General features: G+C 45.1%; 1 protein-coding gene, 1 long non-coding RNA gene and 3 pseudogenes across 2 annotated transcripts in view; 1 reads left to right on the forward strand and 4 right to left on the reverse strand.

The window, feature by feature from the left end:
* Nucleotides 1–617, reverse strand: part of LOC147981878 (carbon catabolite-derepressing protein kinase-like) — a 4,362-nt gene extending 3,745 nt beyond the window's left edge. The window contains exon 1 of the mRNA XM_087516135.1: nt 555–617. Within this exon, the coding sequence (XP_087372261.1) occupies nt 555–617 (63 nt within the window). The remainder of the gene's footprint in view (nt 1–554) is intronic.
* A 4,362-nt stretch (nt 618–4,979) lies between these two features.
* Nucleotides 4,980–9,464, reverse strand: LOC125547256 (carbon catabolite-derepressing protein kinase-like; annotated as a pseudogene).
* A 1,911-nt stretch (nt 9,465–11,375) lies between these two features.
* Nucleotides 11,376–13,187, forward strand: LOC125549326 (carbon catabolite-derepressing protein kinase-like; annotated as a pseudogene).
* Nucleotides 13,188–21,369: 8,182 nt separating this feature from the next.
* On the reverse strand, nt 21,370–29,276 carry LOC147981879 (uncharacterized). The gene is made up of 2 exons (XR_015599951.1): nt 29,182–29,276; nt 21,370–22,405 (listed from the first exon to the last, which is right to left on the reverse strand). It is a non-coding gene; the product is annotated as an uncharacterized LOC147981879 (long non-coding RNA).
* Nucleotides 29,277–48,888: 19,612 nt separating this feature from the next.
* On the reverse strand, nt 48,889–50,330 carry LOC147981880 (berberine bridge enzyme-like Cyn d 4; annotated as a pseudogene).
* Between the last annotated feature and the right edge of the window lie 21,759 nt (nt 50,331–72,089).

The raw sequence follows: 72,089 nt of genomic DNA on the forward strand, positions 1-72,089 counted from the left end.
CAGACACAAGTTGATCGAAACTGGCGAAATACAAGTTATGCTGAATATACTGATCATGAATAACATGCAGTATTTACAGCATGTCACTTCTTAAAGACTGGTGTTGAGTGTGAAATGAGTGGGCTAGCCATAAATGATTGGCCACGGCAAGTATGGTTCAATTAAATTTCAATGAATTGGGTGAAGTTCCCTTCTCAACTAGGGAGAGGCAAAGCATATTCAATCACCGAATTATGGTTTAGTGGGCAACCAACAAGTACTATCTTGTATGGATCTAGTAGGATCATAATATATTACCATAAAAATGCTTGCACGTGTACCACGAATGACTGTAGTCGTTTCCTCGTTTGCAATGTATCAGGTCTTGTAAGGATTGGTTGAGATAACAAATAACAACCGCTGATAATGCTCCCTCATACTTTGGATGCCCGGCCTTGGTGCGAAGACACAGATGACACATACTAGCCATGGCTAAATCAGGACCGCAACGAATCCTAGCCATGTCTAAATCGGGCCCGCAAAGCCCCGTCAGCCACACTACAACAGGACAGCACCAGCGCTGCCAGCATCCACCCGCCGATCGCGGCTCCCCCGCCTTCCGGAAGCCACGTCGACATTTGTCCCCGCCGTTGGCCCACTTAGACCCAGATGTGGCTAGAAGGGCCCAAATCTGGGCCGAGAGGGTGCCGCCAGATCGTGCAGCCACATCACCCCAGCGCCAACGGCGGCGCCGCCCCTAGTAGATCGCCCGCCACAAATTCGGCAATCCCCACCACCGCCTAGGCGCACCCCGCTACATTGCACCGCCGCGCGCTAGCGCGATCCGAGAGGAGAATGGCTAGTGGCCGCCTGGGCCAGGCCCGCCGCCGGACGCCAGCCACAGTGGCAAGGAGGTAGAGCAGGGGGAGGGCTCGAGGAGGAGGCGTCAGGTGCACGGCCGGTCGCCCACGGGGGCAACGCGGCCATGACTGAGATTCAAGATAGTCATATAGGATGTTTTCTACCATCTATAGGGTATATTTAGAGAAAGTGAGATCGATCGGCCGGCCTATCAATCAATAATAAACCAACTAGTTAACTTTCAACTCAGAGCATGATATGGTGAATGTTGGTCCGGGAGGATCTGCGGCAAAGATCCACATTGCAGGGAAGAAACAAGAAGGGCACCTAAATCCCCACAACTACAAGCAGAGCAACACACAAATTGGACTAATTAATTCCCCACTCAAACAAAAAAAATTAAGAGCACGCAATCTCTACCAGGCCATGCAAGCAACGACGACCCAAAATCACTAAACTCCTGCGAGAATTGCAGCAAAGATGAGCTGAGGAATTGCCTTAATTACCTGGAGTCCAGGCCAAATCCCGTCTACAGAGAGAGGCGATGAGAGCACCAGTCTACTGGAGCGGAGGCGGCCTCGAATTGAGAGAGCTTTTATGGTCGATCAGCTGGTCGTACTCCCTCCGATGGGGGCTTTTCGCTTTATTAGGTGACAGAGAGCTGCCTAGGAGGGGGAGGTGTAACCGGGGAAAGGGAAAGGTGAGCATCAGCATCACCATAGCGCTTGTCTAAGTGCACATGTGTAACGTGCTGGCCGCTCGCTCACATTAAGAAAAGGTATATTGGAAAGTTATCCGGAATGAACGTAAGTCGGGTTGCATGTACAAGGAACTAGAGCCAAAAAAGTATACCGAGGTCAAGTCCCTTCCATGTGTCCCAAACACAAGTTGCGTATATCGGTGTTGCAATGACATGTCAACTTTAACAACAGGTAGTGTACACACTATAGGATTTTGTGGTGGAAAGTGAGTAAGGTTTCAAAGATTGCATCACAAGGACAAAAAGGAGGAAGAAAGTAATTGCTAGTTATGTTGCATAGAAATAGTTGCTATTTATATGTTGAAATTTGCAAATTTTATTTATCTATTGTGTAAATGATGAGGTTGGTAGTTTGAGAAGATAATAAACTATTACAGTATTTGTTCTCGTTATATTTTTTTCATTTACACGATAAAGCTGGTTGAGGAAAGTACTGTTTTATGAAAAGTGTTTTTCACATTAACTTCAGTAACTTCGGAATGTCCACCTCCTCTGGTGTTCCCATCCATTTTCACTATGCCAAAACAAGAGAAAAAATATGTGTGATTCTATAAATAGTTTTATAATTCAGACACAAGATGATCGAATCTGGCGAAACACATGTTACGCTAAATATACTAACCATGGATAACATGCAATACTTATAGCATGTCACTTCTTAGAGACCGGCGTTGACTGTGAAATGAGTGGGCTAGCCATAAATGATTCGCCAGGACAAGTGTGGTGCAATTGAAAGTCAATGAAATGGGTGAAGTTCCCGTCTCAACCAGGGAGAGTCAAAGCATATTCGATCGCTGAAGTATGTTTCAGTGGGCAACCAACAAGTAATATCTTGTACGGATAGAGTAGGATCATAATATATTACGACGAAAATGCTTGCACACGCAGCACAAATGATTATAGTCCTTTCATCATATGCAATGTATCAGGTCTGGCAAGGATGGTTGAGATAACAACCAATGACAATGATCCCTCGTAATGTGGATGCCCGGCCTTGCTGCGAAGACACAGATGACACATACTAGGTAGGGCTAAATCAGGCCCACAAAGAATCCTAGCCAGGTCTAAATCGGGCCCGCAAAGCCCCGTCGGCCACACTGCAGCAGGACAGCACCAACGCTGCCAGCATCCACCCGGTGATCGCGGCTCCCCCGCCTTCCAGAGGCCACGTCGATGACCCTCCCAACTGTCGTCCCACTCAGACCCAGATAGGGCAAGAAGGACCCAGATCTAGGTCGAGCAGGCGCCGCCAGATCGCGCCGACGCATCACCCTAGCCCCAACAGCGACGTAGCCCTCCAGTAGATCGACCACCACAAAGCCGGCAATCCCCGCCGCCTCCTAGGCGCACCCCGCGGCACCGCACTGCCACGCGCTAGCGCGACGCGAGAGGGGAATTTCTTGTGGCCTCCCGGGCCAAGCCCACCGCCGGACGCCTGCCATGGTGGCAATGAGGTAGAGCAGGGGGAGGGCTCGAGGAGGAGGCATCAGGTGCACCGCCGGTCACCCGCGGGGGCGACGCGGTCGTGATTGTGATTCAAGATAGTCATATAGGATGTTTTCTACGATCTATAGGGTATATTTAGAGAAAGTGAGCTCGATGGGCTGGCCTATCAATCAATAATAAACCAACTAGTTGACCGAAAAGTCAGTAATTAAGACTTTCAACTCGGAGCATGATGAGGTGAATGTTGGCCCGGGCAATCTACAGCAAAGATACGCATTGGAGAGAAGAAGCAAGTAGAGCACCTAAATCCCCACAACCATAAGCAGAGCATCACACAAACAGGACTAATAGATTCCCCACTCGAACAAAAAATTAAGAGCACGCACTCTCTACCAGGCCATGCAAGCAACGACGACGTAGGATCACTAAACTCTGGCGAGAATTGCAGCAAAGATGAGCTGGGAAATTGCCTTAATCACCTGGAGTCCTGGCCAAATCTCGTGGACAGAGGGAGGAGAGGAGGGCGCTAGCCTAGTGGAGCGAAGGTGGCCTCGGATTGATAGAGCTTTTGGGGTCGATCGGTTGGTCGTTCTCCCTCAAACGGGGGCTTTAGGCTTTATTAGGCGACAGAGAGCTGCTTAGGCGGGGGAGGCGTAACCGGGGAAAGCGAAAGGTGAGCGTCAGCATCACCATCACGCTTGCCTAAGTGCGCACATGTGACGTGTCGGCCACTCGCTCACATTAAGAAAAGATATATTGGTATGTTACCAGGAATGAACATAAGTCAGGTTGCATGTACAAGGAACTAGAGCCAAAAAAGTATACTGAGGTCAAGTCCCTTCCATGTATCCCAAATAGAAATTGTGTATATCAGTGTCGCATTGACATGTCAACTTTAACAAGTAGTGTACACACTAACGTAGTCGCTGCCCTAACCAATCCACGAGACACTGCCTTAACATGAGCAATGAGTGACCAGGGCTCGCGTCAGGTGCAACTAGCCTCGGTGGGGGGGAGTCCAACCCCTGCACCAATAGCCAACACACGCAGGCGACCATCTACCAGCTAGCAGTACCGGGAGGGGTGGGTGTCAGCCATCAAATCTGGCCAATCAAGATCCATATGGAGGACCCTCCCCCCCCCCATAATATCCGGCACCTCCAACCACTAGGGGGTAGCCGTTACCCATGGACGCCAAGCACCCACCTCCTTTGGCTGCCCGCGACCTGCTACACGACCGCCGCGGAAACTAGATCCCTTGTTTTCTCGCCGTCTTGGGCACACACCAACCACCGCCACTTCCACATTGCCCACTCCACTAGCCGACGGCCATGGAACAGCCAGACGCCCGCGACCCTCGTCGCCCTCGGCCCATATGTAGAATACACACCTGCACTAGATCCCTGTGGTCTAGTCGAGGACGGCCCGCACACAACCACCCGAGAAAAATGACCTCGCAACCGCCGCACCACACCCGAGTTCCAGAGCACCGCTGTGGCGCTGCCAAATGAAGACGTCGCCACCCCGCACACCCGCCATAACGTGGTTGGCCCTTGTGGAAGCACAGCACTTCCACCTCTATGGCCGTGCCGCATGCCTACCGTCATGCATTGCATTGTAGATGCACACAGCATCACCATATTCAATAGCAAGGCAAAGAGAAACCAGATCATGCAATAATATTAGAAAAGCTTGTGTTGTCGCATCACCACCAGCAGTATCTTGCGCAGCTTGCAAAGTCTTTTTGGTGCTTGACACAGGACTAGTCACTCAAACAAACATGGTTGTCTGTCAGGGACTTCGTAAATCGAAGATGAAAGGCACAACCTATATACTTGCACACCATCACTTATTCACCGTTGCGACGATGGACCGCACCGCATGGGACAACCATAGGTTTTGCTATTCACCACTCAACCAGAACAGGCACTCGCTATAGAACCCTAAGGTTGGTAAGGAAGGCCACACAAAATTCCAGGAAGAGGAGCTGAGGTCCGGTAACTCTCTGCATATCTAGAAGGTACTTGTCATCCCTGGTCTTGTAAAGCTGGAGAAAAAAATAAATTAAAGTTAGAACCAAATAGACAGTACATACAATACCATGTTGGTGAATTGTAATTTCTAACACCAGCACTTTGCAGCTTTAAAACATGGGAAGTTATTTCTACCAATATGATGAGTCAGTCGACAATAGTTGTTGGCAATAACAGACACATGCAAGACATAATAATGGTCACTTGGTAACAATTATGAATCAAATATATAGGCTCCAGCAAAATCGTTATTTTATCTAGTGCACTGTGAAGGCGACATTGAGTATAAAAATACCTTTTTTGGTTATTGCAAAATAATACTTTAGTAGTAGAAGGTGTTGCACACCCGAATTTCAAACTTGATCACAACAGGTAGCCTCCTATTACCATCACCATTATCCATGATGGCAGAGTCTTCAACAAAGCTGTGGTTGGCATCTAACAACATATTACTGACCTAAGGAAACCCAGGGCACCACCTGCATTTCATGTTGTAGTCCACATTCTTCTTCCAACAGACACTTATTTCCTTAAGTGCCTTTAGAACCTCAATCACTATCGCATGAGGTTGAGCTCGAGACTGTAGTATAAGTGATGCATTAGCTCAACAGCTGAATGTGCAAAACAAAGGAAAGTAAAGTGGACAGTTTCCAAGACCTGGAGCCCAAGAGCCCATTTTCTTTCAATGCAGTAATATGGCCGCAAGCCACTGCCTTGAGAATCGTTACTTCCAGGAAGATAATTTATGCTACTTGGGCTTGCTGATTCCGATGGAGTAAACTGATTAAAACTCATATCCTAGAGAACAATCCATTCATAAATTTAATAGTGCTTAAACGTTAGTGCATTAAATAGGTCACAGATGATGCAGATGTGGACTAACCATTTCTTGTTGATAGTGAGCCCCCAAATAGCCACTAGTAGCCCGGAACCGATTGTCCAAGAGCAAGTAATATGCAACAGTTTCCTGGAAACTTATAGTATAAAGTTAGTTATGAAAATGAATGGAATGAATAACTGATTTTTGTTTGAATATACCTCATTTTCAACCTATAGCATAGCGATTCACACACATGATATTTATCATATCCCAGATTGAAAAGATCTTGAAGTGTATCTTCGTCAATCTTCTGAAATGAACATCTATTAAATTGGCATATCATTGCCAATGAAACGGTATTTGAATGCTCGATAATAAATTACTTTTTTGATAAATAAAGAGCAGCATTACATGAATTTGTTGATTTCCATAAAAAGGTAAACACTTGACAGATCCAACTTAATCTATAAATGTTCTGTCACACCTTTATCTTATTGAACAGTTTGGGAATGTTGTCATCAAAGAATGGAACAACAACACAAAGAAGAGCATAAAGTATAACGCCACAGCTCCAAACATCAACCTTGGGTCCAGCATACAATTCACCTGAGATAACCTATGCAGAAACACTCGTTAAAGCTATTAACCTAGACGATGTGTGAGAAGAAGCATTAGGATAAGGACTCAAATAATACAAATAATTGAATACCTCTGGTGCAGCATAGTTTGGACTCTCACAGCTAGTCTTCAAAAAATGGCCATCATGAATCACGTTGCTTAACCCAAAGTCAGCAAGTTTCACATTATATTTGGAATCAAGTAATTAGTTTTCTGGCTTTAGATCACGATGAACAACCATGTTTCTGTGGCAGTATTCAACACCAGATATAATCTGTTTATCAAAAATTTAATTGAAAAAACTATTCAGACAGAACCTGAATATGCATTCACACTAGTAGAAAATGGGGCTTCGGTCACAGCTCAACATACACGTTAGTCCCGGTTGCATTACAAACCGGGACTAATGTGAGCATTAGTCCCAGCTCGAGCGGCTAAAGGCATTAGTCCCGGTTCAAATGAGACCTTTAGTCCCAGTTTGAGACGTGAACCGGGACTAAAGGGTGCGATGCCCTTTAGTCCCGGTTCATATCTCAAACCGGGACTAAAGGGGTTCGTGTCTCAAACTCTACCCCCCCGGCAGTGTATCGCCATATCAGTTTTGAAAAAAAACAAAAAAAATGATAAAAACTTCAAAAAATAAAATCCTTCGAGATGTAGTTATATTACTACATCTACTAGTTAGGAAAATTAAAAAACTTAAATTTGGACAGCTTTGCAAAAAAGTGTTATGGAAAAGTAAAACGGCTATAACTTTTGCATACGATGTCGGAAAAAACATATAATATATCAAAATGGTCAGCACGAAAATCCAAATCCGAATTTGACGGCCGTAGGCCGTTTTTCAAATTTCTAGAATCCTCAAATTCTAAAAGAAAAAAGTTATGCTGAAATTTCAGTTTTTTTGGATTTTGGTTAAATCTGGTCAAACTGTGGTCAAACTACTTATTCAAGAAGTATTAGTGTTACTAAATAATTATTTCAGTTTTTTGAATTTTGGTCAAATCTGGTCAAAGTATGGTCAAACTACTTATTCAAGAAATATTAGTGTTACTAAATAATTATTGTTTTTTACAATAATAGTTTCAAACTCAAACAGTGAAACATGTGACTTCATGCTCAAGCTAAACTCCCGAGGGTTAATAGGATTGACATCTTACTATTGTGAAGAAAACAACAAGTGCATACTTGGAAACTAGGGGGAATAGAACTCAGAGGTTAAGCATGCTCAGGCTGGAGCAGTGACAAGGATGGGTGACTGGACGAGAAGTTAAACGATTTGGAATGATGAGGGGTGATTAGAGAATAGAGATTATATATTAAATTGAGCAATTATGAGGGGTGATTAGATATTAATTATAAAATAATTCGAATTTTTTAAAATTGGGAAAAAAATTCAATTTTTTTACCAACCGGGACTAAAGGTGGAGCTCCAGATAGCGGCCACGTGGATGGCCTTTAGTCCCGTTTCGTATTAGATATTAAATTATAAAATAATTCAAAAATTTGAAAATTGGGAAAAAATTCAATTTTTTACCAACCGAGACTAAAGGTGGAGCTCCAGACAGCGGCCACGTGGATGGCCTTTAGTCCCGGTTTGTAATAGAACCGGGACTAAAGAGGGGGGGGTTTAGTACCGGTTTCAGAACCGGTACTAAAGGCCCTATAGGATCGGGGCTAAAGGCCTGGTTTCTACTAGTGTCAATGAATCACAAAGAACCCTTCAAATTACATATTCGCCTTCAGAAGGGATATACCATCTTTTTATGTTTTAAAGCTCAATTTAATTTACTCAATGAGATTAAGACAATCAAGGCATGAAGAATAAGACGCCATTTAAACAAAAAATGATTTAATTAGTGATACTAAGATAACCAAGGCATGAAAAGATGAAGAGGCCAAATGATACAAAAAGAAACCAAAGAATCGACAAAAACAAACAAGCTTAAATCTAATATAGTTAGATGCTATAAATTTTTTAATTCAAAATTCGTTTGAAAATTTCAAGCAAAAAAATCGGAGTAGTTTGACATTTTCCGAAAACCGTGTTTTTCCAGCCCCTCCCGAGAAAAATGTTATCGAGCAAAGACAATTATCGGTAAAACTTAGTCAATGAATGCAAACCAAGCAAATTGATCGCGATTTGCATAATAAACACATGAGGAAGGTCGACAACTAGCAAGCATGTCCATACATTTGGCGGTTGAAATAAGAAGCTCAACATATTGTTATTCCAAAAAATGTGTTCCTACATGGCAAGAGCAGAAAAGGCACCTGCTGGAATATTCGACGGGCCTCATCTTCTTGTAACGGCCTTTTCTCAACAATGTAGTCCAATAGGTCACCATTCTGGCAATATTCCATCACAACAAATATATCCTTTGGTGTCTCAGTGACCTCATAAATCCGGATGATATGAGGGTGAATGAAATCAATGAACAACCTCAATATCTTGATTTCTCTATTTGCTGGAAATAAGATATAAGAAAACAATAAAAGTAAGGTGTTAGACATTGAGCCTATGAAGAAATTGCATACGAAAATTCTACTAGCTAACTCGGAGCAACAACACAAGCTGAACTTTCTTCTTAACCAAAGCCGAATGTATCCTATGCTAATGTAGATTATCTCAACTAATTGATTTAGTGGGAATCAGGAACACACCCACAAGTCTGACCAGCACTCTAAAAGCAGATAACTCGAAATCCTGAACTAGCAAGTCGAATGTATCATAGATTATTGTACAAGGAGAAGGAGGCATACCTTTCTCTTCCATTTCCATAATTTTCATTTTACGACGGTTCAGAATCTTTATAGCTACTTCGTGTCCTGTAAGATTATGCTCAGCAATCACCACTTTTCCAAATGTGCCTGTACCTAACGTTTTGCCCAGATTGTAGCTCTTCAATGCTTCATAATGTCCACCTCCTCTGGTGTTCCGATCCATTTTCACTATGCAAAAACAAGAGAAACAATATATGTGATTCAGTAAAGAGTTTTATAGTTCAGACACAAGTTGATCGAAACTGATGAAACATGAGTTACACTGAATATACTGATTATGAATAACATGAAATATTTATAGCATGTCACTTCTTAGAGACCAGCCTTAAGTGTGAAATGAGTGGGCTGGCCATAAATGACCACTATGGGACATGACTTGCAAGGGCAAGTGTGGTTCAATTAAAGGTCAACGAAATGGGTGAAGTTCCCTTTTTAAATAGGGAGAGGTACAACATATGGGTGAAACGAGTGTTTCTGCATAGGTTATCTCAGGTGAATTGTATGCTGGACCCGAGGTTGATGTTTGGAGCTGTGGGGTTATACTTTATGCTCTTCTTTGTGTTGTTGTTCCATTCTTTGATGACAACATTCCCAAACTGTTCAATAAGATAAAGGTGTGACAGAACATTTATAAGATATGGGTGAAACGAGTAGAAACCAGGCCTTTAGCCCCGATCCTATAGGGCCTTTAGTACCGGTTCTGAAACCGGTACTAAACCCCCCCCTCTTTAGTCCCGGTTCTGTTACAAACCGGGACTAAAGGCCATCCACGTGGCCGCTGTCTGGAGCTCCACCTTTAGTCTCGGTTGGTAAAAAATTGAATTTTTTCCCAATTTTCAAATTTTTGAATTATTTTATAATTTAATATCTAATACGAAACGGGACTAAAGGCCATCCACGTGGCCGCTATCTGGAGCTCCACCTTTAGTCCCGGTTGGTAAAAAAATTGAATTTTTTTCCCAATTTTAAAAAATTCGAATTATTTTATAATTAATATCTAATCACCCCTCATAATTGCTCAATTTAATATATAATCTCTATTCTCTAATCACCCCTCATCATTCCAAATCGTTTAACTTCTCGTCCAGTCACCCATCCTTGTCACTGCTCCAGCCTGAGCATGCTTAACCTCTGAGTTCTATTCCCCCTAGTTTCCAAGTATGCACTTGTTGTTTTCTTCACAATAGTAAGATGTCAATCCTATTAACCCTCGGGAGTTTAGCTTGAGCATGAAGTCACATGTTTCACTGTTTGAGTTTGAAACTATTATTGTAAAAAACAATAATTATTTAGTAACACTAATATTTCTTGAATAAGTAGTTTGACCATACTTTGACCAGATTTGACCAAAATTCAAAAAACTGAAATAATTATTTAGTAACACTAATACTTCTTGAATAAGTAGTTTGACCAGAGTTTGACCAGATTTAACCAAAATCCAAAAAAACTGAAATTTCAGCATAACTTTTTTCTTTTAGAATTTGAGGATTCTAGAAATTTGAAAAACGGCCTACGGCCGTCAAATTCGGATTTGGATTTTCGTGCTGACCATTTTGATATATTATATGTTTTTTCCGACATCGTATGCAAAAGTTACAGCTGTTTTACTTTTCCATAACACTTTTTTGCAAAGCTGTCCAAATTTAAGTTTTTTAATTTTCCTAACTAGTAGATGTAGTAATATAACTACATCTCGAAGGATTTTATTTTTTGAAGTTTTTATCATTTTTTTTGTTTTTTTTTTCAAAACTGATATGGCGATACACTGTCGGGGGGGTAGAGTTTGAGACACGAACCCCTTTAGTCCCGGTTTGAGATATGAACCGGGACTAAAGGGCATCGCACCCTTTAGTCCCGGTTCACGTCTCAAACTGGGACTAAAGGTCTCATTTGAACCGGGACTAATGCCTTTAGCCGCTCGAGCTGGGACTAATGCTCACATTAGTCCCGGTTCGTAATGCAACCGGGACTAACATGTATGTTGAGCTGTGACCGAAGCCCCATTTTCTACTAGTGTGAATGCATATTCAGGTTCTGTCTGAATAGTTTTTTCAATTAAATTTTTGATAAACAGATTATATCTGGTGTTGAATACTTCCATAGAAACATGGTTGTTCATCGTGATCTAAATCCAGAAAACTAATTACTTGATTCCAAATATAATGTGAAACTTGCTGACTTTGGGTTAAGCAACGTGATTCATGATGGACATTTTTTGAAGACTAGCTGCGGGAGTCCAAACTATGCTGCAGCAGAGGTATTCAATTATTTGTATTATTTGAGTCCTTATCCTAATGCTTCTTCTCACACATCGTCTAGGTTAATAGCTTTAACGAGTGTTTCTGCATAGGTTATCTCAGGTGAATTGTATGCTGGACCCGAGGTTGATGTTTGGAGCTGTGGGGTTATACTTTATGCTCTTCTTTGTGTTGTTGTTCCATTCTTTGATGACAACATTCCCAAACTGTTCAATAAGATAAAGGTGTGACAGAACATTTATAGATTAAGTTGGATCTGTCAAGTGTTTACCTTTTTATGGAAATCAACAAATTCATGTAATGCTGCTCTTTATTTATCAAAAAAGTAATTTATTATCGAGCATTCAAATACCGTTTCATTGGCAATGATATGCCAATTTAATAGATGTTCATTTCAGAAGATTGACGAAGATACACTTCAAGATCTTTTCAATCTGGGATATGATAAATATCATGTGTGTGAATCGCTATGCTATAGGTTGAAAATGAGGTATATTCAAACAAAAATCAGTTATTCATTCCATTCATTTTCATAACTAACTTTATACTATAAGTTTCCAGGAAACTGTTGCATATTACTTGCTCTTGGACAATCGGTTCCGGGCTACTAGTGGCTATTTGGGGGCTCACTATCAACAAGAAATGGTTAGTCCACATCTGCATCATCTGTGACCTATTTAATGCACTAACGTTTAAGCACTATTAAATTTATGAATGGATTGTTCTCTAGGATATGAGTTTTAATCAGTTTACTCCATCGGAATCAGCAAGCCCAAGTAGCATAAATTATCTTCCTGGAAGTAACGATTCTCAAGGCAGTGGCTTGCGGCCATATTACTGCATTGAAAGAAAATGGGCTCTTGGGCTCCAGGTCTTGGAAACTGTCCACTTTACTTTCCTTTGTTTTGCACATTCAGCTGTTGAGCTAATGCATCACTTATACTACAGTCTCGAGCTCAACCTCATGCGATAGTGATTGAGGTTCTAAAGGCACTTAAGGAAATAAGTGTCTGTTGGAAGAAGAATGTGGACTACAACATGAAATGCAGGTGGTGCCCTGGGTTTCCTTAGGTCAGTAATATGTTGTTAGATGCCAACCACAGCTTTGTTGAAGACTCTGCCATCATGGATAATGGTGATGGTAATAGGAGGCTACCTGTTGTGATCAAGTTTGAAATTCGGGTGTGCAACACCTTCTACTACTAAAGTATTATTTTGCAATAACCAAAAAAGGTATTTTTATACTCAATGTCGCCTTCAAAGTGCACTAGATAAAATAACGATTTTGCTGGAGCCTATATATTTGATTCATAATTGTTACCAAGTGACCATTATTATGTCTTGCATGTGTCTGTTATTGCCAACAACTATTGTCGACTGACTCATCATATTGGTAGAAATAACTTCCCATGTTTTAAAGCTGCAAAGTGCTGGTGTTAGAAATTACAATTCACCAACATGGTATTGTATGTACTGTCTATTTGGTTCTAACTTTAATTTATTTTTTTCTCCAGCTTTACAAGACCAGGGATGACAAGTACCTTCTAGATATGCAGAGAGTTACCGGACCTCAGCTCCTCTTCCTGGAATTTTGTGTGGCCTTCCTTACCAACCTTAGGGTTCTATAGCGAGTGCCTGTTCTGGTTGAGTGGTGAATAGCAAAACCTATGGTTGTCCCATGCGGTGCGGTCCATCGTCGCAACGGTGAATAAGTGATGGTGTGCAAGTATATAGGTTGTGCCTTTCATCTTCGATTTACGAAGTCCCTGACAGACAACCATGTTTGTTTGAGTGACTAGTCCTGTGTCAAGCACCAAAAAGACTTTGCAAGCTGCGCAAGATACTGCTGGTGGTGATGCGACAACACAAGCTTTTCTAATATTATTGCATGATCTGGTTTCTCTTTGCCTTGCTATTGAATATGGTGATGCTGTGTGCATCTACAATGCAATGCATGACGGTAGGCATGCGGCACGGCCATAGAGGTGGAAGTGCTGTGCTTCCACAAGGGCCAACCACGTTATGGCGGGTGTGCGGGGTGGCGACGTCTTCATTTGGCAGCGCCACAGCGGTGCTCTGGAACTCGGGTGTGGTGCGGCGGTTGCGAGGTCATTTTTCTCGGGTGGTTGTGTGCGGGCCGTCCTCGACTAGACCACAGGGATCTAGTGCAGGTGTGTATTCTACATATGGGCCGAGGGCGACGAGGGTCGCGGGCGTCTGGCTGTTCCATGGCCGTCGGCTAGTGGAGTGGGCAATGTGGAAGTGGCGGTGGTTGGTGTGTGCCCAAGACGGCGAGAAAACAAGGGATCTAGTTTCCGCGGCGGTCGTGTAGCAGGTCGCGGGCAGCCAAAGGAGGTGGGTGCTTGGCGTCCATGGGTAACGGCTACCCCCTAGTGGTTGGAGGTGCCGGATATTATGGGGGGGGGAGGGTCCTCCATATGGATCTTGATTGGCCAGATTTGATGGCTGACACCCACCCCTCCCGGTACTGCTAGCTGGTAGATGGTCGCCTGCGTGTGTTGGCTATTGGTGCAGGGGTTGGACTCCCCCGCCCCCACCGAGGCTAGTTGCTCCTGGCGCGAGCCCTGGTCACTCATTGCTCATGTTAAGGCAATGTCTCATGGATTGGTTAGGGCAGCGACTACGTTAGTGTGTACACTACTTGTTAAAGTTGACATGTCAATGCGACATTGATATACACAATTTCTGTTTGGGATACATGGAAGGGACTTGACCTCAATATACTTTTTTGGCTCTAGTTCCTTGTACATGCAACCTGACTTATGTTCATTCCTGGTAACATACCAATATATCTTTTCTTATTGTGAGCGAGTGGCCGGCACATCACATGTGCGCACTTAGGCAAGCGCGATGGTGATGCTGACGCTCACCTTTCGCTTTCCCCGTTTACGCCCCCCCCCCCTGCCCCCTCCCCGCCTAAGCAGCTCTCTGTCGCCTAATAAAGCCTAAAGCCCCCGTCTGAGGGAGAACGACCAGCCGATCGACCCCAAAAGCTCTATCAATCCGAGGCCACCTTCGCTCCACTAGGCTAGCGCCCTCCTTGCCTCCCTCTGTCCACGAGATTTGGCCAGGACTCCAGGTGATTAAGGCAATCGCCCAGCTCATCTTTGCTGCAATTATCGTCAGAGTTTAGTGATACTACGTCGTCGTTGCTTGCATGTCCTGGTAGAGAGTGCGTGCTCTTAATTTTTTGTTTGAGTGGGGAATTTATTAGTCCTGTTTGTGTGTTGCTCTGCTTATGGTTGTGGGGATTTAGGTGCCCTACTTGCTTCTTTTCTCCAATGCGGATCTTTGCTGTAGATTCGCCCGGGCCAACATTCACCTCCTCATCCTCCGAGTTGAAACTCTTAATTACTGACTGGTCAGTCAACTAGTTGGTTTATTATTGATTGATAGGCCAGCCCATCGATCTCACTTTCTCTAAATATACCCTATAGGTCGTAGAAAACATCCTATATGACTATCTTGAATCACAATCGCGACCGCGTCGCCCCCGCGGGTGACCGGCCGTGCACCTGACGCCTCCTCCTCGAGCCCTCCCCCTGCTCTACCTCATTGCCACCGTGGCAGGCGTCTGGCGGTGGTCTTGGCCTGGGTGGCCACAAGCAATTCCCCTCTCGTCGCGCTAGCGCGTGGCGGTGCGGTGCCGCGGGGTGCGCCTAGGCGGCGGCGGGGATTGCCGGCTTTGTGGTGGTCGATCTACTGGAGGGCGGCGTCGCTGTTGGGGCTAGGGTGATGCGGCGGCGCGATCTGGTGGCGCCTGCTCGACCTAGATCTGGGTCCGTCTTGCCCTATCTGGGTCTGAGTGGGACGATGGTGGGGAGGGTCATCGACGTGGCCTCTGGAAGGCGGGGGAGCCGCGATCGCCGGGTGGATGCTGGCAGCGTTGGTGCTGTCCTGCTGCAGTGTGGCCAACAGGGCTTTGTGGGCCCGATTTAGACCTGGCTAGGATTCTTTGCGGGCCTGATTTAGCCCTACCTAGTATGTGTCATTTGTGTCTTCGCAGCAAGGCCGGGCATCCACATTATGAGGGAGCATTATCATTGGTTGTTATCTCAACCATCCTTGCCAGACCTGATACATTGCATATGACGAAAGGACTACAATCATTTGTGCTGCGTGTGCAAGCATTTTCGTCGTAATATATTATGATCCTACTCTATCCGTACAAGATAGTACTTGTTGGTTGCCCACTGAAACATACTTCAGCGATCGAATATGCTTTGACTTTCCCTGGTTGAGACGGGAACTTCACCCATTTCATTGACTTTCAATTGAACCACACTTGCCCTGGCGAATCATTTATGGCTAGCCCACTCATTTCACACTCAACCCCGGTCTCTAAAAAGTGACATGCTATAAGTATTGCATGTTATCCATGGTTAGTATATTTAGCGTAACATGTGTTTCGCCAGATTCGATCATCTTGTGTCTGAATTATAAAACTATTTATAGAATCACACATATTTTTTCTCTTGTTTTGGCATAGTGAAAATGGATGGGAACACCAGAGGAGGTGGACATTCCGAAGTTACTGAAATTAATGGGAAAAACACTTTTCGTAAAACAATACTTCCTCAACCAGCTTTATCGTGTAAATGAAAAAATATAACGATAACAAATACTGTAATAGTTTATTATCTTCTCAAACTACCAACCTCATCATTTACACAATAGATAAATAAAATTTGCAAATCTCGACATATAAAATAGCAACTATATCTATGCAACATAACTAGCAATTACTTTCTTCCTCCCTTTTGTCCTTGTGATGCAATCTTTGAAACCTTACTCACTTTCCACCACAAAATCCTATAGTGTGTACACTACCTGTTGTTAAAGTTGACATGTCATTGCGACACCGATGCACGCAACTTGTGTTTGGGACACATGGAAGGGACTTGACCTCGGTATACTTTTTTGGCTCTAGTTCCTTGTACGTGCAACCTGACTTACATTCATTCCTGATAACTTTCCAATATACCTTTTCTTAATGTGAGTGAGCGGCCAGCACGTTACACATGTGCACTTAGACAAGCGCTATGGTGATGCTGATGCTCACCTTTCCCTTTCCCCGGTTACGCCTCCCCCTCCTAGGCAGCTCTCTGTCACCTAATAAAGCCAAAAGCCCCCGTCGGAGGGAGAACGACCAGCTGATCGACCATAAAATCTCTCTCAGTTTGAGGCCGCCTCCGCTCCACTAGACTGGTGCTCTCATCGCCTCTCTCTGTAGACGGGATTTGGCCTGGACTCCAGGTAATTAAGGCAATTCCTCAGCTCATCTTTGCTGCAGTTCTCACAGGAGTTTAGTGATTTCGGGTCATCGTTGCTTGCATGGCCTGGTAAATATTGTGTGCTCTTAATTTTTTTTGTTTGAGTGGGGAATTAATTAGTCCAATTTGTGCGTTGCTCTGCTTGTAGTTGTGGGGATTTAGGTGCCCTTCTTGCTTCTTCCCTGCAATGGGGATCTTTGTCGCGGATTCGCCCAGACCAACATTCACCTCATCATGCTCTGAGTTAAAAGTCTTGATTACTGACTGATCGGTTAACTAGTTGGTTTATTATTGATTGATAGGCCGGCCGATCGATCTCACTTTCTCTAAATATACCCTATAGATGGTAGAAAACATCCTATATGACTATCTTGAATCTCAGTCGTGACCGTGTCGCCCCCGCGGGCGACCGGCCGTGCACCTGACGCCTCCTCCTCGAGCCCTCCCCCTGCTCTACCTCCTTGCCACTGTGGCTGGCGTCCGGCGGCGGGCCTGGCCCAGGCGGCCACTAGCCATTCTCCTCTCGGATCGCGCTAGCGCGCGGCGGTGCAATGTAGCGGGGTGCGCCTAGGCGGTGGTGGGGATTGCCGAATTTGTGGCGGGCGATCTACTAGGGGCGGCGCCGCCGTTGGCGCTGGGGTGATGTGGCGGCACGATCTGGCGGCACCCGCTCGGCCCAGATTTTGGCCCTTCTAGCCGCATCTGGGTCTAAGTGGGCCAACGGTGGGGACGGATGTCGACGTGGCTTCCGGAAGGCGGGGGAGCCGCGATCGGCGGGTGGATGCTGGTAGCGCTGGTGCTGTCCTGCTGCAGTGTGGCCGACGGGGCTTTGCAGGCCCGATTTAGACCTGGCTAGGATTCTTTGCGGGCCCAATTTAGCCATGGCTAGTATGTGTCATGTGTGTCTTGGCACCAAGGCCGGGCATCCAAAGTATGAGGGAGCATTATCAGCGGTTGTTATTTGTTATCTCAACCATCCTTACAAGACCTGATACATTGCAAACGAGAAAACGACTACAGTCATTCGTGGTACACGTGCAAGCATTTTTATGGTAATATATTATGATCCTACTAGATCCATACAAGATAGTACTTGTTGGTTGCCCACTGAACCATAATTCGGTGATCGAATATGCTTTGCCTCTCCCTAGTTGAGAAGGGAACTTCACCCAATTCGTTGAAATTTAATTGAACCATACTTGCCGTGGCCAATCATTTATGGCCAGCCCACTCATTTCACACTCAACGCCAGTCTTTAAGAAGTGACATGCTGTAAATACTACATGTTATTCATGATTAGTATATTCAGCATAACTCGTATTTGGCCAGTTTTAATCAACTTGTGTCTGAACTATAAAACTGTTTACTGAATCACATATATTGTTTCTCTTAGTAATGACGCACTTTGCATAGGTGCGCCATTATTATGTCAAACTTAGTAATGGCGCACATATACAAATTGCGTCATTACTAACTTTGACCAAGTCATACACATAGTAATGGTGCACTTTGTGAATGTGCGCCATTACTACATTCACCCCTGGACCGCCTTTTCAGTTTTTTTAAAAGAAAATGTTGGAAATGCCCCCCCACCCCCGGTGGACCGCCTTTTCAGTTTTTAAAAAAATAAAAGAAAATGATGAAAATGTCAAAAAAATAAAAGAAAATAAGTTTCCCATGTGATATATGGTCTAGTTGTTGGGAAAATTTACAAATATGTATTTTGACTTTATTTGCAAAATCTCTTTGGAATTTAGTAAAATAGGCATAACTTTTGCATACGGACTCAGATTAAAAAGTTTTTTATATGAAAAATCATCTACTCGAAAAGTTACTCGAAAAGCCACGTTGAAGATTTTTAGAATCCCAAAAACCTAACGGAATAAAGGATACGGGGCTTTTAAGATTTAGAGGGGGGAATGGAAGAAATTTCAAACTTAGTAATGGCGCACCATTTGCTAGGTGCGCCACTAGTAACAGAAAAAAATTGGTTTTGAATTTTTTTTTTTGAAAAAAATGTTCAAAATATGATATGTAATATGACCGGGAAGTTTGAAATATTTTTCAAAATTTTATCACACTCATGAACATGAACAAAGTCCTAGACATCAATAAGGTTTAATAGGATTGATATGATAGATATATCAACAAATGCCTGTTAAGTGAGCTGGTGCTGGGGTTGGATAGAACTGAGAAGTTAAGCGTGCTTAGACTGGAGTAGTGTGAGGATGGGTGACCTTCCCGAAAGTTTGACCATGGAGTGTGATTTGACCCGCGATTAGGCATATTGACTCGAGATTAAGCCATAGTGACCCGAGATTAAGAATAAAACGGAAAAAAATTAAAAAAATTGAAAAAATAATTTCTGAAAAAAAAAGTTCAAAAAAAATTGTTAGTAATGGCGCACTTCTATGTGGTGCGCCATTAGTAAGTCAGATAGTAATGACGCACTTCTAGGCATAGTAATGGCGCACTATAGATGCGCCATTACTAACAGTTACTAGTGGCGTACCTATAATGCGCCATTAATAGCAAAAACTGGTGCGCCATTAACAGCCTTTTTTCTAGTAGTGGATCGGCAACCAACAAGTACTATCTTATATGAATTGAGTAGGATCATGATATATTACCATAAAAATGGTTGCACACGCATCACGAATAACTATAGGACTTTCCTGATATGTAATGTATCAGGTCTGACAAGGATGGTTGGGATAACAACCACCGATAATGCTCTCTCATACTTTGGATGTCCGGCCCTGGTGCGAAGACACAGATGGCACATATTAGAATCCTAGCTGGTGGGCTAACACACAGAGTATTCTTAAAAAGGTTCACAGATTAATACCATGGCTATACATATGTGTGTGTGTGCGCGCGCGCTAAACATGGAAGAGGCATACAAGAAATGCAGTCATGCAACAATGAATGAGCTAACACATGAATCTGCTACTAGTACTACTCAATAACTGTTCACACAAGAATTACACGTTCGACGGTATCAGCATCAGAATCAGAATCCCCTGATCGCTCTATAGGATCTTTTGCCAAAAAAGTGTTTCCCGTGCTTTGTATTACAAAGCAACCAACACAGATCACATAGCAATGTTGGGGCGAGGAGCACAACAGGCCCAAAAAAAGAGAGAAAGATCAGATAAGAAGAAACAAGTGCCAGCAACGTCAGCTCAACAAAGTACGGATGACCCACCACCGCTGTGATCTCCGGAACCGACCCACCATAGACCAAGGCTCCAATCCGCCGCGTACCAAGCAGCACCTCCAAGAAGGGATGTGACACCAACGACGCTGCTGCCCGGACGTGTCATAGGGTTTCCCTGGAACGCGGAAGGGAGTGGGGGATGGATACCTCCGACACCCTCCAGGAAAGGATGGCAACACTCGTAGGTGTCACCACATCGGAGCCGGAAGAGCCGGCAAGGGATTTCTCCCGCGCTCCAAACCCCACTACCCAACCAGGCCGGAGCCAACCAACCAACTCGCCACCTACTAGCATGCGCCACCATGGGCTTGACGCCACCCACGCCGCACCGCGACGCCAAGAGGACGGAAAGAGATCCACCAGGCGACGGAAACAGCAGCACCGGAACCGCGCAGGAGCGAACTACCTCCATCGCTGTCATGCGGGAGGCCCGTGCCTTGGGCACCGTCGCGGTTGACGTTCGGACATGGCAGCAACGATACCAGGCCACCCCTGGCCCGGCCAGGCCCAAATCGGGACTGGAAAGCCCCACCGGCCATGCTGCAGCTGGGTGGCACAAGCGCCGCCAGCATCCACCCGCCCATCACTGGTCGCCCGCCTCCTGGAAGCCACGCCCACAACCCTCCCGGCCGCCAGCTAACCCAGACTCAGATGGGGCCCGCAGGGCCCAGATCTGGGCCAAGCGAGGTTCCGCCAGATCGTGCCGCCGCGTCACCCCGCCGCCAACGGCAGCGCCGCTGCCCAGTAGACTGCCCACCACCACGCCGGAGAGCCCCGCCGCCGCCTAGGAGCACCCCACGGCGCCACACTGCCTTGCAGCAGTCAAGACTTTCAACTTCGAACATGATGAGGTGAATGTTGTTTCAGGCAAATCCGCGGCAAAGATCCACGTTGTTGGGAAGAAACAAGCAGGGCACCGAAATCCCCACAACCACAATCAGAGCAGCACACAAAGAAAGTAATGAATTCCCCACTCGAGCCAAAACCAGATGGACAAGCAGTAAGAGCACGCACTCTCTACCAGGCCAAGCAAGCAACGACGACGCAGAATCACAAAACTCCGTCGAGTATTGCAGCAAAGATGAGCTGGGTGATTGCCTTAATTACCTGGAGTCCTGGTCAAATCCCGTGGACAGAGGGAGGCCACGAGAGCATCAGCCCAGTGGAGCGGAGGCAGCCACGAATCAAGAGAGATTTTGGGTTGATTAGGTTTTACTAGCAAAAAGGTCCGTGCGTTGCAACGGAAGAGAAAGGGATGTAAATTATGATTATCATCCTACCATAGATACAAACCCATGATAAATGACAAAAATGTTCATGTGGCTGCAATCGTAGCCTAATACTGGCATATGACAAAATTGATTGGTTGGTAGTAAATCTGACTGTGCATTACAAAAGGAGAATAAGTATCTATAGCACTTCCCTAGAAAAAGTATCTATAGCACTACACTTTGGCTCCGAGTTCTCCTCCTCGAGTTCTCATGTGTCGATGACTTTGCTAACGGGATTTACGGCACGTCGCTCACCCATGATTCCGCCCTTCGCGAGGAAATAAATAAAAATATGATAGATAATATCTACTTTATTGACCTGCTGGAGCAATGCAGTTTCTTTCCCATAAAATCGGGTGGAAGGGCTACATGGTGGTTTACCAAAGTTTTCTCAAAGACAGTCTGCAGAGTCGGAGATCATTAGCATTTGCACACGGGTTAAAAAATATACCCTGCAGATAACGAGCTGCTTGTTTTTTGCAAATTAATATCAATAAAAGAAATTCAACATCATAAAAACTCAGTACTATAGAACTCCACCCGTGAGAACATCTTAACACCAGAAGCAAATGATAAAAAAGGAATTGTTTTAGGACCTTGCAAATATTAACAGGATGTCCCACTTTCACAATCTAACTATGCTAAATGCATCACCTAGCTTAGACAAGAGCAGGAAAGTACATGTCCGTAGATCTAATAGTAATAGATTTATGAGACGCTGCAAATGTAAAGGGTATGAGGTCAAGACAATTAAAACAGATCAGAGAAAATCAACCAAATGAATTGGTCATCATGCTTAGCTTACCTGGATTCTATCGAAAATCAACCCAAAGGTCCCAGCTAAACCCAAAGGGATTGCATGTGCATAGCTATTCAGAAAGATTGGCCTGGCAGAATATAACCTTTTCTTTTTGAATGGTTCTTGCTGCATACCCTTGAATCGTGGAAGAGTTATTGTCAAGGAGAATAATTTTGCCAATGAGTTTATTGTACCCAACATGGACAAGCTCATAGATGGCAGCACCTCCCATTCCATCAGACATGACCACATGTTCAGAGACCTACAACAAGCCGGCAGTACAGCACCAAGGTTAATCAAAATTAACAAACATAAATAAACTTAACAGTTCATTATCTTTATACCATATGTCAGAGAAAAGATGATTGTTAAACATAATGGAATGCAGAAAATGAGGTCTAAAATATTTTGCCGGGCAGAGACAAACTGTCGAGCACCGTGAATAAGAACGCAATTCCAAAGCAACAAATCCCCCTCCTGCCCCCGCCGCCGCCGCCACCCCCCTCCTGCTCCCTCCCCCTCGCCGCCGTCGAGCGTCCCCGCCGGGCAAAGCCCGTGCGGTTGCCGGCGGCGGCGGGCCTTTCCTCACCCCTCATGCATGGAGGTCAGCCCTGGACGGCGCGCCTTGCGATGCGGAGCTGCGCGCCGGCATGGATCTGGCCCTCCGGCCTCTTCTGTGGGGCGGTGGCCCCAGGGAGCGGCGGTCCCCTCCTCTCTTCCTCGCGGTGGAGGAGCGGCGGCTGACCGTTTTGGCAGCGGATCGGGGTGTTCTGCTCGGATCTGGTGGGCGCGCGCCGTCGACGGGATGTGGCGGTGCTGGCCGTCCTGGGCCGTGTGCGTGGCAGGGCGGCTGCGCGTGGTGGAGGCCCTGGCGCCTCTGGCCCTTGGCGGCATGGAGGGCCTGGGTTGGGTCAGCGCCATGTGTGGGTTTCCCTCCGGACAGATCTGATCTGGCCAGTGCGACCTCAATGTGCGGCGGCTCAGATCGGCGGCGACCCGTGCACACAATGCTGGATGGCAGTTCCTTCAGCGGATCCGGGTGAAAACCTAGTTCTTGGCTTGATGCCAAGACCGGCGTTGGCGGCACTTTCTCGTGTCATTATCTTCTTGAAGGCCTCGCCGTGGAGAAGTTCCAGACCTCTATCCGCTACCTCCGGGGGAAACCCTAGATCAGTAGATCAGATGACGGTGGCGCGTTGGTGTCGTTTCCTCCTTGGGGGAGTCATTCTTGGAGGCGTACATGGGTTCGAGGGACCAGTGGGCGGTTTTTGGTGGAGCGGTGCTTCATCCTGCACATTGATGACGGCGGATCTCGGCGGCGTGGTGCAGTGGAGACTCGGCGTCCGATGCGCGGTGCTGGACTCGCGCAGGAGGAGGTTGTTGTCTGGCGTCATGGTGACGTCGATGGCAGAGTGGCCATACAAGGTAGAAGCCTCAATATGATCTGAAGACCCGTGGAAGATGGCGGCGACGACACACAAGTGCGTCTGACCGGATTGTGCCCCAGACCCGGTATGTGACTCGGCTGGGGCTTCCGAATGAGTTTCGGCTTCTGACTTTTGATGTTAGGCTTAGGTGAGTGGTTTGGGTAGTGACCCAGCTAGCACCCCTTCATCATATTGGATAGGAGTAGCGGTATATATTGCCAAGATGGATTCAGGCACATTGTTATAATATTTTGTAAGGTCCTCGAGAATAATCAATAAAGTGGCCGTATGCATCTCCCAGACAAATCTATCCTTTTCTAAAAAAAAGTGGTCATCCTCCTTTTCAAAAAAAGCAACAAATCTATACAGACGCCCCGGTAATCAACTAAGAGCAGAACAATGCATGAACAGTTAAATACTGAGAAGCCCCACGAGCATGCAAATAGTGAAAATCCATCCGCAACCATCTAGGTATAACCGCACACCTCTGATCATCAAAGACCAAACAGCCAGCGACCATAATATGATGATACCACCACCCAAATCTTCAAAGTAAAACTGCTCTACATCTGGAGTCTTCAAACCTTCAGTGGTAAGCAAACTGACAGGCAATGCGGGATGGATTGAAGGCCTCCTTGGAAACGGGGTGAGAAATCAACGTAAGCAGCACCACCTCCGGCACCCTTCCAGCTACACAAATCCCTCGGCAATTTAGCTCGACCTGAGCACATCGTAGGTCACAAATACAAACACCACCAGGTACAAAATCATCAGGGCAGTGTCGTCGTCATTGCTGGATCTCTGAGTCGCCGCTGCCTCCGCGTTCGTGAGGGAGAGAGTTCCACACGACGGGCAGCCCTGCGCCCCAAGTCCTACATCAGCCTCCTCGCGTTTCTATTTTGCCAGAGGTGGCGAGGCATTTAAGTTCTTAACCGCCGATGCGATGCAGGGCGGCTGCCGGTTCTTACTCGTACCAAATTCGGAGCACCACTGCACCAGGCGTTGAACACACAGTAGTTCCGTCAAGACAACCTTTTGTGTAGGGCGCTGGAGGCCTGGAGCTATCAGCCGGGAAGCACATCATCAAGACGAGCTGATGGTGGACACTCGGAGCCGCACCATCATCCTAGCGCCGGCGCCTCCACTCCCGTAGTTCCCCATTCAACTACAAACTAGGCTAAGCCATTGCCAGCCTCCCGCTCCTCAGTAGACCACGTCGGTTTAGACTTTAGACTCCCTCCATCCCCCTCCCCGACATGTAAGGACAGTGCAAGAGCGAAAACAAGAGGTAGGGCAGATGCAGGGAGGGACGTGGCGGTTGCTCGAGGTTGGCAGGAGTCGGAACGAGAACTTTGACGACCCGTCTTTATCAAGGGAGATGGAGGGGAGGAGCAGGAAGCAGCGATCGGGTTCTGACCGGCCCCAACTGGACCATAGGCTTCCTTAAAAAGTCGTGTGTAGGCCTTGGCGTGATTTTTTGTGTTATGAGAGGAGCGTGCCGGTTTCCTAGTTTTCACGCATTCATTAGAATCGATAGATGGTCCCATGGAATATGTGTGTTTTCTTCTACAGGAAAGCTTACTTCTATATCTATATCTATATTTATTTTTCTATACCTACTAATAAAGCAAGGTGCGTTTCGTCAATTTTTTCATCCGTTCACCATCGAAAAGAACTTTTTTTGCTATCCGAGGTGGTACTAATTTTTTATGCCTTTGTTTGCTAAAAAAGAATTTCCATACGTGGGCCGCGCGCTCTGGCCCTGCGAAGCCAGCCCACTTATTTATCTGCCCACGCAGCTGGCAAAATACTATTTCCCGCACAAGGCAACAAATAGTCGAGTTTCGCGCAGGACACCCAATATTGGGCTAGCCCATTTTTCTTTGTTTCTGTGTTTTACTTCTTTTATTATTATTTGTTTCTATCTTGTTTTTCCCTTCCAATTTTACTTTTGTTTTATCATTTATTTCGTAAATTAAAAATTCTCAAAAAATGTTCCAAATTAAAAAAACAAATTTTTGAAAATGTTCAGAATTCCAAATTTTCTTGCTATTTTGTAAAATATTCAGAACAAGCAAAAAATTTCCCATTTTTACAAGAAAAAACATATTTTTCAAAATTGTTCGAGATGTCTAAAAAGAAACTGGCATTTCAAAAAATGCATCAAATTAAGAAAATATTACTGTTTTAGTTAAATTTCCACAACTAAAAATGATCTTCGTGTATAAAAGATACACATTTTCTAAAAATCTTATGAAACACATGTTCCAATTTTAAAAAAGTTCAAAAATTCAAATAATTCTATATCTATACCTACTATATATTATATTATATTTTATTTTTGTACTTACTAATAAAGCAAGGTGTGTTTCGCCAATTTTTTCATCCGTTCACCATCGAAAAAAAACTTTTTTTGCTATCCAAGGTGGTACTAATTTTTTATGCCTTTGTTTGCTAAAAAAGAATTTCCGTACATGGGCCGCGCGCTCTGGCCCTGCGAAGCCAGCCCACTTATTTGTCTGCGCACGCTGCTGGCAAAATAGTATTTCGCGCACAAGGCGACAAATAGTTGAGTTTCGCACACGATAGCCAATATTGGGCTAGCCCATTTTTCCTTTTTTCTGTGTTTTACTTCTTCTTTTATTAATTTTTTCTATCTCGTTTTCCTTTCCAGTTTTACTTTTGTTTTATCCTTTATTTCGTAAATTAAAAATTCTCTAAAAAGGTTCCGAGTTAAAAAAACAACATTTTGAAAATGTTCAGAATTCCAAACTTTTCTTGCTATTTTGTAAAATATTCAGAACAAGCAAAAAGTTTCACATTTTTACAAAAAAAATATTTTTCAAAATTGTTCGAGATGTCTAAAAAGAAACTGCCATTTCAAAAAAGGCATCAAATTAAGAAAATATTATTGTTTTAGTTAAATTGCCACAACTAAAAATGATTTCGTGTATAAAAGATACATATTTTCTAAAAATCTTATGAAACACATGTTTCAATTTTAAAAAATGTTCAAAAATTCAAATAATGTTCATGTTTTTTTGTCGGAGTTTCGCACAGGACAACCAATAGTGGGCTGGCCCATTTGCTTTGTTTCTGTCTTTTGCTTCTATTTTATTCTCCTTTCCCTATCTCTTTCTGGTGTCCACCTCCTCTGGTGTTACCATTCATTTTCACTATGCCAAAACAAGAGAAACGATATATGTGATTTAGTAAACTGTTTTATAGTTCATACAAAAGTTGATCGAAACTGGCGAAAGGCGACTTACGCTGAAAATACTGATCATGAATCACAGGAAATATTTACATCTCACTTCTTAGAGACCGGCGTTGAGTTTGAAATGAGTGGGCTGGGCATAAATGACTAGGTAGGGCAAGTCTCGTTCAATTAAAGGTTAACGAAAATGGGTGAAGTTCCCTTCTCAACTAGGGACGGGCAAAGCATATTCGATCGCCGAAGTATGGTTCAATGGGCAACCAACAAGTACTATCTTGTATGGATCGAGTAGGATCATAATATATTACCATGAAAATTCGTGCACGCGTAGCACGAACGACTATAGTCCTTTCCTCATATGCAATGTATCGTGTCTGTTAAGGATGGTTGAGAGGCGGCCTCAAATTGATCGAGCTTTTGGGGTCGATCGGCTAGTCGTTCTCCCTCCGAAGGGGGCTTTAGGCTTTATTAGGCGATAGAGAGCTGCTTAGGCGGGGGAGGTGTAACCAGGGAAAGGGAAAGGTGAGAGTAAGCATCACCATCGCGCTTGCCTATGTGTGCACGTGTGACGTGCCAGCCACTTTCTCACATTAAGAAAAGATATATTGGCATGGAACTAGAGCCAAAAAAATATATCGAGGTCAAGTCCCTTCCATGTGTCCCAACACAAGCTAAGTATACCGGTGTCGCATTGACATGTCAACTTTAACAACAGGTAGTGTACACACTATAGGATTTTGTGGTGGAAAAGTGAGGAAGGTTTCAAAGAGTTGCATCACCAGCACAAAAAGGAGGAAGAAAGTAAGTGCTAGTTATATTCCATAGATATAGTTGCTATTTTATATGTGGAGATTTGGAAATTTTATTGATCTATTGTCTAAATGATGTGGTTGGTAGTTTGAGAAGGTAAGAAACTATTACTATATCTATTCTTGTTATATTTTTTCATTTACACAATAAAGCTGGTTGAGGAAAGTATTGTTTTATGAAAAGTGTTTTTCCTATTAACTTCAGTAACTTCAGAATGTCCACCTCCACTGGTGTTCCCATTCATTTTCACTATGCCAAAATAAGAGAAACGATATATGTCATTTAGTAAACAGTTTTATAGTTCATACAAAAGTTGATCAAAACTGGAGAAAGGCGAGTTACGCTGAAAATACTGATCATGAATAACATGAAATATTTACATCTCACTTCTTAGAGACCGGCGTTGAGTTTGAAATGAGTGGGCTGGGCATAAATGACTAGGCAGGGCAAATCTCGTTCAATTAAAGGTCAACAAAAATGGGTGAAGTTCCCTTCTCAATTAGGGAGAGGCAAAGCATATTCGATCGCTGAAGTATGGTTTACTGGGCAACCAACAAGTACTATCTTGCATTGATCGAGTAGAATCATAATATATTACCATGAAATGTCATGCACGCGTAGCACGAATGACTATAGTCCTTTCCTCGTGTGCAATGTATCAGGTCTGTTAAGGATGGTTGAGATAACAACTACTGATAATGCTCCTTCATACTTTGGATGCCGGCCTTGGTTCGAAGACACAAATGACACATACTAGCCAAGGCTAAATCGGGCCTGCAAAGAATCCTAGCTAGGGCTAAATCAGGCACGCATAGCCCCGTCGACCACACTGCAACAGGGCAGCACCAGCGCCGTCGACCAACTCAGACTCGGATGGGGCCCAAAGGGCCATGATCTGAGCCGAGCAGGCGCCTCCAGATCGCGCCTTCGCATCATCCCACCGCCAACGGCGGCGCCACCCCCCCCCCCCCCCCCCCAGTAGATCGCCCGCCACAACACCGAAGAGCCCTGCCGCCTCCTAGGAGCACCCCGCGGCGCCACACTGCCCCGCGCCAGCATGATCCGAGCGAGTAATGGCCAGCGGCCGCCTGGGCCAGGCCTGGCGCCAATCGCCAACCAAAGGTGAAGGGCTCGAGGAGGATGCGTCGGGGGCGCGGCCAGTCACCAGCGGGGGCAGCGCGATCGCGACTAAGATTCAAGATAGTCCTATAGGATGTTTTCTACCATATATAGAGTAAATGTGGAGAAAGTCAGATCGATCGGCTGGCCTATCAATCAATGATAAACCAACTAGTTAACCAATCAGTTCGTAATCAAGACTTTCAACTCAGTGCATGATGAGGTGAATGTTGATTCGGGCGGATCTGTGGCAAAGATACCCATTAGAGGGAAGAAGCAAGCAAGGCACCTAAATCCCCAGAAGCATAAGAAGAGCAACACACAAACTGGACTAATAAATTCCACACTCGAACAAAAATTAAGAGCACGCACTCTCTACCAGGCCATGCGAGCAACGACGAAGTAGAATCACTAAACTCCGGCTAGAATTACAGCAAAGATGAGCTAGGCGATTGCCTTAATTACCTGGAGTCTACGCCAAATCCCATGGCTAGAGGGAGGCGACGAGAGCGCCAACCAAGTGGACCGGAGGCGGCCTCAAATTGAGAGAGCTTTTGGGGTCGATCTGCGAGTCGTTCTCACTACGACGGGAGTTTTAGGCTTTATTAGGCGACAGATAGCTGCTTAGCCGGGGGAGGCGTAACCGGGGAAAGGGAAAGGTGAGTGTCAGCATCACCATCACGCTTGGCTAAGTGCGCATGTGTGACGTGCAGGGCGCTCGCTCACATTAAGAAAAGATATATTGGCATGTTATTAAGAATGAACATTAGTCAGTTTGCACGTACAAAGAACTAGAGCCAAACAAGTACTCCGAGGTCAAGTCGCTTCCATGTGTCCCAAACACAAGTTGCGTATATCAGTGTCGCATTGACATGTCAACTTTAACAATAGGTGGTGTACACACTATAGAATTTTGTGGTGGAAAATGAGTAAGATATCAAAGATTGCATCACAAGGACAAAAAGAGGAAGAAAGTAATTGCTAGTTATATTGCAGAGATATAGTTGTTGGTAGTTTGAGATGGTAACAAACTATTACAATATCTGTTCTCATTATAATTTTCATTTACATGATAAAGCTGGTTGAGAAAAGTATTGTTTTACGAAAAGTGTTTTTCCCATTAACTTCAGTAAGTTCAGAGTGTCCACCTCCTCTGGTGTTCCCATCCATTTTCACTATGCCAAAACAAGAGAAACAATATATGTTATTCAGTAAACAGTTTTATAGTTCAGACACAAGTTGATCGAAAATGGCGAAATACAAGTTTTGCTTAATATACTGATCATGAATAACATGCAATATTTACAGCATGTCACTTCTTAGAGACCGGCGTTGAGTGTGAAATGAGTGGGCTAGCCATAAAAGATTGGCCACGACAAGTGTGGTTCAATTAAAGTTCAGCGAAATGAGTGAAGTTCCCTTCTCAACTAGGGAGAGGCAAAGCATATTCGATCACCGAATTATGGTTCAGTGGGGAACCAACAAGTACTATCTTGTATGGATCTAGTAGGATCATAATATATTACCATAAAAATGCTTGCACGCATACCATGAATGACGGTAGTCGTTTCCTCGTATGCAATGTATCGGGTCTTGTAAGGATGGTTGAGATAACAACCACTCTTAATGCTCCCTCATACTTTAGATGCCCAGCCTTGGTGCGAATACACAGATGACACATACTAGACATGGCTAAATCGGGCCCGCAAAGAATCCTAGCCAGGTCTATATCGGGCCCGCAAAGCCCCGTCGGCCACACTGCAGCAGGGCAACACCAGCGCTGCCAGCATCCACCCGCCGATCACGGCTCCCCCGCCTTCCAAAAGCCACGTCGACATCCGTCCCTACCGTTGGCCCACTCAGACCCACATGCGGCTAGAAGGGGGAGCGCTCGAGGAGGAGGCGTCAGGTGCACGGCCGGTCGCCCGCGGGGGCGACGCGGTCACGACTGAGATTCAAGATAGTCATATAGGATGTTTTCTACCATCAATAGGGTATATTTGGAGAAAGTGAGATCGATCGGCCGGCCTATTAATCAATAATAAACCAACTAGTTAACTTTCAACTCAGAGCATGATATGGTGAATGTTGGTCCGGGCGGAATCTGCGGCAAATATCCACATTGCAGGGAAGAAGCAAGAAGCGCACCTAAATCACCACAACTATAAGCAGAGCAGCACACAAATTGGACAAATAAATTCCCCACTCAAACAAAAAATTAAGAGCACGCACTCTCTACCAGGTCATGCAAGCAATGACGATGCAAAATCACCAAACTCCTGCGAGAATTGCAGCAACGATGAGCTAGGCAATTGCCTTAATTACCTGGAGTCCAGGCGAAATCACGTCTACAGAGAGACGCGACGAGAGCGCGAACCTAGTGGAGCGAAGGCGGCCTCGAATTAAGAGAGCTTTTATGGTAAATTAGCTGGTGGTTCTCCCTCCGATGGGGGCTTTTGGACGCTCCCTTCGGATTTTATTTTATTTTTCAGCACGCATTTTCGGCTTTTTAAACGTTTGTTTCCTGGGTTTTTTCGACGTTTTGGTTTTCCCCCGGTCTTTCTTAGCTTTTCGATCAGAAAATATTTTGAAAAAAAATTGCGCGAAAAAACGCGTTTTCTTTTATTTTCCTTTCGTGAAAGTTACGGTTTTTCTTCCACGAGAGGCACGGTTGTGCTTTAGCGAGAGTCACGGCCGTGCCTTTCGGAAACGAAAAAGAAAGGCGTTTTCTGTTTTTTGTTCTTTCGCGAAAGTCACGGTTTTGCTTCTGCGACATGCACGGTTGTGCTTTTGCGAGAGTCACGGTCGTGCCTCTCGGAAACGGGAAAAACAAAACGTGTTTTCTGGGTTTTTTCGTGAGAGTCACGGTTTTGCTTCCGCGAGAGGCACGGTTGTGCTTTCGCGAAAGTCACGACCGTGCTTCTAGGAAAGGGAAAAACAAAATGTATTTTCTTTTTTTTTCTTTCGTGAGACTCACGGTTTTGCTTCCGCGAGAGGCACGGTTGTGCTTTCGCGAGAGTCACGGTCGTGCCTCTAGGAAAGGGAAAAAATACGCGTTTTCTATTTTTTTTCTTTCGCGAGAGTCACGGTTTTGCTTTCGCGAGAGGCACGGTTGTGCCTTCGCGAGAGTCACGGCCATGCCTCTCTGAAACGAAAAAAAACGCGTTTTCTGTTTTTTTCCCTTTCACGAGAGTCACGGTTTTGCTTTCACGAGAGGCACAGTTGTGATTTCGCGAGATGCACGGGCGTGCCTCTTTCGGAAAGGGAAAAAACCGTGCTTCCGGTTCGGTTTTTTCTCCCGGTTTTTCTCGTGAAAAAAGTTCATCAAAACCTATCAACATGGGATCTAGTTTTGAATATCTCGACGCGAGGAATCCGATGGTGAAAATGGTTCGAGATTTGGACGCACGATTTAAGAGATAAAACATTTTGAATAAACGGATCTACGAAAAAAGAGAAAACTCCCAAGTTGCGACAAGTGGCGCGCTGCATGTGCGCCACTTATCGCGACATGGGAAAGTGGAGTGTTCTTTGCAACGAGTATTCCTTAATTAGTGATTTCGAAATTTTTGTGTGTCCATCTATAAGAAAAGAAAAACAGTTTTGTCCTGACTTTTGTACGTGGGCCGTGCACGCTGCAGCCCAGCAAACCAAGCCCATTGGTTTCCTGCCCATGCATCTGAGAATCTTTATTTACCGCATGGGGCAGCAAACAGTCAGAATTTCGCACAAGGCGCCAAAGATTGGGCCAGACCGTCCTTGTGTTTTTTCTATTCTGTTTTTTTTCTTTATTTTTTATTTTTATTTTGTTCAGAATTCCGTTTTTTGTTTAAATTTTCGTAAAATCAGCAGAATTTCAAAATTTTGTTCTCATTTTGAAATATGTTTGAAACTTTAAATTTTTTCTTCTTATTCCAAATTATTTCAAAACTACAAAAATGTTCGCATTTTTATAAAAATGTTTACGTTTTGAAAAATTGTTTAAAGTTTCCAAAATAAATTATATTTCAGAAAATGATACAAATTCGAAAAATATTCATGTTTATTGAAATGTTCACAAATTTAACGTATTTTTTGTGTTATAAAACACATTTAAAAAATTATTTTCAATGTTCAAAACATGTTTCCATTTTCACAAATTAAAAAAAAAATTCTTAAAAAGAGGTTTATGTTTTAAAAAAAATTGTGAATTTCCAAATGTAATGAAATTTTTTAAAAAAAATGCTCGCATGTTTTAGAAAAAAGAATCAGGATTTCAAAAATTGTTTACATTTCGAAGAATATTCAGAATTTAATAATTATTACTTTATTTTTTGAAAAGCTCAAAAAATATCAGAAAAATAAAAAAAATGTTTCGAATGTTACGCTACATTATGTTCTTAAACATTCGTGTTGGCCATTTTTTAGCAGGAGCTGTTTGTTTGAATGTCTATCAGCCTGTGGTCGAGATATTGAGGTCATGAGTCTAATCCTTCAACTCAGCTATTGTTTTGGTTTTTTATTTGTGTCTTACAAACACACGTTGTTTTGGTAACTGCCAGTGGTCTAACCCAGACACGAACTGTTGTGCATCCCACATACCATTTGACGATAAAAGAGAATATGTTTGTTGGCTATAATTAAAAGAAATTGTAGGAACATGCCAATAAAAGAGGATATGCTGGCTATAATTAAAAGCAATATATATAGATAGAATAATCATATGAAATTATAATTAAAAGAGCATATGGTGAATATATTTCTTTTAGTTATAGCCAAACACAGAATAATCATATGAAAAGAAGAAAACATTTTTCTTTGACTCATCCCATTTATTGTTCTATCAATAGCAAATGTGATCCGTGCAAATGGCCTACATGTGGAAAGAGGCACCATGCTGACTCATATGTTACTCCTGTAGGTGTGCGTTCATGTTCAGTGATTTTAATATCTGAAACTAAAATAAAGTAAATATATTATGTGTTGCAGATGTCAAGCTATTGTTAGAAATTGAGTTCCACAAGCAACAGTCTATATGTCGTCGTGGTAATATCATTTATGCCATTGTAGGTCTCAGTCGATTATCTAGTTAGTATATATGTTAATTCCTCTGTCTACATATTGTGTAAGATTTTTTTTTCTTCCTACTGATACAAAATAATTATTTTTTCCAAGTTCTTTCCATAATGATTATTTTTCAGTTAGAGTAGAATAATACAACGTTTGCAGTATTCAACGTCCCACTATGTTCTTAGAAGTGAACTGCTTGGTACAGTTGTTGCTTACACTAAGATAATTTCCTGTATATACAATTATTTAACTCTACTAGAAACGATTAAGAGTTATATATCTAAATATACATGGGTTATCCCGTTGAATTCTGCTCGGGCTGTGATCATCGGTATATTTCAGATTTTTACTGAAGTTTATTGCAAAGTATACGAATCTTCTATCAATTCTACAATTCATATATAGGGATTCATACTGTCTTATTAACCATATTCATGTATTTAATTTGACACCTTAATTTCCTTTTACAATGTTGAATAGCTTCATTTTTAGGTATTGCAATAGAGTAACACTCACTTATAACATTGTAGTTCTTTAAATATTTCTTGGAGCTCATGAGTAAAGAGTCGAAAGAAACTCCAAGTAGTACAAAGATGATTATACTCACTTTGAGGCTTAAATGTTTCATATATGTTGCAATCAAGACAGCCGCAAGGACCAATGCGATGTCTATGTGCTTTGCTCAGTGATTGTGCTTGCGGCTGCATGAGCATTGTCATGCATAACAGCATTGACACGTACGAGTGGACATACTAAATAAAGATAATAAGGTAGAAAAAAATACAAGAACGATTGATACTGGCCACTGCCGGGATATGTGTGCATCTAATGCAAAGCTAGCAGTGGATGATCAATATTTATGCGTGCATACAACTAAACATATTCTTTAATTTACAGACATATGCGATCAATCCATGGTTTGGCAATCTGGATGTAATTACTATTAATTCCGATGTTCATTGTACTGCCATGATTAGGTTAAGTTCTACTTGCATGATACTAACATGATATCAACAGCTGTTAGAATGCTAGGAAATACCAAAATTAGCTATAAGAATATATTTTGTTTCTATGTGAAATACATCCGTCTCAAATTGAATTGTCAATCATGTGCACATGAAGAGTTAAAAATGGAACGTATTCTTAAGCATAGCCTTTCAAATTTCATAAGAAGACTATACCCATCATATTCAGAATTTTAAATGTTTATTTAGATAAATAAAATCAGGGAAAAAGAATATTTACATAAAGTTTCATATCCAAATTACATGAAGTTTCATATACATCGCAATCTAGCCGCGCAAATGTGTGGGTCACTTCGCTAGTCTACAATGAAACCAGGCGGGGCATCAACCCAATGAGCTGGATTATTAACACGTCCCCATCTAGTTTGCTCATGTGCTACAAATTTTGATTCTCTAATACAATGCTCAATAGTAAAACTCCTGAAATCTTCTAGATAACTACGACATTCATCAAAGACTGGTGCTGCCACTATACGGTGACCTTCATTGAGCCTAAGTGCATCCACCACTATGATATTATCCGATCTCACCACCAAATAATGGCATCCCGTATCTCTTGCTAGCTTCAGTCCTTCAAGCAAAGCTGCCGCTTCTGCCGTGAAAACATCAGCTACATGTTCTAATCTTGCCCTGGAAGCCGACATGAAAGATCCCTAGTGATCACGGATGACAGCCCCACAGGACCCTGCATAATCACCTACTGTGAATGAAGCATCAACGTTTAGGATTAGTTGGCTTGCTAGGAACGCCGGCCATCTATTTATCTTGGGTGTAAAATTTTCTTGTGCTCCGCACACATAGTTGAGCGCTAGAGCAACCACCGTAGGCGGTGTTCGTTCTGGAGATAGAATATCCTCCCCTCGCACAAATTGTGTTCGTTGCCACCATAAGAACCAGCAAACTGTAGATATAAGCTCCGGTAGCTCGACCGCTCCAGAGTATTGGTGCCGATAAGACTCGACACATAGAATGAACTCTAGGATTGCCGAGCCTACCCGGTCAGTCAATGTAGCAAAATTGATATCAGCTGCAATTCCCATAGCTTCCCACACTGCTTGTACATTTTAAACAACATATGGGCTAAATTCTTAGCTCCATCGACACAGTATGGGCATTGGGACAAATTTCCTACATGGCGGTTCATTAGAGTACTCCGGCATGGGACGGCATTGTGCAGGCATCTCTAGGTAAACAATTTAACTTTCGCTAGTACTTTCAAACTCCATAGCTCCTTCCAAACTGGGTGTGTCGCCGTGGAGAAGCGACCTATACCATCGTCCCTTATATCATAATTCACTTCCCATTGCTTATAATAGGCAGAGCGAACTGAAAATATGCCGCTCTTCATGAGGTTCCATGAAACATAGTACTCTGTCTCCACCTGAAATAATGAGATTTGTAGTATGCGTTTAGCGTCTGTGGGCCAGAAATTCTCCCGTATTAATACCTCATCACATTCTCACGTGATTGGGTCAATTAACTCATTCACTTTAGTAAGTATTTGATTCCCTCTTACTGTTAGGACTTTCTTAGAGGCATTGTTCGGGATCTAGCAGTCATCCCATATATTAATCTTTTCTCCATTGCCTACTCTTCAAATATAGCCCTTTTTAAAGGTTTGAATTCCAGACCAAATGCTTTGCCACACATAGGACGACCCCTTCTTCAGTTAACAGTACAAAATATCTCATGTGGGGTAGTACTTGGCTCTTAGGACTCGAGCGCATAAGGAACCAAAATTTTCAATTAGTCTCCAACACTGCTTCGCCAATATTGCCAGGTTAAAGCTATGAATGTCTCGGAATCCCATCCCTCCCCTCTCCTTTGGAATACACATTTTCCACCATGCAAACCAATGTATCCTTCATTGGTTCTCCTCATCACCCCACCAATATTGTGACATTGCATCAGTGATTCCCTTACAAATTTTCTACGGGAATTTAAATACACTCATCGCATAAGTTGGGATGGACGGAGCCACCACTTTCAGTAAAGCCTCTTTACCTCTGAATGAGAGAATTCTCTCCTTCCAGCCATTCACCATTACTTGGATTCTCTCTATAATGTGTTTAAAGCAATCCACACGGTCCACCCCTATCATGGATGGCAGACCCAAGTATTTGTCTGAAATAGACTCGGTCATAATATTCATAATTTGACATACTTTTGCCTTCAACTCCACATTTGTGTTTGGACTGAAGAATATAAAGCATTTTGATTCACTCACCAGTTGGCCTGAGGCTGAACAGTACTCATCTAGAATCCCATGCAGGGTGTTTGCATTATGAGCATCTGCTCTCATGAGAATAAGAGAATCATCAACAAAAAGTAAATGGGAGATAGTTGGTAAATCTCTACACACCTGCACGCCATTCAATTTACTAGCCTCCTCCTCATGAGCAATAAGGGCTGACAGTCCTTCAACACACAAAAGGAACAGATATAGGGAGAGAGGGTCCCCCAATCTCAACCCTCTCATTGGTAAAAAAGGCAAAGTTTCATTTGAGTTGAATCGAACCTTATACTCAACTGATTGCACGCAAGACATTACCATTTGAATCCACTGAGCATGAAATCCCAACTTGGTGAGCACATGGCCTCCAGAAACACCAACTCAACTCTGTCATATGCCTTGTGCATATCTAATTTGATTGCACATGTTCCAAACTTACCCTTCTTTCTCTTCTTCATCATATGTAAGCACTCATATGCCACTATGACATTGCCTGTTATGATGCGCCCTAGCACAAACGCACTTTGGGTCTCACTAATTATGTTTGGAAGGAAAACCTTCAGGTGTGCCGCGAGCATTTTGTAGATCACCTTATAAACCTCATTGCATAAATTTATAGGCCTAAATTGGGTGATTTTCTCTGGGTTATCCACTTTTGGTATCAAGACAGTAGTGGTAGAATCCCAACCTTCCGGGATCATTCCTATATTAACAGCTGCAAGAACATCCTTTGTTAGATCTCCTCCGAGCATATGCCAAAACCTCTTATAAAAGATAGCATATAATACGTCCGGTCCCGGTGCTTCCAAATCACCAATACTGAATAAAACTTTCCTAAACTCCTCCTCTGTGTAGGGTGCCATGAGTGAGTCGTTCATATAATTTTTTTGACAGAAAGACTATAAGGAAACCCCCTACAGTATAATTGGTGCAACAAACCCAAATTGCAAGTACCACGCCTTGAACCTGGGTGGGTGGGAAGGCATTAACCCCTTCCCACTACTAGGCTATGCCTTAGTCTGCGTCGTTCATATAATTTGTATCATGCCTTTTGACTTTATTTATGACATTCGTCACTAGTACATTAAATGCGGTAAAGAGATGCTGAAAATACTCACTAATCACATTACTCGTAGCCTCATTGTTCTCTCTCCAAACACCTGAGTCATCAAGCAAGCGTTTAATGTAGTTTCTTCTCTTCCTAGCCGATGCAAAATTATGAAAGAAAGTAGTATTTCGATCACCGAACTTGAGCCAATTAACACGGCTACATTGTACCCAATAGATCTCTTCCTTCTCCAGATTTTCTTCTATCTCCATTAGCAAAATGCGCTGCCTGTCTCCCGCCTCGTCAGTGAGAGGTCCCGACCACAGCGCTTCCAACTCTGCCTTCATCTCCTTCAATCGCCGATGAGACGCCTTCAGGATCGAACGATCTCATTCATGCATAGTGGTGTGGACACTTGTTGTTCGCTCTACAATGGGCGCCATAGGGTTGGTTCGCTCCCAAGCATCGAACACAATATGCATTACATTCTCCTCTTGTAGCCACCTCGATTCAAAGCATCTCTGAGGAGTTCGTTGATGACCCCCCCTCCCCCCCCCCCCCCCCCCCCCCGCACATCTCCATCCATATCAATGAATATCGGTCTGTGATCAGACTTTATATATGATGCATTAGCGACCTTTGCATCAGGAAAGACCCTATGGAACTGACCATTACATACCGATCTGTCTAGGTGTTCTCTGAGCCTTCTTCTTCTCCAAGTATATAGATCACCATTATATCCCATATCCTCCAACTCGCAATCAACAAGAGCATCTTGGAGATTTTGCATCATGTGCATCGGTCTCGATGCACCACCCTCCTTCTCGCGGGACTATAAGATGTCATTAAAATCCCCCGCTATCATCCATGGAAGGTTTATTCGCTGATGTAGATCACGCAAAACATGACCATGAAAAATTCTTATCCTCCCACTTCGGCTCCCCATAAAACCCTGTAAACCTCCAGACCTCATTCGTGCCATCCCCCACGGCAACATATGAAGTTCTTATCCTTATCTCTCAGCTGAATTGCCAATGGTCTTCGCCAAAACAATAGGAGACCTCCACTCACCCCGTTACTTTCCTGCACCTCCATACTGTGCATCTTTAACTTTTTCAGAGTTTTTCTGCCTTAGCTTTGTTGAGATGCGTCTCAGACAGAAAGACGACATCCGGCCCCCATTGCTTCTGGACGTCCAGAAGCGCTCTTTCTGCCGCGACACTGGCCATGCCACGGCAGTTCCAACATATGAATTTCATTGCTCCCGGCTTGCGTCCGGTCCTTCTCCAAGAAGCCGGGCCATTCCAGAACAAGTCGATTTAGCAGACGAATAAACTTTCCATAATCAGAAAGATACGGAGGGACGGAAAACCGATCTCAACACCTTGCAAGGCAATGGAGTTGCGCCAGGACAAACAGCCGGCTTCGCGAGACACGCGCCGGGATAGACAATCAGCTTCACCAGACTATGCAAGTGACCGATCCTTCAAAACAGCCATGTAGCAGACCAGAAGATCAAACAACCAGGCTAAACCAGCTCTTCTTCTACTCTCATGAGGGCACCACGTTCACAGTCAAAAGGGTCATAGCCCCGCGAGGTCAAGCGACGGTCAGATGGCGGGGCAAGCAGCATGCAAGGGTTGGCGCCAGGTATCGCTTCAGCTGCATGCGAGGTTAGACGCCGGGCTGGCAGCCGCCACCGGCGGCTGCGGCTGTCAAGCCCTAGATATCCTCCTAGCCTTCCAGGAGGAAAAACTGCTTCGCCAGAAGAAAAAATCGTGTTTGTCTGGCCCCATGGAATATGTGTGTTATGCGGCTGCTCATCGAGATTGTGAGGGAACGGGTCATTCGATAGTTTTTTTTCAAACTATTATATAGATCTACTTTTAAATCCTAACCGTCAGTCTTTATGATTAACATATAAAATCAATGGATCTAAAAGGAAGACGTATGGAGAACCATGAAAGCTTCCGCCCTTTATTATTACTAGCACAAATGCCCGTGCGTTGTAACGGGGGAAAATACTAGTTCCTATGAATCAAAGAACGGTCACCTATGACAAAAAAGATGAATTATTTGAGAATTGTAGTGTGAGCTTTGGACACGGGGGTATTGTATCAAGTAAATTAACTTGAGTGGACAACATTAATTTTAGATTATTAATTATGCCAATGAGCTGGCAAATTGATTTCTAAGGAAAAAACATTGAGATGACATGAGATGGGGGGAAATGTACTATACACTCGACCCAACCGGATGTAGCTGAGTTTGTCGTATCACCCTCCCCTCCATCCTCGCACCCGATGACTTCAATGCAAGGTTGTGAATACCACCGGCTTACAAACCACTTAAGGATGACCTGAAGACACCAGCCTTGTCGTTACCATTGACAACTCACTCAAGGGCTAGCCACGTGCTAGTGCTCTAAATCTTCTACTGGAAGCTTCCATGTCCACAATTTTTGATGCTCACACAGCCACAGGCGTCTGACTCTGTTGCTAGGGCTGCTTTGTTATGGGCAAATACTTAGAGATGTAATTGTTTTAACTACAACATTGAAGTAAAAGTAGCAAATAACACATTTTCTTGAAAAACTAATTATGCATACACTAGTAGAAAACAGGGCTTTGGTCCAGGCAGGGTCAGCCCATTAGTTCCGGTTCAGTCCAGAACCGGGACCAATGTGGGCATTGGTCCCGGTTCGTGAGCCCAGGGGGCCGGCCGGGCCACGTGGGCCATTGGTCCCGGTTCATCTGGACCTTTTGGTCCCGGTTGGTGGGATGAACCGGGACCAATGGGCCTCGCTCCTGGCCCACCACCATTGGTCCCGGTTGATGGCTTGAACCGGGACCAAAGGCTCCCCTTTAGTCCCGGTTGGTGCCACCAACCGGGACCAAAGGCCGCCGCTTCCCGCCCTTTGGGCTACTGAAAAGAGGTCTTTGGTCCCGGTTGGTGGCACCAACCGGGACTAAAGGTGACATTAGTCCCGGTTGGTTTCACGAACCGGGACCAATGCTCTTGCTATATATACAGCACTTAGCAGTTTTCGACCAAATCACCCACTTCTCCCCCGACGCCCCCTGCTCCTCCTCGTCGCCGTCGCCGCCCGACGCCCCTGCTCCTCCTCGTCGCCATCGCCACCGACGCCGTCAGGCTGCTCGCCTTCGCCATCGCTGCTGCCACCGATGCCGTCAGGCTGATCGCCTTCGCCGTCGCCGCCGCCCCCCTGTGAGCACAGCCCCTCCCGTCCCGCGCCCCTGCGCCCCTGTCCTGCGCGGCCGCCGCGTCGCCGCCCCTGCCCTGCACGGCTGCCGTGCGCCGCCCCTGCCCTGCGCTGGCGCCGCGCGCCGCCCAGCCGCCACTGCCCTGTCAGGCCGGCGCCGCCCCCCCCCCCCCCCCCCGATCTGTTTTTTCATGTATATATGGTGTTTTTTTCAGATTATATGTATATGTGTGAGTATATGATTGTATGTATATATGTTCTCTGTGTATATATATATGTTCATGTATATATGCAAAAGATAGATGCTTGTTTTATATATATATATATGTAATGATTTTTTTATAGAATATGATGTTTTTTTCATAGATGATCCCATATATGATGTATGCACGAATGTGGATAAAATATAATGTTTTTTTTGTTCATAGAACATGATGTTTTTTTAATTCACAGATTTTTTTTGTTCATGATCAGGCGGGACGTTGAGGGATAATAGATGTATTTTTTCAGAATTTTCGATCGTGCATAGACAGATTTTAGACCACGGGAGCACCCCCTCCCTATCATTGCAAAATTTGCTAAGTGATATTAAGAAAGGAAGGAAAAGAAGGATAGGAAAGAAGAAAATAAGAAGAGGAAAGAAAGAACAAGAGGAGAGGAGGAAAGGAGAAATAAATAAGAAGAAGAAAAAAGAAGAAAAAGAAGAGGATAAGAAGAAAGGAATAGTGGAGAAGAAGAGAAAATAGAATCGGGAACTAGGGTAGAGGGTCGAGGGTTCGAGGGTTCTATAGGGTCGAGGGATCGAGGGTCGAGGGTTCCAGGGTCGTCTAGGGGTCAAGGGTTCCAGGGTCGTCGAGGGTTCGAGGGGTCTAGGGTCGCCGAGGGGTCGAGGGTCGTCGAACATGAGAGGAAGAAGAGGATAAAAAAAGAAGAGGAATAAGAAAAAAAGAAGGAGAAGAAAGAATAGAGGAGAAGATCTCCTCTATTCTTTATTCTCCTCTTTTTTTTCTTCTTCCTCTTTTTTTTATCGGGAACGTGGGTCGTCGAGGGTCGCCGAGCGATAGAGGAGAAACCCTAAATAGAAAGTATCGTCGGTGTGAGATACATGTACCGTCGGTGTCGGACACTACATCCACGTCCCACAAGTGGCGCGGGCTTCGACGCCCACGTCACTTGTGGGACGTGGATGTAGTGTCCGACACCGATGGCCACATGTATCTCACACCGACGATACTTTCTATTTAGGGTTTCCTCTACCGCTCGGCGACCCTGACCCTCGACGACCCTCGTTCCCGATAAAATAAAGAGGAAGAAGAAGAAGAAAAAAGAGAAGAAGAGGAAGAAGAAGAAAAAAAAGAGAAGAAGACGCCCGCGCCGCTTGTGGGACGTGGATGTAGTGTCCGACACCGACGGCCACATGTATCTCACACCGACGATACTTTCTATTTAGGGTTTCCTCTACCGCTCGGCGACCCTCGAGGACCCTCGTTCTCGATAAAAAAAGAGGAAGAAGAAGAAAAAAAAGAGGAGAAGAAAGAATAGAGGAGTTCTTTTTTTTCTTTTTCCTCTTCTTTTTTTAGCCTTGAAGCGTTGTCGAGGCCACCCCATACCCTAGAGAAGCAGCGTCGAGGCCACCCCAAACCCTAGAGAAGCAGCGTCGAGGCCACTAATTAATATTAGTTCTACGTTTTCCACTAATATATCCATCTATCATGTTTGAATAATAATTGCCATGTTGTCAATATTTGTAGAAACTATGGACACCGCCCGAGACGAAGTATAAGAAGAGTTGTTGGGGGACATAATCGCACGAGGAAGTGATGCCGTATGCTCGTTTTTTCTCAACGACACCGATGGTCTGGAAGCAGCTGGCTATGATTATGATGGCTCTGGTGACCTACTGCCGGTGCAAGAAGGAGACCATGAGGACGGCTCCGGTGACCCAATGCCGGTGCAAGAAGGAGACTGTGATGACGTCTCCGGTGACCGAACCGAGTCCGGCCAGGTATATATATCAGTTAAGCTTCTGCTGACTACCTAATTGATGCATTCATTGTTTTGGTATGTACACATATTAATTAAGTCTTTGTTCTTTTTTCTAGCCCTCCGGATCGAGCACAACTTCGGTAAAGAGACGAGGCCCGAAGAAAAAGTTGAGCTCGGATGAAAAGTTTGAGATCATAGCAATCGCGCCCGACGGCCAACCGATTAAACCCCTCCGGACAAAGAGTGCATTTGTTGCTCAGTGCGGGGTTTTGGTTAGGGACAAGATCCCGATCAGCATCCAGCAATGGTTTAAGCCGGCTACAGAAGACCCTGAGGTGTCTTATGTCAATGATATGCAGAAAAATGATCTTTGGACAGAGCTGAAGTCAAATTTCACCCTACCGCCAGAGGATAATCCAGAGAAGCCAGTTAAAGAGCAATTAATCAAGTCTTTTACTCTTAAGAGGATGGCAGAACTATTCAGGAGGTGGAAGAAAGATCTGAATAAGTTTGTCGAAAATAATGAGACACCAGAATTCAAGGGCAGATATGAGAAGATCAGAGATCACTGGCCCGCATTTGTGGCCCACAAGACATCGGAAAAGAGTAAGAAAATGTCGGCGACAAACAAGCAAAATGCTGCGAAGAAGAAGCATCACCATAGCACCGGGTCAGGTGGCTACCTCGTAGCCCGACCTAAGTGGGCCAAGACTGAGAATGATCTGGTTGATAAAGGGATTGAACCAGAGACAATTAACTGTCCAGACTGTTGCCGGACTTGGTTCTTCGGGGCTGGCGGAACCTTGGACCTGTAATAGGGAAGTGCATTTGGACGAACGATCAAATGGACATACCAGTCAGGAAGCTTCAACAGTATATCGAAGCAGCGCAGCAAGGGACGTTCTTTCCAGACAGAGAGAACGACGAGCTCACAATGGCCCTCGGGAATCCTGAGCACCCTGGACGGACACGAGGCACGCCAGGCTCCATTCCGTGGAAGGTTGGGTTTCCGGACGCAGGCGGTTACAAATCCCATGAGAGGAGGAAAAAAGTGCAACATACCCAAATGCAGGCGCTGCAAGCAAGGGTACAAGCGATAGAGGAACGAGAAGCAAATCGCAGCAAACGTACTGCCGAAGCTTCCCCCGAAGCTACCCCGCCATCTCAGCGGAGAAGCAGCGTGGCTTCCACCGAGCTGCTTCAGCTGGAGCATGCCTTGACGGCTCCTGCCAGCTATCCCGTGGATGCTATCACGGAGTCTCAAAATTGCCATCTTATGATGCAATGGATGAATTTGAAGGTCAAGGCGGCTGTTGGCTCTGTTTATCCTACTGAACCCGGCGCAACTTTTCACTGCCGGCCGATTCCAGAAGGATATGCTAGGGTGATGGTGGATGAAATAACGGAGGGATTTGAGGACCTCCAGCTTGACCACCCTACCGGTGAAAGGGAGACTAGGCTGGGGTCTGCTCTGAAGACTCCATGCCTATGGCGGAAGGAGCTCATCAACCTTCCGAACTAGACGCCTCCGCCTCCTCCTCTTCCTCCGGCAAGTCAGGGCACTCCGCCTGCTTCACCGCCTCCTCCTCCGACGAGTGACGATCAGGGCACTCGACCGGCTCCTTCTCCAGCGCGTGGCGGCACTCTGCCTGCGCCGACGCGCCCGAGCAGCCAGCCTCCTCCTTCTCCGCCTCATCAGCAAGGGCGGAAGAGACCTGCCACCGCTCCGGCTGCTCCGGCGTGTCGTAGTCCTTCTCCTCCGCCTCGTAAGTAAGTAAAGAAGACAACCGCTCCGTCTGCTCTGCCGACGTCTAGCAGTACAGCCAGAGGCGGGAGGAAATACAGATTTGGTCCTTCTCTGAAGACTCCAGAGAAGTTACCATACGAGAGGACCCCGGAGGAGAACGCCGAGATCGCATGAGAAGAAGTGAGGAACTACTTTGAAGGGGTGAAAGCAAAGAAACATCCACCTCCGGAGGAGAAGGTAGATCCGGTGAAAGCGAAGCGCACTCTGGCTGCCCTGACAAAACCACCCAAGTCTCCGCCGAAAGGAAACTATGAGAGCATTTTTGGAAAAGAATTTGCCGAAGCGGAGCGGTCGGGAAGTACTGTTAGTGATCAAAGGCTGAAAAACGACGAGCTGGGAAACAAATTGCCCAGCTCGGCGAACAAGCGAAGCAATCGTGCCCCCCGCTCAAGGTGCCTAGCGACAACGTCGCTAATGATCCGAGGATGGTGCCCGGTTATAGCAATCTTGGCGATTACCTGCCCGACGATGTACATTATGATTTCATGGAGGTGCAGATACAAAGATACGAGTACGGGGAGCCTCTCGTCAAAGATGAAAGATCTCTATCAACGATGATGCGAAGATTGCATGATTGGTACTTGAAAATCTGCAGAGACTCTGGGGGGAGGAGTACTTTGTATGTGAAAGTTAAAAAGGAGCATGACCTCGTTGGAATTGAACTGTTGCTTGTTCCATTCGAGGAGTTCTTTCAGTTTTTCAATCAATTGGCCCTCGATAAAACAACGGTCGCCTGCTACTGTCTGTAAGCAGTACTACTTCTGTCATTAAGTCTCTCTATATAGCTCAGCTCTTTCATTGCATGTATTTATAATCATCCTCAATATATTATGCAGATTGAAAATCGCCGAATTGAAGAAAAGACAAGTCGGTGATATTGGGTTCATTAACACATATCTTATAGATGCAACTCAGGTTAAATTTCATGCCGCAGATACCGAGGCCAACTTGCTACGATCGTTGGTAATAAATGAAAACAAAGATATAATACTCTTTCCTTACAACTTCAAGTGAGTGTTACTGTCTTGTGCGTATTCGGTTTCCCTTATATTAGTCAAGATTATAGTAATGTAATTGATGAGTTATGCATGCGTGTGCAGTTACCACTATATTCTCCTAGAGATTAAGCTTGAGCAGGGACTAGTAACCGTCTTAGACTCAAGACGAAAAGATCCACAGGACTATGCAGACATGACTCAAATGCTCGAGAAGTAAGTTAAATCGATCATTATCCACCATATCAACAACTTTGTTCATTTCCTGATATATCAAGTAATTGTTTTCTTTGTCTGGCAAGGTTTGGAAAAAATTCTCCAAAAAAGCTCCAGGACTCCCGAAGAAGCTGCAATTTAGACACCCGAAAGTAAGTACTATAGTAGCATGTTCCGTGCATCTCCTATTGATTCAAGCGCTAGTTTCATCAATACCATTTGGCATTCTTGCTTATCAGTTTGATTGACCTTTATTTCTTGTAAAGTGGTTGTGGCAGGAACAAGGGAATGATTTCTGTGGATACTACGTTTGCGAGTCCATCCGCCACACGACCTGTGAGCGGGGCTACACTGACGAACAATATGAAGTACGTAAATAACAACATTCACAATTTTATTTTATTACCATCATTTGTGTTGAGTTTCATTCATTCATATATATATGTGTTGACCCCCTTCTTGAAATTAGATGTTTCGGAAGCGGGATGAACTCCTAGCACCAGCTCGCATGCGAGCAATTCAAGAGGAATTGGCGGCATTCTTTCTTGACCACGTGATCGCTGAAGACGGAGAATACTATGTGGACCATGAGTCCGTATGATTATATTTGTAAGAGATAATTATTGTATATATGTAGCCGGTAGTGTCGGATAGATATACGAGAACTTGTTGTTCGACCAATCTCTCGGAGAAGGAGAGGTGGTCGATATCACTTCTCTCTGTATGCATATATGTTCATGACGATCTTCTGTTTCCTTTGTTTGCTTACTAGCTAGCTAGCGTGTCTAGTCCTCTCTATACGTATGTATAGTACGTAGCGTCGACCAAGCACGGACATAAGAGAGGACACTTCTCTCTATTAATTATAGCTAGCTAACACAATATATGAAACACCTAAATTAACCCTCCAAAACCCCCAACCCCCCCCCCCCCCCCCCCTTAAAAAAAACAAAAACCCCAACCACAGAAATGCTGACGCGTGAATGCCTATTGGTCCCGGTTTGTGCTACCAACCGGGACCAAAGGGTCTCCTGGTTGGGCTCCGCGCACAGGCCACGTGGAGGCCCATCAGTCCGGTTCTGGATTGAACCGGGACTAAAGGGATAGGGCATTAGTACCGACCCTTTAGTCCCGGTTCAGGAACCGGGACAAAAGGCCCTTACGAACCGGGACAACAGGCTCTTTTTCTACCAGTGATAATAGCACAAACTTTCTGTACAATAACACAATGTCCAAAAAACAAATAGCCGCTTCTTTTATATACACACATAGAAAATAGAGAATGCACATGGGTGCTTTTAATTTTGCAATAAACAAATGCTTATTATGGCAGAGCCGATGTGTGGACATAAGATCATCCTATGCAACTAATTGTGTAGCCAAAAATGAAACATTGCCTAGAACTCATGAAAATCTTACATAAAAATTATTAAAATGTGAGGTACTTTTTAATGAACTAAGAGGGAACATCATGATGTACTGTTTTCTAATTAGAAACTTTTACGTAGGAAACATACCCATGCACTGCAACTGGACAAAGAAAAAAACAGCACATGACACTAACCAAATAAACACAGACGACTTCACGTCCTCAATTTCACATGGCACCCCACGTGTTATGTTGCTTTTTCACCCTTTCATCTCTCTAGGTAGGCCAGTCGGACATGATATTTTTATGCCAAGACAATCTCCATGTGTTTGTGGGTGTGCGATGTAGTTGCAATGGATGATAGCAAGAGATAAAATAATGACAAAATTGTGTTTTTATAATATTCTTCTCACTAAAATCTTATGAAAACAAATAAATAATTGATTAGTTGCAAATTACAGTTTGCTCTGAAAATAAAGAAGCAACTAATTATGAATAATCATGTTTACCTAAAAAATTAGGTAAACGCTAGTGCTCGGATTTACCTAAATGTCTTCCTCGAGTATGACCGCCGTCTGGCAAAAACACTGACCAGAACGGTGAGGAGTAACTATGACAGCACATGAATGAGCATATGCATCATACAAATGGATCAACTGGATGAAGCACAGAGCCATGGAGTTGCGTGAATAAACATGCATATACACGTCCGACCACTGATGCTATCCAAATAAGTCAAAGCAGCAGTTAAGCATCAGTATGTGTGCAGCTGACGAACTCCCTAATACAATGTTGCTGATTCAACAAATAACAGTTCAAATACAATGCTAATATCCTTCAGTATATGTACATCACAAAATACAGAATGTCCAATCACTACTAATATATCTCATTACAATCATCTTACAGGGGAGCCCGCCGTTGCGGAAAAAAAATTACGGCTATATTTTTGCTAGAAGATAACCTGGCCTATATGACTATACTTTTGCTATATTTTTACTCAAGATGTTTGTCTCTAATTATCTAGTCTATCATGCTTGGAGTCAAAATTAAACAAACTCGCATCTTGATCTGCCTACACTTTATACTTACAGCACCGACTTTACACTGCACGTGATCTACCGTGCAAAGTGAAAGACTTGCAGTTCTTATTTGAGAACGAAAGAGAGATGCATGCATATCATGGTATTGAAAGATGATAGAGTTGCAATATGTAAGATATCACAAACCTTGCAAGGTGGAAAATCGTACCTCAAAATTCAAATCAATTTGGTGAGCGAATGAATGAATGTGCATAAACCATCTGAATCTGCTGCTGTTGATGCGGGTCGGGCTCACAGCCGTAGAAGCTGCAGCCCCTGCTGAAGGGAACGACAACCCCTTCCCCTCTGCACCCATTGCACAGATCACAATCACACCATGCAGTAGATGTGTGATTGCAGAGGGGTCATGGGAGTAGATGAGGTCGGGCCTTAGGCATCTGAATTCTGGAACAAAAACGACCCAGCCAGCTGAAGAAAGATTTAATTTCCATGTGGAGGTGCACGCGGACAGCAGAGGGGTCATGGGCGTAGATGCGTCATTGCAATTCCGCGTCGTGCCATTGCCACCTGATAATCGAAGAGGAGGAATGCTCTACTCAGTCCTGAAGAAATTAGTGGGATCTACCTGGCCTTCACCGCCGCAAGTCTCTCAAAGTTATCCTTGAAGTACGCCTCGCTCCAAACTCTCACCTTCTCATAGCTGGTCCTGGAGCTGTCACCACCATAGTTGCTCACGCCGAGGTCTAAGTACTTTAGTTCACCTACGTGCCCCTCGGGCTCTTGGACATACGGCTCCATCTCCCAGTGCAGCCCCCTGATCCAACACGTATGCTGCTCCAACGCCTCCGTCATGTTGTACCACCAGAAGTTCAGAACTCGTAGTACTGCAGGCTGTAGAGCATGCGTCGGTGCGGGAACGGCCTCGTCGACGGCGCGATGCGGCCTACCCTGCCGCCGAAGGGGTCAAGGATGAGAAGCCCGTCCCCGTCCTCCATGAACCAGTTCCACATGCTCTCCCACACGTCCCTCGGGATGGGCTCGTCCATGAAGTCCGACTTGCCCTTGAAGTACCTGTCGGGCTTGGTGCCCCTGTCCAGGAGCAGCCCTTCGGCTTCCCTGTGTAGTAGAACGCGAAGAAGAGGAAAGACTCGATCTAGCTCACCTCGATGCTTTTGTGTCGCGTCACGCCCAGCTCCTGGAGCATCTTGGTCATTGTCACGACGACGCCTGCGCACCTGCCGAGGTACAGGGACTCCAACTGCGCGTCCTGGTTCTGCACGACGACCCGGAGGATGATGTCGCGGGGTAGAGACGGCGCTACATGTTGCCACTCAGTGATGAGATCGCTCGCGGATTCGTTTCTTGGCCGATGGACGATGAACATGGTAACGCTCGCGGACACGCACACGAGCTGGAACTTTCAGGACACCACGATGCCGAAGCTCCCACCCCTGCCGCCTGGGATGACCCAGAAGTGTCCTCCCCCATAGCGGCCCTGTCCAGGAGCCTCCCCGTGGCATCCATCATGAAGGCATCGACGACGTGATCCACGACAAGGCCGTGCTTCCGCAATATCAGGCCGAAGCCGCCGCCGCTGAGGTGCCCGCCTACGCCGATCGTTATGGAAAGCCATGCGTCATCCCAGGGAAGTGGTCAAACTCGTCGGCGGTGAACCTTGGGTCGGCTGGCTCGTCCTCTGCCAGTAACGTGGAGCTTACGCTCGCCCTTCAATGGCTGCATCTTGCTGACCTCATGTTCTTCAATTCGAGAAGAAATCTGGCAAGGGAATTTGTGAGGAGAAAATCAAGGGGATTAGCTTTATGGTGTTGGTTACGTGATGGACGAGCAGACGGAACCAGCGATGCGATCTGGAAACACCTCATGACCGTGTGTTTATTTCAGAAAATCTCAACCGTCAATCTTCATGGTTAAAACAAAATCAACGGATATAAACAGGATGACATATGAACAACTATGAAAGCTTCCGTCCTTTAATATTAGGTATAGATGATTATTATTATTATTATTATTATTATTATTAATGACCTAAAGTTTCACTAGCACATATGCCCGTGCGTTGCAATGGGAAAAATTAATATTTTGTGCAAGCATAATGTCTCACAACCTATATATGACAAAAAATATATATTTAAAAACTACATCCGTGTAGAAATCTAATGGTATACTTTTCATGACATATAACACATATTTAATTTCTCAAATCGATGACCTAGATGTAGACGAATGACTCATACACCGAGACGGAGGTAGTACCTCAAATCCTTCATGTAGAATTTATTAAGACCACAATTTTTCTTTTAGTTATTCCACCGGTTTACCCATAATCCTTTCTTTAATTAGCCACATCCGTTTAAGTATTCTATTTAGGCACACAATCCTTCCTTTATTAGCTCATTCGCTTAATTAGCTCACCCTAAACATAATGACTGCCACTCGTATATTTAGAGTGAATTGGGATTAGTAAATAGAAAGGCGCATAGGTCCTATGTTCAATTTCCACAATGTTGATTTATTTAGACCCAATTATTTTTCACGGTCTCTATGAAAGCCCATAAAAGGCCCATCAACATATAAATACCTGGCCCAAATCGCTTAACTTGTGTAAACCAAACGAAAAGGACTAAACCAAACCAAGAATACCTATTCCCTTCCACAATGTTGATTTATTTAGACCCAATTATTTTTCACGGTCTCTATGAAAGCCCATAAAAGGCTCATCAACATACAAGTACCTGGCCCAGATCGCTTAACGTGTGTAAACCAAACGAAAAAGACTAAACCAAACCAAGAATATCTATTCCCTTTAATAGTAGGTATAGATATAGATTATTATTATTATTATTATGTAAAGATTAGGCGATAGAGAGCTGTTTAGGTTATTATTAGGTAAAGATTAGTCGATAGAGAGCTGCTTAGGCAGAGGCGGCCTAACCGGGGAAAGGGAAAGGTGAGCGTCAGCAGCACCATCGTGCTTGCCTAAGTGCGCACGTGTGATGACTGGCTCCCTCTCGCGCCCCTCGTTGACCTGCTGCTCTATTGATCGCCTCGCACTTGCGTCCTGGACGTTTTGCTCTCACTGTGGCTGTCTTCCTTGCTCTATCCTCTGCCGTGTCCCGGCCCCCGCCCATTTTTCTCTCCTTTTGTTTGCAATGTGTCGCATTTGTCGATCGATTCCTTCATTCGTCGTCGGTTGATTTTGACGGTATAGGAATAGGATGGACGCGAGAGACGCTTTTCGGTCGCCGATGACGCGGCGCCGATGCAAAATATCTATAGAAGAGGCCGGCGTTGGTGGTGGGTGGGATAACCGGAACATCGTTGTTAGGTGCCAGAAGAGACCGTGGGCTATACTGGGTGCATACGCATGTTGGACTGTTTTCTCAGAATTTGTTTTGTTTGTTCATAGTAACACTTGGTAAGCTAACTACAAAAATTTGCAATAAAAAAATGCCAACTAAAAAAAATCAGAAAAAATGCTCGAGAAGAGAAATCACTGCCTTTGCACCAGTCACGATCTTGGTAGTCGTTTATTAATTTTCGTGTGTCACATCTATAATGGGAAACTCTTCCCTACGACCGACCGGCCAAAACATCAGCGTGTCATGTCACGCCATGTTATACCTACCAATGCCAGGGCGCCACATGTCCTTGCGAGCCCATGCACATCCTTTTTTTCTCCTTCCTTTTCCATTCCATCGGCAGGGACGGATTCAACGGGAAAGGAAAATGTTTCCAGACGACCGACCTGGCAAAACTTCAGCATGCCGCGTCACACCACCTCATACCAACCAACGCCATGGCACCACGCGTCCTTGCAGGCCCACGCACATCCCTTCTTTCTCTCCTTCCATTTCCATTCCATTGCCAGGGATGAATTCAAGGGGAATGAGAAATGTTTCCCCATGACCGATCGGCCAAACCTTCAGCGTGTCGCGTCACGCCAAGTTATACCTACCAACACCAGGGCGCCACATGTCCCTGCGAGCCCGTGCACATCCCTTCTTTATCTCCTTATATGTTTTCATTTCATCGCCGGGGAAGGATTCAAGGGGAATGCGAAACGTTTCCCTATGACCAACCGGCTAAAACTTCAGTATGTCGCGTCATGCCATGTTTATACCTACCAATCCCAGGGCGTCACATGTCCTTGCAGGCCCACGCACATCCCGTCCTTCTCTCCTTCCGTTTCCATTTCGTCGCCAGGGACAAATTCAAGGGGAATGGGAAACGTTTCCCTACGACCGGCCAGTTGATACGTCTCCAACGTATCTATAATTTTTGATTGCTCCATGCTATATTATCTACTGTTTTGGACATTATTGGGCTTTATTATCCACTTTTATATTATTTTTAGGACTAACCTATTAACCGGAGGCTCAACCCAGAATTGTTGTTTTTTTTCCTGTTTTAGGGTTTCGAAGAAAAGGAATATCAAACGGAGTCCAAACAGAATGAAACCTTCGGGAACATGATTTTCTCATCGAATACAACTCAGGAGACTTGGACTCTACGTCAAGACACGTAACAGGAGGCCACGAGGTAGGGGGCGCGCCTACCCCCCCCCCCCCCCCCCAGGCGCGCCCTCCACCCTCGTGGGCCCCCTGTTACTCCATCGACGTACTTCTTCCTCATATATATACCCACGTACCCCCAAACGATCAGATACGGAGCCAAAACCCTAATTCCACTGCCGTAACTTTCTGTATCCACGAGATCCCATCTTGGGGCCTGTTCCGGAGCTCCGCCGGAGGGGGCATCGATCACGGAGGGCTTCTACATCAACACCATAGCCTCTCCGATGAAGTGTGAGTAGTTTACCTCAGACCTACGGGTCCATAGTTAGTAGCTAGATGGCTTCTTCTCTCTTTTTGGATCTCAATACAATGTTCTCCCCCTCTCTTGTGGAGATCTATTCGATGTAATCTTCTTTTTGCGGTGTGTTTGTTGAGACCGATGAATTGTGGGTTTATGATCAAGTCTATCTATGAATAATATTTGAATCTTCTCTGAATTCTTTTATGTATGATTGGTTATCTTTGCAAGTCTCTTCGAATTATCAGTTTGGTTTGGCCTACTAGATTGATCTTTCTTGCAATGGGAGAAGTGCTTAGCTTTGGGTTCAATCTTGCGGTGTCCTTTCCCGGTGACAGTAAGGGCAGCAAGGCACGTATTGTATTGTTGCCATCGAGGATAACAAGATGGGGTTTTCTTCATATTGCATGAGTCTATCCCTCTACATCATGTCATCTTGCTTAAGGCGTTACTCTGTTTTTAACTTAATACTCTAGATGCATGCTGGATAGCAGTCGATGAGTGGAGTAGTAGTAGTAGATGCAGGCAGGAGTCGGTCTACTTGCCTCGGACGTGATGCCTATATACATGATCATACATAGATATTCTCATAACTATACTCAATTCTGTCAATTGATCAACAGTAATTTGTTCACACACCGTAGAATACTTATGCTCTCGAGAGAAGCCAGTTGTGAAACCTATGGCCCTCGGGTCTATATTTATCATATCAATCTCCTACTACTTAGTTATTTACTTTGCTATTTACTTTGCCTTTACTTTACTTTGCATCTTTATCATAAAAATACCAAAAATATTATCTTATCATATCTATTAGATCTCACTCTCGTAAGTGGCCTTATAGGGATTGACAACCCCTATTTGCGTTGGTTGCGAGGATTTATTTGTTTTGTGTATGTACGAGGGACTCGCGCGTAGCCTCCTACTGGATTGATACCTTGGTTCTCAAAAAATGAGGGAAATACTTACGCTACTTTGCTGCATCATCCCTTCCTCTTCGGGGAAAACCAACACAATGCTAAAAGAGGTAGCAAGAAGGACTTCTGGCGTCGTTGCCGGGGAGGTCTACGCAAAAGTCAACATACTGATGTCTACTACACAACCTTCTTCTTGTAATAGTTGTTGGGTCACTACTACGAAAAGGCCTACTAATGGCGCACCGGTTTTGCCTACTAATGGCGCACTACCGGTGCGCCATTAGTATCACGGCACTAGAATTTTTTACTAATGGCGCACCACTGGTGCGCCATTAGTATCTGGTATGCTAATGGCGCACCAGGAAGTGCGCCATTAGTATGTAACACCATGCGCCATTAGTATGCCTCCCGGGGGGCCATATGTAACCATCTGCTTTGTCATACTAATGGCGCACTCTATCTTGATGCGCCATTAGTATCCTTTGGCATACTAATGGCGCACCTTGTGGTGATGCGCCATTAGTATGAATATTTGGTTTTTTTACTTTTCTGATTTTTGCACAGGTTACAAAATATATTATTTGACAGAATATAGACAGTAGCACACAGCAACCGCAGATTCATCGAATACAATAGAAGATTAGTCTCCGAATACAATTCATCATATTAGTCTCCGAATTCAAAAGACTGAACAAAGATAAAACATTACAAGTCTCGAGACCGCGAGTATCGAGTTTGTCTTCACATTACAAGTCGATATCAATCATCTAAACTACCATCACATAGAAGAGAGCTGCGGTCATCACGATGAGCATCATCGTGATCAAACTGGTCTTCATCCGGTTCCTCCAACGCTCCCTCCTCTCTCCCGCTAGATAGCGGGCGTATCTAGATTCGGCCTCCGCCCTAGTGGTGTACCCTTTGTAACTGTTATCGCTAAAACGGTGAACCTGTCTCCGACACTCCTCCCAGTCGTCGTAGACTCCGGGAACCTTACCCTTGTACACGACATACGACGGCATCTCTATGCACAAGCCAAACAACAAACAATACATACATAAGCAATATATATGTATGCAACAAAAGGATCGGAAGAGAAAAGCAAGACATTAATAGCACGATTCATGGTCCTAATAATAAATAGCATCGATTACATCTAAGTTGAACGACTATCCAAACCAAAGAGACATACAATTCATTAAAGTTTAATTACAACATGAGCCAATCAATATTTCAGAACTACACATCACTACTTTCGACTCGACTCATGGACAGGAGCGTGGATGAAGCCGCCGTCTGTCGTGATGGTCATGAAATCGCGGGCGTTGTCAGCCTGCATTTGTAGCATTCCGTCTATCTCAATGTTGGACGGTTGATATCTGAGGAAGAACTGCCCCGAGGTATGAAGGACATCTTGATGGATGATGTCCGCAAACTCCGACTGGATGCGAAAGAATTCTTGTCTGATGTCCGCGTCCTGGATTGCCGACAAGCTCGCGGCCCAATCTTTGAGATTATTTGGTAGCAGAAGGTGATGATGGTCCCTTACGATCGCCCGCATGTGATGGAGGGCGTAGTAGGCATCCTTCTGACCGCCAGGCGGCTGCTTGACGCAGCAGAACGTCGTATTGTGGGCGAACACGTGCTTGCCGTACTTACGAATTGCCCTGATGAAGGTGCCTCTAGATTTTGCGTAGCTAGGGATAACATCATTAAGAACTTTCTTGATATTTGTGTAGTCTATCTTGGAGTTACGGTTCGGGTCGAAATACGTGGCCATGGAATATTTCGGGCTTAAGAGGATGAGTGTGCAATGTGTGTCACTGCACAGAACACGGAATGTTAGAAAAAAAAGAACGATCAAAATCTAAGAAATCATATGTTACGGGGCGGTTAAGGGATGACTTACTCGGGAAAGTAAGGCACAAGGAAGTTATCCTTATCTGGGTTTGCCAGAATGACGTCTTCGAGGTGTGAGCTCGCGACTTGGCGGTCCCCAGCGCTGCTCAAGAGCTTGGCACGCATGTAGAAGGGGTCGACGATCACGATGTCCGGGGTCTTGTCTCTAATGATCCGCATCTCCATACTCAGCGAAAACAGCCGAACGAAGGTGTAGTGAAGCGAATGAAGGTTGAACATAGCAAAGATGTCATCAAACCGCATGACGATCATACCCCCGATGGCGCCATCCACAAAGCCCTTGCCCTCTGGCACCTTGGCCACGAAAACTGGGTATGCCACATCATTCTCTCTGAGACGCCGCTTCTCCAAAGAAAGAACACTGTCGTGCAGACTCCGCATAGCACCGGTTGCAGCATTGAGCATATTTGTCGGTAGCATCGCCCTACCCGCCACATGCACCCTCCTCGAGATATCCTTAGGTGAAGGTGGCCCGTCCTGAGCACGGATCGTACTCGGTGCCGGCTGGCTCGCACCGGCGGCCTTTTTAGTCAGCCGTTTCCGGCCCTTCTTCTTGCTCTGCTGTAATGGTGACCGAGTTCTGCTCACAGACCGCCTTCTTGAGCGTGTTGGGGCTGATAATATTTGGCACCTCCGCTATCTGAGGCACGGTAAAGGCGGCAGCTGGAGGCGTCTCCTGAGAACTGAACGCCAGACGATGCCTGTTGCAATTGGGTTTCTCCGCCGTACCAGCTAGATCACGGTCGTCTTGTTTGGGTTCTTGAGAAGGAGGCCCGCAGAACTCGTCACCGTACCCATGTTTGGCAAAGTACTTATCGACGTTGGTAAATGTACCATCGTCGTTGTCGTCGTCGTCCGGATCCTGTGCCATATGCATGTCCGGATCCTGTGCCATAGGGATGTCCGGCATGTCCGGTAGCGTTGCGGCGTTCTTGCCATGGCTTGGCGCCGGCACGACTGGCGGTCTTGTTTGTGGGGTGGTGTCCCCCGCCCCCAAACGAATCTGGCTCTTCGGCCAAAGCAGGGGCCAGCTTACGCAGGCGCTGGGGGTCATCTCATCTTCTTCGTCGGCCCCAGCGGGTCGAATCGAAGGTAACAACTCGTGGCAGCCTGGCAGCACCCGAACCACTTCAACCCTATACATTGTGGGTGGCATCGGATTACCGTGGAACACGGGGTTGCTCGGTTGAACGATTCTGCCCTTGGCGACATCGACCAACTCGCCGCCCACGAAGTGCAGGAGAGTGCAAGGAACGTTGGCGGCGCCCTGCGAAAACATGTAGGGCGTCAGGGATTCCCAGTCAAAGGCAAGGAGATGAAGTCCTCGGCCGAGAGGCTTAGTTACCGTGATGCCGTCGAGCTCGGCTAATGTCGAGGCACCGCCAACGGCGGGCGTGCAACTGACGGAGGGGCCGCTTGCTGGCGAGGTGCCGGCCGGCGTACACCCAGGTGCATTAAGCTCCAATGCCGGCGTCGGAGACACCAATACCGCTGCCGCTGTAGACACCAATGGCGCCGCCGCCGTAGACACCAATACCGCCGCCGCCGGAGACACCAATGGCGCCGCCTGCGCGTTGTGTGACTTGCTGGCCGTGAAGCTGGGAATCGGGGGCGGCCCCTGTTGGCCACCCGCAATCCACGTCGTTATCCCATGAATCAAGGTAGGCATAATGCCGGTAAGCATCGATCCCAGTTGTTGTTGCACTTGCTCTTGGACCATCTTCGGAATCCGCGCCACTTGCGCCTTGAGTGCTTCAACCTCGCGCGACTGGCTTTCCGAGCTAGTCTTTTTCTCCTTTCGCCCACCAGCGCCATAGTATGACGACCATTTTGTGGACAAGCCTTTGCCGGCCACACGACCAGCTGACGTCGGCTTATTGAGCTTATCCCTGTTTTTCATTACGTTCAATGCCCTATTCAAAGGGGTGTCGAAAGGGGAGCTCTGAGATGACCCCACGCTACTGCTTTCTTTGTCCTGCAGAAAGAACGTGAACCATTTAGAAATATTGGGGATTAATTAGAATGCAACCATATGGAGCTAATTACGCGGGGGTGTATTCCTTACCAGAACAAGCTCAAGCTCCTTGGTCTTCGGATCAGTGGTAAGCTCCTTTGTTACCGAGTCCTCCTTGTACCGGGCCCTGAGAAAGTTCCTGGTCTGCTTGTCACTGTATTTCTCGAAGCGGGGCGATAGGCCTTGCTCGGCACGCTCCGCGTCCTCCTTGTCCCATACAGGCTCCGCCACTCTGTAACCGCCGGGACCGAGTTGGTGGACCCCTATGTTCAACTGCCGCATTTATTTCCCCCACTGACTTGATTCGGAGGTTGCGGGGCTCTCGCACTTGATCTTGAACTCCTTGTAGTCATCTTCGCTCATCAAAGGATATTTCGCCTTGATCTTCTCATAACTATCACCTTTGTCAATCATTGCCTTCACCGTGCTTTTCCAAGTAGACAGGGCCATGCTCATCGTCGTGAGGGCGGCACCATTCACTTTATTACCCGAGAGGCGTGTGTTTGTGAACTCAGCGGGGAACTTGTATCGTTCGTGCAGCTTCGTGAAGAGGAGGCTGCGCAAATTCCCTCGGTCCTTATGCCTTAGGTTCTCGATGTTGATCGAGGCGGTGCTCCGGAGAATGCACCCGAGCTGAATCGAGTACTCCTTGACTACGTGTTTGGGCGCCGTCGGATGCCCGTCGGAGTTCACTTCAGTAAATTCCTCCCTGACGGTGCCGAGCACGTTCGGGAGCCGGTCCTTCCGTTGCCTCTTCGGTTGGCTGCCATCTGTGCGTGCGCCGCCATCATCAGTGGTGGCATCCGCGGCGCCATCATCAGTGGTGTCATCCCCGACGCCACTAGGGGTTGTGTAGTCAGGATCGGTGTCTTCCGCGGCGTCCTCATAGCAGTGAGGTTCTTCCTCCAACTGCTGGGACAGCTCCCAGAATTGCTTGCCGCCTGAACCGCCGGCCTCATCGTTGTGGGCCATGTTTCGCTCTAAATAGGAAAAAAGTTTGGTCAAAAAGTTGGTTATTGTCAAGGAACAAGATCATGGTCTCATCATTTAGGGTTTGTCGACACCGAGGCACCCTAAAGGCCAAGGTTTCATCATTTAGGGTTTGTCGACGCCGAGGCACCCTAAATGCTAAGTTTTCATCATTTAGGGTTTATCGATGCCGAGGCACCCTAGGTTGGGCCTAATCACTTGGCACTAATCAGTTGGCTCTATTGCCACCTATGTTGGGTTTATCATCTAGGGTTTATCGATGCTGAGGAGAATTTCTAAGTTGTGCCTAATCACTTGGCTCTATTGCCACCTATGGTTTAATGCAGTAAGAATAAAGGGGCAGTTGATCCTACTTAATTAAGTACTAAGATACCCCGTCCCATGCATTAGTAGCAAGTACCTCATATGTCCGATTTTTAGCAAAGTCATGCTAAAATTCACGGAAAATTTCAGCATGACCTTTGCTGAAAATAGGACATATGGAGTACCCGAATTTGCCGGAACGGAAGTTAATCGACATTCCGGCAAACTCAAGGGCCTCTCGGGGTACCTGCAAAATCATCACGACACGAAGGGCCTCTCAAGGGCCTCAAGCAGCAGCGGCGTCTCCCAGGACCCCATTTTTTTGCTAAATTTCTTTGAGCAACAATCAGAGCAGAAAATTCAGCATATTTCTATACAATTTTTTTGGTATATATCAGGTTTTGGCTGCATTTGCAAATGCATTCCATGTACTGCAACCCTCGAGAATTCCTAGCATGAGGTTTGTCCATCACTTTTGGCTCACTTATTAATCTACTCATCCTATGTCAATATCCACATGCTATGTCATCTGATGTTCCTGAATCATTGTAGTTTAGGCACCATACAAGATTGTTAGTTCAATGTGCTTTATATCCTAGTTATACTACTGCAGGAAAGGAGGATCATCATACACATATATATGTATAGCAATTGACAGGAGCTTCATCATTTTTAGTAACAACAATACATATATAGCAATTGGAAGCAAACAGATGTACACATAAGATAGAAATGTAGTGCTGAAAGTTTAATGCTTACAAAAGACTTGCTGAAATAGTGAAAAATATGGAGTCACCAAGCTGGCTAAGAAACTCCCAAAGTCCACTAGCAAATCCAAGATCTAATCCTATTACACACATCATAACAATTTAAGATAGTTAGGATAAGGATAGTAGGAAATGAAAAATAAAGAGCTCAAAAAACAATCACAACAGAAAAATAATAAAAACCTAGTCCTAGAAGAAAATAAATCCTAAAAGAAAAGAAATCCTAAAATCTGGAGCAAGTCCTAGCAGTAGTAATCCAACTAGATGGCCACCACTACTACTCCTATCTCTGTTTAGCATCATCCACACGATAGTCCTAACTCTGTGGATTTCAAAAATAAAATAGAAGTCATGTATATAGTTCAAATTTTGAAACATAAGGCAAGATAGTCCCAATCTTTGAGACTTCTCTTATGGTATATATATACTGATTAATTACTGAAATTGAGCATGTTGTATCACCCGCAGACTATTACGCGGTCGCGATGACGGAGCTGGGAGTGCATGGCAAGCAAAGAGGAGAAGGTGATGTGAGATAAATAATAATCATGAGAAAATTGCAGGGCATATGAGTTGGCCATTGGAATTTTGTTTGACACAGCTGAACAGCAAAGAAGGTGCTGTAGAAGCAGCTGCTACTGCTAGCTCCACTACATACATACTAGCCACTCTAAAACTACATCAAAATCAATGGGAGATATATTCATAAGCAAGTTAAGCCCTGGAAGGGCGCAAATGTACAGACAAGAACAAGGCATAACACATCAAAATCTTCATAAACAAGTCATATATCATAGGAGATCTATTAAGCCCTGGAACGGCGGAGACAGGGGCATGGAGAAACGCACCTTAGTGGAGAAGAACCGGGAGGGCCAAGGGGAGCGGGACGCAGAGATCTTAGGAGCAGATACCTCCACAGACGGTGAGGCCGCGGTGGCCGGAGGTGGAAGAAGGCGCAGACGCCGTAGACGGTGGAGGCGTCGGTGTCGTAGAGGCGCCGGAGACCTTGCCCTGCGAGACAGAGAAGGGGCCGTCAGCTGCGCAGGCGGGGGGCAAGGGGAGGAGGAGGAGGGGCAAGGGGAGGAGGAGGGTCGGGGGGCATATGGTGCTGCGTCGCTGCTCGGCGCCGATGGCGAGGAGGAGTCCGGCGAGGGTCGGGGCGGTGGGGGTGGGGGCACGGGGGCGCGGAGGCGGCAGGGGTGTGGAGTCCGGCGAGGGTCGGGGCGGTGGGGGTGGGGGCGCGGGGGCGGCGGGGGTGGAGTCCGGTGAGGGTCGGGGCGGCGGCATCGTGGGTCGGGGCAGCGCGCAGGTGGATCTGGTGGCGAGGGAGAGAGGGTCGAAGGGGATCTGGCGAGGGAGAGGGAGGATAGCTAGGGGGAAGCTTACTAATGGCGCACCAAACCTCGGTGCGCCATTAGAAATCTTTTTTTTAGATAGCAATGGCGCACCCCGCAGCGGTGTGCCACTAGAATGTTTTTTTATTACAGTTCGAGCACAGGTTATATTGCACCTAACCCAATCCACATCAGAACCCGCCCACTAGCCTGACTGGTCAGCATGCAACACACACACCAGGAGGTCCTGGGTTTGATTCCTAGGCTCCGCAATATTTTTTTGCATTTTAAATGTTGTTTGATATTTATTTGTGTTTAAATATGTTCAAACTTGTTTAAATCATAACAGTAATTTTTTTTTATAAAAACAGTAATAATTTTTTTTAAAATATGTTCAAATTTGTTACTTGAAAATATCATCGGCGGCGGCGGTGGAGCGGGGGAGGGTGCGGGGGGTGCCTGTTGGCGGCGGTGGAGCGGGGGAGGGTGCGGGGGGCCGGGTGCTCGTCGGCGGTGGTGGAGGGGGATCGAGATCGAGTGTCCTCATGAATTCAAAAAGTGCCCGTGAAATTTAAAAATATTCATGATATCAAAAAGTGCCCATGAAATACAACCGAGAAATGAAGACTACGATTTAAATACAATCGATCTTAGCTAGCTATCTGTTCACAATCTTCTTGCCCTTCTTTTTCGCAAATGGAGTTCTTCTGTGGAACGGACGTCCTTTAGGTAGGGTGGTCCTGCTTCTTCTTGTGGTGTGTGCTGCTACTTCATCGTCGTCGTCATGTTCGATCTTCGGGTCGCCGTACTTGTCGAAGTCTTGCTCATTGGCTACTCCATCCATTCCGATGATCTTCCTTTTGCCTCTCCTCGCGACAACACGACTGGGCTTTGACGGGTCGGTAATGAAGAAGCATTGGTCCACTTGGGAAGCCAGTACCCATGGCTCATTTTTCGCGGTGACGTTTGCGCCCGCGGTCTTGGATTTGGCTTCGGGTATAACCATGGTGGTGAAATACCGGTCTTCTTTTAGGACGCTCTTGGCCCATCTGACACGGAACATCGGGACCTTCTCTCCAGCGTAGCTCAGCTCCCAGATCTCCTCGATCCTTCCATAGTATATGTCCTTGTCGTTACCGGTGTAGGATTCCATCGTTACCCCGGAGTTCTGATAACCATCGCTCTTCATGTCCTTGTTCTCGGTATAGAATGTGTAGCCGTTGATATAGTACCCTCATAGGTCATCAGGTTGTGCTCGACGCCCTGTGACAAGGCGAATATGAGTTGTTCTTCCGCGGAAGAATCCTCATGTAAAGGGTACGACAGAAGCTTCTGCTTGAACCAATGCGTGAAACATGAGTTGTGCTCTTTGATTATATCTCCGTCCGTCCTCTGTTGGCCTCGGTCATTGTACATCTTCTCAATAAAGGTTTTGTGCTCTACCACCCAAGGATCGACCACGTCTATGTGTTGTAGCGCAACTAGGTTTGCTCTTTCAAAGTCGGCGAGTCGACCCTCGAAGTCGACATGCATTTCGCGGCGACCCTCACGGTGACCCCATCCAGGGAGCCTGCCGAGGTGCCTGTTGACGGGCAGACCAACGGGGTTCTCGATGCCTAGATAATTCATGCAGTAGGAGATGCACTCTTCGGTCAGAAAGCCCCTGGCTATACTTCCCTCTGGACGTGACATGTTGCGAACGTATCCTTTGATGACACCATTCATCCTTTCGAACGGCATCATGTTGTGCAGGAACGTCGGCCCGAGTTGGATGATATCCTCCACGATATGGACCAGCAGATGCACCATAACGTCGAAGAATGCGGGCGGGAAGTACATCTCAAGCTCGCATAGTATCACCACGATCTCTTCCTGTAGCCTTCTGAGTTGCCTCACGCCAATCGACTTCCGAGAGATGACGTCGAAAAAGTTGCATAGGCCAAATAGCGTTTCACGGACGTGCGCGTCCATGATACTTCATCCCGCTGAACTTCTGCTTCGCTGGGTCTAGGTATCTGCTTATCTTCCCTGCGTAACCGTAAGGAAGTTTTACTCCTACGAGGCAGGTGAAAAACTGCTCGATCTCCTCCTGACTTAGAGTGAAGCACGCGGGAGGGTAGTCACTTTCGGTCTTCTTGGCCTTTTTGCCTTTGCGACGAGTTTCTGTGTCCTGCTTCGCCTCATCAGCATCATCATCATCATCATCATCATCATCATCATCATCATCATCATCATCATCATTATTAGCGTGAAGCTCCTGCCTGATGCCCATTGATTTCAAGTCTGCCCTTGCTTTTGGCCCATCTTTGGTCCTCTCTGGCATGTTGAGCAGGGTACCAAGCAGACTCTCGCACACGTTCTTCGTGATATGCATGGCATCAAGGCTGTGAGGCACACGGTGGATCTTCCAGTACGGCAAGTCCCAGAAAACAGACCTCGTTTTCCATACCTTCAGCAGCGGCTCTGGCGCCTTTCACTTCTTTCCCGGCTCTGGCGCCTTTTGCTTCTTTCCCGGCAGTGGGCAATCTTTCCAATTTTTCAACAGCTCGTCTATTTCCTCGCCGCTCCTCGTACGTGGGCGTTTTCGGGATTCGGTTTCACCATCGAACAAATCCTTGCGTTTCCTCCACGGGTCATCGTCGCGAATCCACCTTCGATGTCCCATGAACACGGTTTTCGAAGACCCGGGATCTCTATCTAGCTGGCGATACGTTGTGTCATCCATGGACCTTACGCATCCATAAAATCCATGGACTACCTGCCCCGCGAGATATCCGTAACCGAGATAGTCGTGCACCATCGTGAGCAGTGCGGCTCTCATAGGGAAATATTCTTTCTCTGCGGCGTCCCACGTATTGGCTGGCGTTTTTCACAGCGTGTCTAGCTCCTCTTTCAGCAGCCCCAGATACAGATTGATGTCGTTCCCTGGTTGTTTTGGCCCTTCAATTAGCATACTCATGTGAATGTACTTCCTCTTCATGCACAACCAGGGGGGAATGTTGTACATCCACACAAACACAGGCCAGGTGCTATGTGTGCTTCTCTGGCTGCCAAACGGATTGACTCCATCGGTGCTCGCGCCCATCACGATGTTCCTTGGATCCTTCCCAAATTCTGGGTATTCGAAGTTCAACGCTTGCCACTGGCTCGCATCCTTAGGGTGACTCAGCATCTTGTCTTTTTTATTTATCTCCGGATCATTTCCGTCATCTTCCCGCTTCTTCTCCTCCCTATCCGCGTGCCAACGCAGGAGCTTTGCTACCTTAGGGTCCGTGAAATACCGTTGCAGACAAGGAGTGATCGGAAAGTACCACACCGATTTTCGAGGAGCTTTCTTCCTCTTCTTGTATCGAGTGACGCCGCACACCAGACATGTGGTAGACTCCGTGTGCTCGTCCCGATAAATGATGCAATTGTTCATGCACACATGGTATTTCACGTGCGGTAAATCCAGAGGACACACAATTTTCTTCGCTTCCTCGAAACTGGTCGGGCACTTGTTCCCCTTGGGAAGACGTTCGTGCCAGAATGACATGTTCTCGTCGAAGCATGCGTCGGTCATTTTGTGTCTTACCTTCATCTCCAGAGCCATGAGCGTTATTTTCAGGCGGGTATCCTCGGGCCTGCATCCTTCATACAATGGAGTAACCGCGTCTATCTCCAGTTGATCCAGCTTGGATTTCTCTCGGGCGGCAGCTCTTGCGTTATCCGTCTGCTTGAGAAGCAGCTCTTGAATATGAGGGTCCTGCACCCAGCCTCCATCGTCGTCTGCTCCGACATCTTCATCTTCATGATCATGCCCTTCGTCTTGATCTTCCTCATCATCATGTACGACATCTTCTACATGATAACTATGTACAGCATCACCGTCGTGATCATGTCCTGGAGATTCTTCATCTTCTCGCCCGCCCTCACCGCGGTGGTACTTGTCTTGTTGCCCTTCCTCATTTCTTGCCCGGCCCCCATGGACGACTTCATAGTCATCTTCATCACCTTGCCACCGATAGCCATCCATGAAACCACGCAAGAGCAAGTGGTCCCGCACCTGCCCGGAATCCGGGTCCGCAATAAGGCTCTTCAGCTTGCATCTTCGACATGGACATCTTATCTCCGTCTCGTTCTTTTGAAGCATCTCGGCCTTCGCGGAGCTCAAAAACCTATTCACGATGCCTTCGGTCATCATACGGACCATGGTCGCCTGCGGGGTAGAGCAAAACGATATTTTAGAACCAAGAAAAAAATTTGGCATGACCTTCCCTAAAAATAGGACCAAAAAGAATGCATAGTGCCAAAATTCTCGCCGAAATGGAAATGAATCAACATTCTGGCAAAATATTGGCAACTATCGCATTTCAAATACCGGTACCTGCAAACACAAACATATATGCAACACCACAAACACATGCAACACCAATAACATACATAGATCTAGCTAGGCCACAAAAAGTGCATGTGCACGTTGTTGGAGCGAGCTAGGGAGAAAAAAAGTAGATCTACATCATGAAGATAGCTTTCCCCTTACTTACCTATCAAAAAAGGTAATTTCACCACTTAATTTTGATTAATCTATGGTGGAAATGAGGTGAGGAGGAGGAGGCAGCCGAAAGCTTGGAGAAGGAGGTGGAGGGAATGAAGTGGGGAAAGTGAGTGGGTAGGTGTGGCTGTCCAAAATATCTTGTTGGGGTCCCAGGTTACTAATGGCGCACCACCTGCAAATGCGCCATTAGTAACCCTGGTTACTAATGGCGCACCACCTGCAAATGCGCCATTAGTAACCCTGGTTACTAATGGCGCACCTGTAGGTGGTGCGCCATTAGTAATTTTGCAGAAAAGTAAATATATATATATATATATATACTAATGGCGCACTTTTACAGGGTGCACCATTAGTAGTTTAAACTAGTAATGGCGCACTGTGAGGCGGTGCGCCATTAGTAGTTTTGCAAAAAAAAAGAATTAAAAAAATTCAGTACTGGCGCACTCCCTGTCTAGTGCGCCATTACTAGTTAAAACTAGTAATGGCGCACTTCGATAGGATGTGCCATTAGTATGTATGTAAAAATGAAAAAATAATTATCACTAGTGGTGCACCTATTTTCTGGTGCGTCATTAGTGTCTTCCACACTAATGGCGCATCACCAACTGGTGCGCCATTAGTATATAGTAGTGGCGCACTACTTCCCTGGTGTGCCATTAGTGTCAATCCTATCTATAGCCCTTTTTCTAGTAGTGGGTCTCCAAGTGCAGAGGTTTGTATGACAGTAGCAAATTTCCCTCAAGTGGATGACCTAAGGTTTATCAATCCGTAGGAGGCGTAGGATGAAGATGGTCTCTCTCAAGCAACCCTGCAACCAAATAACAAAGGGTCTCTTGTGTCCCCAACACACCCAATACAATGGTAAATTGTATAGGTGCACTAGTTCGGCGAAGAGATGGTGATACAAGTGGTATGTGGATAGTAGATAAAGGTATTTGTAATGTGAAATTATAAAAACAGCAAGGTAACAAGTGATAAAAGTGAGCGTAAACGGTATTGCAATGCTAGGAAACAAGGCCTAGGGTTCATACTTTCACTAGTGTAAGTCCTCTCAACAATAATAACATAATTGGATCACATAACTATCCCTCAACATGCAACAAAGAGTCACTCCAAAGTCACTAATAGCGGAGAACGAACGAAGAGATTATGGTAGGGTACGAAACCACCTCAAAGTTATTCTTTCCAATCAATCCGTTGGGCTATTCCTATAAGTGTCACAAACAGCCCTAGAGTTCGTACTAGAATAACACCTTAAGACACAAATCAACCAAAACCCTAATGTTACCTAGATACTCCAATGTCACCTCAAGTATCCGTGGGTATGATTATATGATATGCATCACACAATCTCAGATTCATCTATTCAACCAACACAAAGGACCTCAAAGAGTGCCCCAAAGTTTCTACCGGAGAATCACGACGAAAACGTGTGCCAACCCCTATGCCTAGGTTCATGGGCGGAACCCGCAAGTTGATCACCAAAACATACATCAAGTGAATCACGTGATATCCCATTGTCACCACAGATATCCACGGCAAGACATACATCAAGTGTTCTCAAATCTTTAAAGACTCAATCCAATAAGATAACTTCAAAGGGGAAACTCAATTCATTACAAGAGAGTAGAGGGGGGAGAAAACATCATAGGATCCAACTATAATAGCAAAGATCGCGATACATCAAGATCGTATCACCTCAAGAACATGAGAGAGAGAGAGAGAGAGAGATCAAACACATAGCTACTGGTACATACCCTCAGCCCCAAGGGAGAACTACTCCCTCCTCGTCATGGAGAGCACCGGGATGATGAAGATGGCCACCGGAGAAGGATTGCCCCCTCCGACAGGGTGCCGGAACGGGTCTAGATTGGTTTTCGGTGGCTACGGAGGCTTCTGGCGGCGGAACTCCCGATCTATTGTGCTCATGGATGTTTTTAGGGTATATGGAGATATATAGGCGGAATAAGTACGCCAGGGGGGCACGAGGGGCCCACGAGGGTAGAGGGCGCGCCCAGGGGGGTGGGCACGCGCCCTGCCTTGTGACCTCCTCGCAGATCCCCCGACATGCACTCCAAGTCTTCTGGGCTTCTTTCCTTCCAAAAATGAGTTCCGTGAAGTTTCAGGTCAATTGGACTCCGTTTGATTTTCCTTTTTTTCGAAACCCTAAAACAGGGTAAAAACAGAAACTGGCACTGGGCTCTAGGTTTATAGATTTGTCCCAAAAATGATATAAAAGTGTATAATAAAGCCCATAAACATTCAAAACAGTAGATAATATAGCATGGAGAAATCAAACATTATAGATACGTTGGAGACGTATCAGCATCCCCAAGCTTAATTCCTGCTCGTCCTCGAGTAGGTAAATGATAAAAACACAATTTTTGATGCAGAGTGCTACTTGGCATAATTTCAATGTGATTCTTCTTAATTGTGGTATGAATATTCAGATCCATAAGATTCAAGACAAAAATTCATATTGACATAGAAAATGATAATACTTCAAGCATACTAACTAAGCAATTATGTCTTCTCAAAATAACATGGCCAAAGAAAGTTCATCCCTACAAATCATACAGTTTAGTCATGTTTCATTTTCGTCACACAAGAATGCTCTCATCATGCACAACCCTGATGACAAGCCAAGCAATTGTTTCATACTTTAGTAATCTCAAACCTATAAACTTTCACGCAATACATGAGCACGAGCCATGGACATAGCACTATGGGTGGAATAGAATATAATGAGGGGGGTTATGTGGAGAAGACAAACAAGGAGAAAGTCTCACATCAACGAGGCTAATAAATGGGCTATGGAGATGCCCATCGATTGATGTTAATGCAAGGAGTAGGGATTGCCATGCAACAGATGCACTAGAGCTATAAATGTATGAAAGTTCAACAAAAGAAACTAGTGGGTGTGCATCCAACTTGCTTGCTCACGAAGACCTAGGGCACTTGAGGAGGCCCATTGTTGGAATATACAAGCCAAGTTCTATAATGAAAAATTCCCACTAGTATATGAAAGCGATAACATGAGAGACTCTCTACTATGAAGATCATGGTGCTACTTTGAAGCACAAGTGTGGTAAAGGATAGTAGCATTGTCCCTTCTCTCTTTTTCTCTCATTTTTTTAATTTTTTTGGCCTTCTCTTTTTTTATGGCCTTTCTCTTTTTTTGGGCCTTCTCTTTTTTATGGCCTTTCTCTTTTTTTTATTCCTCACTTGGGACAATGCTCTAGATAATGATGATCATCACACTTCTATTTATTTACAACTCAATGATTACAACTCGATGCTAGAACAAAAGATGACTCTACATGAATGCCTCCGGCGGTGTACCGGGATTGCGATGAATAAAGTGTGACATGTATGAAAAATTATGAACGGTGGCTTTGCCACAAATACGATGTCAACTACATGATCATGCAAAGCAATATGACAATGATGAATATGTCATGATAAACTGAATGGTGGAAAGTTGCATGGCAATATATCTCGGAATGGCTATGGAAATGCCATAATAGGTAGGTATGGTGGATGTTTTGAGGAAGATATAAGGAGGTTTATGTGTGAAAGAGCGTATCATATCACGGGGTTTGGATGCACCGGTGAAGTTTGCGCCAACTCTCAATGTGAGAAAGGGCAATGCACGGTACCGAAGAGGCTACCAAGGATGGAAGGGTGAGAGTGCGTATAATCCATGGACTCAACATTAGTCATAAAGAACTCACATACTTATTGCAAAAATCTACAAGTCATCAAAAGCCTCGGCACTACGCGCATGCTCCTAGGGGGATAGATTGGTAGGAAAAGACCATCGCTCGTCCCCGACCGCCACTCATAAGGAAGACAATCAAATAACACCTCATGTTTCAAATTTGTTACACAACGTTTACCATACGTGCATGCTACGGGACTTGCAAACTTCAACACAAGCACTTCTCAAATTCACAACTACTCAACTAGCATGACTTTGATATTATTACCTCCATATCTCAAAACAATCATCAAGCATCAAACTTCTCTTAGTATTCAATACTCTATATGAAAGTTTTTACTAATCTTGTATACCTAGCATATTAGGATTTAAGAAAATTACCATGCTATTTAAGACTCTCAAAATAATCTAAGTGAATCATGAGAGTTCATCTATTTCTTATAAAATAAAACCACCATCGTGCTCTAAAAAGATATAAGTGAAGCACTAGAGCAAATAACAAACTACTCCGAAAGATATAAGTGAAGATCAATGAGTAGTCGAATAATTATGCAACTATGTGAAGACTCTCTAACATTTAATAATTTTAGATCTTGGTATTTTATTCAAACAGCAAGCAAAGCAAAAGAAAATGACATCTAATAATAGCAAACATCATGTGAAGAAGCAAAAACTTAGGATCAGCCGATACTAACCGATAGTTGTTGAAGAAGAAAGGTGGGATGCCAACCGGGGCATCCCCAAGCTTAGACGCTTGAGACTTCTTGAAATATTATCTTGGTGTGCCTTGGGCATCCCCAAGCTTGAGCTTTTGTGTCTCCTTAATTCCTCTCATATCACGGTCTCCCTAAATCTCAAAACCTTCATCCACACAAAACTCAACAAGGACTCGTGAGATAAGTTAGTATAAACCATTGCCAAAACCTTATCATACTCTACTGTAGAAAATCCCTAAAATTATTATTCAACATTGCATAATAAATGCCTCTGCATATTTAATAGTCCTATCCTCAAATAGAATCATTAAAGAAGCAAACATATGCAAACAATGTAAACATAACAGCAATCTGCCAAAACAGGATAGTCTGTAAAGAATGCTGCAACATCCATACTTCCCTAGCTCCACAAATTATGAAAGAAAATTCCTACTGTAGTAAATTTATCAGATCTTAATATGCAAAAGGTTTCAACATTTTATCACATTCTGACTTTTCTAGGGAATTATTGCAACAGCGGTAAACTTTCTGTTTTCAAACAGCAACATGTGGACTTCTAAAATAGGCATAATAAAGGCTATCAATGCCACTTTTATTGAAATAAAAGATGCAAAATATTGTTCTAAATAACATCAAGCAAATCGTAACAAAATAAATTGATGCTCCAAGAAAAACACATATCATGTGGTGAATAAAAATATAGCTCCAAGTAAAGTTACCGATGAATGAAGATGAAAGAGGGTATGCCTTCCGGGGCATCCCCAAGCTTAGGCTCTTGGCTATCATTGAATATTACCTTGGGGTGCCTTGGGCATCCCCAAGCTTAGGCTCTTGCCACTCCTTATTCCATAGTCCATCGAATCCTTACCCAAAACTTGAAAACTTCACAACACAAAACTTAACAGAAAACTCGTAAGCTCCGTTAGCGAAAGAAAACAAAACACCACTTCAAGGTACTGTAATTAACTCATTCTTTATTTATATTGGTGTTATATCTACTGTATTCCAACTTATATATGGTTCATACCCTCTGATACTACTCATAGATTCATCAAAATAAGCAAACAACACATCAAAAACAGAACAGTCTATAGTAATCTGGATCAAACGTATACTTCTGGAACTCATAAAATTCTCAATTGCTGGACCTGAGGAATTTATCTATGAATCATCTGCAAAAATAATTAACTCAATATCACTCTCCAAATAAAAATGGCAGCAATTCTCGTGAGCACTAAAGTTTCTGTTTTTTACAGCATGATCAACAAGACTCTCCCCAAGTCTTCCCAACGGTTCTACTTGGCACAAACACTAATTAAAACATAAA

The sequence above is a fragment of the Triticum urartu genome, chromosome 3A (genome assembly GCF_056163025.1).
Source record: "Triticum urartu cultivar PI428250 chromosome 3A, HENAU_Tu73, whole genome shotgun sequence".
In the NCBI taxonomy this organism is placed as follows: Eukaryota; Viridiplantae; Streptophyta; class Magnoliopsida; order Poales; family Poaceae; genus Triticum; species Triticum urartu.